At 40.6% G+C, this 72,089-nt stretch overlaps 3 protein-coding genes across 3 annotated transcripts; all 3 read left to right on the top strand.

The window, feature by feature from the left end:
• The first annotated feature begins 21,358 nt into the window (after positions 1–21,358).
• frem1b (Fras1 related extracellular matrix 1b) lies at positions 21,359–49,704 on the top strand. Its single transcript, XM_063012681.1, has 34 exons — positions 21,359–21,592; positions 23,170–23,264; positions 23,344–23,633; positions 24,225–24,427; positions 25,167–25,490; positions 25,788–25,896; positions 26,088–26,219; positions 26,972–27,316; positions 27,431–27,573; positions 28,307–28,503; positions 28,658–28,748; positions 28,854–29,021; positions 29,672–29,880; positions 29,952–30,045; positions 31,373–31,625; positions 32,125–32,319; positions 34,359–34,544; positions 34,625–34,821; positions 34,918–35,143; positions 37,989–38,133; positions 38,518–38,659; positions 39,161–39,356; positions 40,674–40,938; positions 43,457–43,871; positions 44,907–45,108; positions 45,189–45,333; positions 46,700–46,829; positions 46,916–46,988; positions 47,983–48,132; positions 48,309–48,613; positions 48,754–48,933; positions 49,006–49,121; positions 49,220–49,305; positions 49,446–49,704. Exons 1-34 carry the CDS (start codon positions 21,359–21,361, stop codon positions 49,655–49,657), a joined length of 6,453 nt encoding a protein of 2,150 aa, XP_062868751.1. The 3' UTR covers positions 49,658–49,704.
• Positions 49,705–50,863: 1,159 nt separating this feature from the next.
• Positions 50,864–58,630, top strand: atpaf1 (ATP synthase mitochondrial F1 complex assembly factor 1). Its single transcript, XM_063012723.1, has 9 exons — positions 50,864–51,072; positions 52,161–52,269; positions 52,513–52,554; positions 52,633–52,695; positions 52,881–52,931; positions 53,115–53,162; positions 55,714–55,809; positions 55,889–55,996; positions 57,227–58,630. The coding sequence occupies exons 1-9, from the start codon at positions 50,864–50,866 to the stop codon at positions 57,401–57,403; spliced, it is 903 nt and encodes a 300-aa protein (XP_062868793.1). The 3' UTR covers positions 57,404–58,630.
• Positions 58,631–61,122: 2,492 nt separating this feature from the next.
• Positions 61,123–69,161, top strand: rab3b (RAB3B, member RAS oncogene family). Its single transcript, XM_063012336.1, has 5 exons — positions 61,123–61,153; positions 62,312–62,536; positions 64,543–64,661; positions 66,357–66,481; positions 68,953–69,161. The coding sequence occupies exons 2-5, from the start codon at positions 62,312–62,314 to the stop codon at positions 69,135–69,137; spliced, it is 654 nt and encodes a 217-aa protein (XP_062868406.1). The 5' UTR covers positions 61,123–61,153; the 3' UTR covers positions 69,138–69,161.
• The last annotated feature ends 2,928 nt before the right edge of the window (positions 69,162–72,089 follow it).

Raw genomic sequence — 72,089 nt, forward strand, 5'->3', positions numbered from 1 at the left:
TGCTATACAAGCTGTACACTGACTACTCTAAGTTATATCCAAGTTTCATGTCTATAGTGTTGTCCCATGAAAAGATATAATGAAATAATTGCAGAAATGTGAGGGGTGTACTCACTTTTGTGATACACTGTATATATATATATATATATATATATATATATATATATATATATATATATATATATATATATATATATATATAAAGAGTAAGAATGGAAGGAAAATTCTGGGTCAGTTTACTTAGATTTCATTATTTATGTTTGTTCATGTGCAGAGAATAAATCCCCCAACCCCTCAACCATCAGCTATTAAGTACCAGCCATATTTTAGCTGAAATGTGATTATTAAAATGTTCTCCCTTGGGCAATAATCTGACCTGTTTTAGTAAAACTAATGTGAAGTAAAGCCCTAACCAATTCATTAAACCATTGTATTAATCATTACGCTAAAATAATTTATTCTAATATACTCAGAGATATTGCACTTATTTAGTCAAATCTGAATTACAAATGCTGGAAATCAAGTCATCATGCATGTAACAGAACCAGAGCACAAATCAGCCTTCACTGAAGCAGATTCACTCCAGGGTCTGTACTCTGAATAAATAAGAAAACAGCAGAGGGCAGTGTTGTGAGAGCTCCTGTTTACTGTCATTCTCATTCATATATTTTCAACAATCTTTCATCATGGACAAGGTCACAGTGGAGCCAAAGCTCAAGTGCAACCTAAACCAATTTAAAATGTATAATTCAGAGTTAAGCATTTTGAGCAACAATCCCATGGCATTTTTAGGGTCATTCCAGACTCACTGAAGGAAAGCGTTTACTGTTAAGGGCCCAGTGATGATTCTTAATAAAACATGTTTTCATTAAGCAGCAGATTTATCAATGAATGTGATTTAATTAACTGAATTTCTTTGACTTTTATGTCTGCCATTACAATAAAGTATACTCAGCCAAGCCAGTTAGCAATTATCATTATTATTATTAATTTTATTAATTTGGTTAATTTGAATATATACCTGTTTTCCTTATCAATCATGTAAAGTTTTGATCTGTAAGATCATGTAATAGTGTGCAATAATAATAATTGCTTTCCTTCAAAAACACAGTCCTGACCAGTGACAGCACATAAGCCGCAGCTGTGTCTCAATAAAAGCATGTGCTTGCCATCACCCTTTAAGTTCGGTAGCTACACTATAAAACCCCTATACCAGCCGCCCACCTATACACAGACATGACTGGCTATGTCTAAAAGAGTAAGTGGCCGGGGATCTGTGATGGATTGAGTTTCCCAGTGGAACCAGTATAAAGTGGTTATTGAAAATGAAATGAAATAATTAACACAATACCACAAACAAGCTGCATTACATTTATTATGGTAAAATGACAGGAAACTGATATTCTAATGTTAATTTTAATCTACATGTTAAATTGTGTTCTTTCCTTCCAGCCGTTCCTCCAGCTACTACCAGTCAACCTTTTTAATTGCATCCATGTACAGTATGTTTAATTTCTGATGCCCAGTCAAAAGCTCATTAATTAAAATGTAAGTGAACAAACACATTTGCATAATGGGCCGTTGTTAGTTCCTCATTATTTGTTAAGTAAAGGCCCCGGAGCCGTAGCCACGTACCTAAACTGTGCATGCTGGCCTGAATGTCACCGGGCCCTCACTCATCCGGTTGTCACTCCTGATAACTCTCGATCACTGATGTCAGGGCCGCTGAGGGCTGGGTGTGTAACCTAGGGTGATTTGGGGGGCCACACCCTTATGCAAATTAGCTTGTCAGGACTGGACAATTACAGAGCTGTCTGAGATTCCAGCATTCACTCCCAGGCAATAAAGGGTCACCGGTAATATATGCAAATTTGACATTTGTGCTTTATTATGCATATGGAAACATCAAATGGGGGATTTTAACCATCAAAATGATGCAGACTTTGATTTAAACCTAATAAATAAATAAATATAATAATACTACTACCAATAATAATTTAAAATGATAATAATAATATTTTAAATAATAATAATTTTAAATAATAACATTTTAAAATAATAAAAATAATAATTTAAAATAATAATACTAATTTAAAATAATAATAATAATTTAAAATAATAATAATTTAAAATAATAATTTAAAATACAGTAATAACATTTTAAAATAATACTAATTTACAATAATAACATTTTAAAATAATAATAATACTAATTTAAAATAATAATAATCATTTAAAATAATATTTTAAAATAATAATAATAATTTTAAATAATAATAATTTAAAATAATAACATTTTAAAATAATAATAATAATAATTTACAATAATAATAATAATAATTTACAATAATAACATTTAAAAAAATTAATAATAATAATTTAAAATAATAGTAATAATTTTAAATAATAATAATTTTAAATAATAATAATAAGAGATTATTTAAAATAATAATAATAATAATATGTTTTACACATTCATGTCCATGTTTCATCATTTCTATGTCTTATTTACAAAACTTTTCATTTATTTTACTACTTAATAAACACTGATTAAAATTATAGGCCAAAAACTAACCTGCCACAGTTGGGCCGAGCACTTGACCTTCTTTTCTCCAGGAGTGCAATATAATGGCTGATTCTACGCTCTGACTCAAGCTTCAAAATAAGCTGGGATATGCAATAAATAAATAAATAATAAAATAAGAATTTTATTTTACTGTACTTGTGTTTATAAAAATATTTTCTTCCTTTTTATTGTGACAAATTGAAAGGTACAGCTTTTTTTTGGTAGAGCGTTACTGATGAATGTAATATGTTTGCTCACCATTTCCCTTGTTTACATGCACAGCATACCCTCTGCAACATTCACATTCAGAAACATATACCCACACTAACACAAGCCATATTGGCACTTTTGGTGACGGAGACACCACACGTCTGGAGAGAGACAGAGGGTACTAGGGTCACCCCAGCTTTGGCAGGTCCACTTTTGGCTCTCCCACACAATGTGCTCATGCTCTTGGCAGGTGTCCCCTTCCTTCCACTCACCATTCCGGAGAGACTCATCTCTGCCTTGGCTGCATATTGTATCCATCGTCCCGTGTCCCCGGATCCAGATTCCACACCTGCCTGGCATGAGGCAGAGCTGAGCTCGTAGCAGCCAGCTCCACTCCACTGACCTACTCGGCCTTCTTTCATATCAGCTGGCTGCGAAAGGCTCGGGCCCGACGCTGACCACAGACTGTGATTAAGCACCAACTGGGAAGCGGCCAGATTACTGGACACAAGCCACACTGCTCTCGTGTACGAGCCACCCAGCCAAGAATCCCTCGTCCTGCTACTGACTCTGTGTCTGCTGCTGCAGAATAAACAGAAAATGCAAGTGAACTGAGAAATTAGAAACTTCATCCAAGATTTTCATTTGTGCTGTCCTGTGATCAAACATATAAAGCCACAGTTCATACCCATCACCAGGATCAGAGTAAAGACATCAGAAACCAAGTAGGAAATGTAAAGTAGAAACATCATCATTATACATTTTTGAATTCAGAATATAGAGTAAAGAAGGACACAACTAGTGGTAGCCTAATGGGTAGAGCTTTGGGCTATCAATCGTAATATTGTTGGTTCAAATCCAGGCTCTACTATGCAGCCACTGTTGCACTGCACTCTGCCCCAGGTTCCAACAAGCGGAGATATGTGGAAAAAGAATTTAGTTGTATTGTACACATGCATATGTAAATATGACAAATAAAAGCATATATTCAATAAATGCTAATACAATAAATGGAAACAGTGACCTCTCATAAATAAGATGAAGATAAATCTGAATGTGAAGAACATGGGCAGCAATAAGGGTCAAAACTAGTATCACAGATGCATCACTGATGTCGACACAATCCTATTCTGTTGAGTATTAACACCTACCATTAGGTATTCATTTCTACCCGTTACCCTTTAAATTCTGTTTGTTCATGGGCGGCACGGTGGCTAAGTGGGTAGCACTGACGCCTCACAGCACGAAGGTCCTGGGTTTGATTCCCAGCTGGGGCAATCCTGGCCCTTTCTCTGTAAAGTTTGCATGTTCTCCAGTTTCGTCCCACAGTCCAAAACTTGCAGTCCGGTTAATTGGAGACACTGAATTGCCATATAGGTGAATGGGTGTGTGTATCAGTGTGTGTGTGTGTGTATGTTTGTCTGCCCTGTGATGGACTGGTGCCCTGTCCAGGGTGTTACTGTGTGCCTTGCACCCATTGAAAAGCTGGGATGGGATCCAGCACCCAGTTACCCTGATTGGATAAGCGGTTAAGAAAGTGAGTGAGTGTTTGTTCATTTTTGCCCAGTAGAGTGGACAAAGATCCAACCAGTTGTGTCAGATTTTTGCTGATCTCAATTAAAAGCCATTTAAAAAGAGCTCAGGTTTAAATAAACAATTTTTACACTGGGTGCAAATGAAGAACTTATTAAAATCCCAGTAGCATTATGACATACATGTCTCTTATGTAAACCTTTGACCTTAACCACACATATCAAGCAGTTTATTATCAAAGCTCTGAGAACATCTGTAAGATGACTGATGTGATACTTTATCATTTTAACCACAAATCTATAATTTATATTCAGTTACGTATTTACTCCCCTTAAGTTGGGGAAATATAATTACTGGACACCAAGGTTCATGCATCTTTCACTAAATATTAAGCCAAAAAGTAAAACAAGCCTAAGACTTTACTCTTTAGGAGTCCTGCTGTCCTCTTTAGGCAGGGTGATGATGCATACATTTCGGACTGTGGCCAAGTCCACTCCAGTCGCCCTCTGTAATGTAGAGTTACTGCTGCTGGTTCAGTGCACACAGAGGAAGACGCATGAACGCTGTTGCCGCTGGCCAGTCAACCGTCTGGCAACTCATTCCACATCTCACTTGCCACTCAGTAATCAGGAACAAATTCCTGGTCTGTACTTTGTGGACGTGGCTGAGAGATGGACAGAGAGATGGACAGAGAGATGGACAGAGAGATGGACAGAGTAAATTCTGAACATGCAGGAGCCTTCCAGGTCACTAAACTACCGCAAACAAAGAGAAGACATTTCAATTCCATTAACATAATCAGAGTCTGCTTTATTTTTTCCATTTTACCATTTTAATGAATTTGTCTTGGTTAACACATAGATAACATGTGTTATGTAGCCAAAAGTAAGTGGACAGTATGTGGACACCTGAATATGAGCTTATTGGAGATCTAATTCTAAAACCATGGACATTATTATGGAGTTTTCCTTCTTTTTGCTGCTATAAAAGCTCTGAATCATCTAAAAGGCTTTTCATGAGATTTAGAAGTGTGTCTGTGAGAACTGGTGCCAGTTCAGTCATTTGTGATGTTAGTCGAGAAGGCTCGGCTCACAATAGACATTCCGATTTACCCCAAATGTGTTCAGTGGCCTTTGCAATTTAGAGTAGAGAAATTACCATTTGCATTTTAGGTTAGGTGGAAACCAAAATACCCAGAGGAAACCCAAACATACATGAGGAGAACATACAAATCTCCTCAGAGTAATCAAAAGCATGAATTAAACCCAAATCCCAGTGTTGCTGTGGCTACAGCTGCGCCAATGTACCACCCGAGCTGTATACTGAAATCAAGATATCAGTGTTTATTTATTTACCTTTAATAGCCTATTTAATCTAATCACTGTTAATGAGCAGTTTAACATGTTCTTCTCGTGTCCATTAGGGCTTTTTTAGGGTACTCTGGTTTTCTATGATCTTCCAAATCATGCAGATGGTGGATTGGCTAATGTAAAATCCTCCTAAGAGTTACTCAGTATGCAAATATGTAAGTGTGTGATGCTCTGTGATGGATTGGCACCTTGTGCAGTGTGAATTCCTGCTATGTCCTTATGCCATGTGTTTCCAAAACCCTGATCAGAAGGACTGTATCTAGGATGAATGAATTCATGAATGCATGGTGGCGAAAACTGTTATTAAAAGCTCCATAAGCAACCATGCTGGCCAACATCTGCTCATGTCTTGTGTACTTTCACTCATGTAAAACACCTCTGACCCATTCTGGCCTCCATACACAACAATCATGACATCCACCAGAAGGAAAATTCACTATAAACCATAATCATTTCAGATATGATGTGTGCTATGGGGTTAGAGTTCATGAGAGATGGTTGAGGATGGTATGGGGTGGTTTTCTGGTTCCCTGCCTCAAGCTATCAAAGCACAGTCGACCCCCTTTCTTATTTCAAGTGGAAAAAGGAACTAATTACGTGGAAATATGATAATGTATTGTGCTGGAGGAGTAGCCGGCCCTTTTCATTAAGACGCTTCTGCAGACTCGCTTGTTTCTTTGCAGGAAATGCACAGCACCCCCCACTCTACTCGACCTGCACCTATTTATCTCCCCGTCTTTCTCTTGTCCATTCGACTAATGTGCATTATTTCTCCCAGGGAGCGCTGCCCTTTCACGACTCATGAACATTTGTGTCCAGTCTGGGATGCTTTGCATCAAACTTGGCCTTGTTTGCATAATCACAGGACCGCTCGGCTTCTCGCCTGCAGTGAAGGTCATCATGTCCCATGATTCCTCTGGAGAAAAACCAAGATGTCTTATGCTCATACACATGAACACAGAGATCTGTAGTGTCTGTAACCTCATGTACCTGAGGGAAAGCCATGAGCAGTCTTGTTAATCTCTCTATTCCTTTATTATACTTTATATAATTATTATTCAGTGCTGTCAAGCCGATTCTGACTCCTGGAACCATACGAATAGTGTTTCTTCAAAATGTCCTGTCTTCTGTTAGTCTTTACTCACTAACTACTAAGGGTCTAAGAGTATGTATATGTATAATAAATTGCCCACTATCTTATTGGCTTCGTTTTTGCTTATTGTCTTTGATCGATTAGCCAACAGAATACACAAGGTAAAATTCAGGTCTGTGGTAAAATGTGGCAATAGTCAAACATGGAAAAATCATGGAAACACACAATTCAGTTCTACTCCCCCATTAATTAAATTTTTGTCTAGTTTGTTTCGGCTGTGGAGTCACAGACACTGACCTAGGCTGAGGTTGAAGGTGTCTGTGGTTCTTCAAGTGTTTTTCTTGCATCTTTTGTGACTTTATGGATGAAATATCACCAAGCCCTTGAAGTAATTCAGCAGGCTGGCCACTTCTGGGGATAATTCAGCAATGTTCAAACTTTTTTTATTAAGGTAAGGGCTCTCTCTGTGGTTTGGTGAAGCCCTAATGCCTGTGAAATGGCTTCGTAATCCTTTTGGACTAATATATTTGATTAACAGTTAAGTTTTTCATTGCAGTATATAGTGTTCCTGTAGGAACTTTAAAGAAACTCAGGTGCAACATGAGTAAGGTTGACATTCCATAGATCTGCTTTCTGGTGTCAAGGTTAAATGTTTTTTAATTAACAGTTAGTAAACTTGTTGACTGGGTAACCAAGGGGTCAAGTGATATGTATGGTAGATTGTTAAATGTTTTGTGCTTTTACTTTTATTTTACTTTTTTATGCTTTTTACAATAAGAATGTTTTTTGGCTCCTCCAGTTTTTAAGGGTCAGCATAACGGATTGGGTCTTCATCCAAGACTTGGCACTAGGTTTTAATGTCGGATTCTCCTCCTGAGGTAACCCTCCTATTTTTATCCAGGCTTGGGACGAGCAATAAAAGCTAACTGACAAGTGCACCTCCTAAAGGCTAGGCTGTTTCAGCCATGTGGACACAAGCCAATCATGTAGACGCCCGACTGGCTGATAGCACCACTGATATTCGAACCCTGGATCCTCAAATCTCAAAGCAGAAGTGGACTAGCATACTTTACCACTGCACCACTCAAGCATATCATGTTACAAATATGCCATGAATAGGGAAATTGCTTTTTTATGTCAATATCCACCTGAATGCTAGATAGAACCAACAGAAAGTGTGGCTCATATCTGTGAGGAAAACTTTCGTAGAAGAACTCTTAAAGTTGTGCGATGTGGAACTAAACTTTGTTCACAGGGCACACTTGGCTGCCGATGGGTGCCGGTGAGCTTCAGGGTCAGACAGCTTGCCAGAATCCTCGGTTCAAGCGCTGTTGACTTGATGCGTTAAAAAAGCACATCACATCACTGGATCCTGTGATCCTGAGGTGTTAAAGTCACATCCTCATCCTCCCAGTGGCTGGCGCTACACTAGCATGTACCTGTTAATTAAAGGATTGCTCCGTGCCAGATGATAGTGGAGTCATGACAGAAACTTTACACTCAAACTTCAGACCCATCAAATACATAAACACTGTCTGGTCAAAAGCATTTGGACGCCTGTTCATGAGCTTGTTGGACATCCTATTTCAAATATGTGATACTGTCAGCTATATGAACAGTCACTCTTCTGAAAATGCTCTCATGAGACTTACTTAGAGAAGTATGTCTGTGGGAATTTGTGCACATTAAGTTAAAAAGTGTTTGTATGACTGGGCACTGATGTTGTGTTAATATGATCAGAATTAATATTTCTACTATTATTTATACAGAATAAAGCAAAGCTGTATGAGCACATTTTGTCAGAACTCTTATACACTGACGAGGCATAACATTATGACCACTGACAGGTGACGTGAATAACACTGATTATCTCTTCATCATGGCACCTGTTAGTGGGTGGGATATATTAGGCAGTGAGTGAACATTTTATCCTCAGAGTTGATGTTAGAAGCAGGAAAAATGGACGAGTGTGAGGATTTGAGCACGTTTGACGAGGGCCAAGTTGTGATGGCTAGACGAAAAGTATTTGCAAAACTGCTGCTCTTGTGGGGTGTTCCCGGTCTGCAGTGGTCAGTATCTATCAAAAGTGGTCCAAGGAAGGAACAGTGGTCAACCGGCGACAGGGTCATGACCGGCCAAGGCTCATTGATGCACGTGGGGAGTGAATGCTGACCCGTGTGGTCTGATCCAACAGACGAGCTACTGTAGCTTAAATTGCTGAAGAAGTTCATGCTGGTTCTGATAGAAAGGTGTCAGAATACACAGAGCATCACAGTTGCAGGGCTGTTTTGGCAGCAAAAAGGGGGACCAACACAATATTAGGATCAGGTCATAATGTTATGCCTGATCAGTGTATTTGATTTCTTTCATTTTTTAAATTTAATTTTATTTTAATCAACCGTTTAATCAACCATCTTCATTGCAGTAGGTTTGGTTCCACTGATAAACATTGGGCATAAGACAGGAATTCCCTGGACAGGGTGTCAGTAGCAGGGTTCAGCCATCCAACAATCTCCAATCATGTCTGTACAGGCCCCCGGCTAGTCGATTCAAACCCCGATCTCAGCGATGGTGGGCTGTGTTAATAGACTGCTGTCCCACACAAGCATGTATAACTATTAAAGGAAATCATTTTAATTCATAATATTATAAATGTTTATTGTTTTTGTAGTTGTACTGCACAGCGCAGCTATTTACACTTGAACTGGAGCACAAGAAAAGTTTAAGGGAGAAAATATGATGGGTGCCCTGTAGCCTAGGTGGGCAGTTCGCCAACCCTGTGCTTTACATCCTCTGTTCTAAAGTCTAATTGTGTAAGGGTAGCAGTCAGAATTCATCAGGACTGAAGGGACACATCACACAGTATTAATGCTAAAGCTGACTGCAGGTTCTGACTTTGTTTCAGTTAATGACAGCGTCAGATAAATTCACATACAGCACACATGAAAAAGCAAACAAGTGCAACTGGGAAAGTTTTTAAAGTGCAACCAGGACCTTTTATAACTTCTTTCGGAACATGGTATCCACTTAGTCCTAGAGTCCTTTCAGTAAATTACATAGTAGAATATACACTGTATGTGCAAAAGTGTTGGACACCTGATCATAAGCTTGTTGGAAATCCCATGTTAAAAACAGATGACATTAAATACTCTGACCTCTATGTGATATTATCAGCTTTAACAGTCGCCATTCTTCCGAGAAGGCTTCTTACAAGATTTTGAAATATGTCTGTGGGAATTTCTGGCCATTCGTTTTCCTTTTTGGCCCTTTTTTTCCAAAACAGTTTAAAAGTTAGGATGTATCAGACCAGTTTCCACCGTGTATCAGTCCATCATATCAGTGTATCAGTGAGTTTGAGCCGAACAGTGTCAGCGGCGTTTCTGTTTGTTGTTGATTTTTAGCTTCTGCTTCATGTAGTAGAGAATTTGTAAATGCAGTGATGAACTGTGTTTACTGACATTTTTTTCATCCGGTTATATTTAAAATGGTCTTGCCCTGTTTATAAAGACTATACTACACATCTGTTAATATTTACTGCAATGAACACTTTACAACAGTTTAGTATATTACTTATTACATATCTCATCTAACAATATTTACTGCTAGGATACTTCTAAAGTTTTTATATTACATACTACATTTTTTTTTCTATTTATTTAATTACATAGTGTGTACAACATTACTTGTGTGCTTTAATACTTGTACTTTAATACTTTTTGCTTCAATGTATCTTGAGCTGCTGTAATAACTGACTTTCCCTATGGGATTAATAATGTTGTCTATCTATCTATCATCTATCTATCTATCTATCTATCTATCTATCTATCTATCTATCTATCTATCTATCTATCTATCTATCTATCTATCTAATGAAGATTTTGTCCTATGGAATATAATGCACACATCAAATTGGGAATTCTCTACTTTGTGATGCATTTGAGTAAATACCTGTAAAAACAGTTTATAAATCTATAATTATAGATATTGTCAGCTTGTATTCACATTTCATAAATAATCCTGACGTATGTGGAATACATAGAGACGTGATTTTATTAGAAGTACAATTTTGAACAGTAATTAATTTTTATTATTTAACTCATTCTTTTATTAATATTCAGAAATTGTTAATCCTGATCACGTACACAGTAATAAAGCAGTAATACATCTGCTAAAATGGTTAATAAAACTTTCACGTATTCCTTTTACTGTCAGGTTAATTTAGACCTTGAACTCCTTAAGGAACATAATTTATAGTAGAAGAGGAAAGGAAAGGCAGTTTAGGGCAATAGCTCCACCAGAACAGGAAACAAATGTCAGTCTTTTGTGTCTGCGTCTCGTTAAACATGCTTCAACACATTACTGATGAGAAGCAACACTGGATTAATTAGAAGTGACACACTGCCGCTGTTAGCTCTGCCTGTGTGCACCCCAGAATCTGTTAATCACCACCACTTACTGCTCACTCGCTCATTTTCTCTCACTGTGTGTGTGTGTGTGTGTGTGTGTGCAATCACTTTATTCTTTTTGAAGGTTTTTAAATGCAACATTACTAAAAAACATTACAGGATACACTGTCTTGTTATTGTTATTATTATTATTATTATTATTATCATAGAGAATATTTAAACCCAAAAATGATGTGTAGGGGCGCTTGAATGATGTAGCAGCGAAACACGGTAGCCCATCGCTGCTGAGTTTTTAAGCTCTCATTATTGGCATCTCTGGTATCAGTGGGCCAGGTGCCTAGGGAAAGGGACAATGGCTGAATCAGGGTTACTTGTAGTTAGGGCATATACGACCTCTACTGACCAATCGTGGTGTCTGCAAAGGGCGGGGGCGGCTTTCGAATGGCAGTGTGCGGCTGTCCAAATACAATACTTTGGTGTGTGAGACCTCTACCCTGGCAGGTGAAAAGAAGTGGCTTCATGCATGTGGGAGGGGGCACAGCCCTCCCTGCTCAGAGGTGCCGGTGGTGGCAGCAACAAGAGAGAGATAAGCTCCTAAGCTCCTGTTGGACCGGACTGAGTAAAAAAGTAAAAAAATTAATAAATAAATACCAAAAAAAATGATGTATTAGTAAAATAAGGCATGAGAGTTGATACAGTGATGTCAATGGTACAGTCTTCTCTGAGTTGTTTTTTATGCTATTATTAAATAGCCAAAGATTAATGATTTTCTTTATTGATATTGTAATACATACAGTGTTGTAGAGAACATGCTGTATGAGTGTTTTCCACTTCATGGCTCTTTCTGAATGAATGTGCTTGTAGTAAAAGTTGTTTTTCAGATTCAGTATGGGAATGGTGTTGTCATTAGTGAAAAACAGACCTCACAAACTCAGTCATGTCAGTGTGGTTTTGTTTTTCTTTGCACCATGTGTTATATCACTTGCACTCTGAGCAGCAGTGTATGTGTACAAATGCTAAAAACATCTCGTACCACAACTGGATCTATTTAAATCACACAGAAAAGTGCAGAATTAGAGCTAAAATACTATGTGTAATACTTGGCATAAGCCAGTTAAAATGATTTCTCAGCTGGTAATGTCTAGTGAACCGTAGTTTTCCAAAATGATTTGTGGAGTTTTAATAGTTATTAAGATTAAGTTATAAAAGATTCTTTTTTTAGTAATAATGCAGCAACTTGATTACCAGTGAATTACTAAGTGTTACTTAGCTTACTAGTTTCAGGGTTATGCTAGAGTCCACTAATTTAATTTTGAGTATTTGTATTTGTGTCGGGAAGGCACGGTGTCTCGGTATATATTTACATTTCAGCACTTAGCAAACGCTTTTATCCCAAGCAACTTACAGTACCGTGACGGTATACTGTCTAAGCAATTGAGGGTTAGGGGCCTTGCTCACAGTCCAACAGCAACAACCTGGCAGTGGTGGGGCTTGAACCACTGACCTTTTGATTACTAGACCAGTACCTTCACCACTAGGCTACAACTGCCCCAATTAGGCTACAATCGCCCCTAGTATTATTATTATTATTTATTATGTCTATAAAAATAATAACTACAGCATTTTAAACTCTTACATTAAGTGTAGCACTTTCACCTCACAGCAAGAAGGTCCTGGGTTTGATTCCAAGGTGGGGTGGTCCGGGTCCTTTCTGTGTGGAGTTTGCATGTTCTCCCCGTGTCCGCGTGGGTTTCCTCCGGGTGCTCCGGTTTCCTCCCACAGTCCAAAGACATGCAGTCAGTTGAATTAGAGATACAAAATTGTCCATGACTGTGTTCGATATAACCTTGTGAACTGATGAATCTTGTGTAATGAGTAACTACCGTTCCTGTCATGAATGTAACCAAAGTGTAAAACATGACGTTACAATCCTAATAAAATAAACAAACTTACATTAGGTCAGATATTGAGACATTGTAACTTCAGTTACTTGTTTCCTAAATTAACCATGTAGCTACAGTGCAAAACTAAAACAAACAAATAAAGGACATCATCATAAGATAAAATAGACTTTTATTATGCCACAGGTGGAAATTTGTGTTGTTACAGCTGCAAGAGACCCTCGAAATGTATAAAATTGAGACTTTCTCATTGCTGCATTTGTGGCTAACAACATTCTCATTAACTTCCTTCTTCCTTCCCCCATTTCTTCCTCATTCACCCTCTATCGCCTTCTCTGTCCAAGTTTCCTCTTTCTCTCTTTGAGGGAACAGTGGGGTTGAAGGCATGTCTTCTGTAGGGAATAACAACATCTGGGTTTGTGAGTCAAAGGTAGCATTAAATGAGTAAAAACTCCTTGGAACTGCTCTGCACATTTCCTGTGTTTGGAGGTCTAACTTTTCCTCCCCTCTCTCGATCTCACCCTTCATCCTTTCTTTCTCTTCTCTTTGTAGCGCTGCTCAAGCAAAAGTCAGGCCGACGTGTTAACCTTCTCTCTTTTGTCCTCCTTATCCTCTTTCTGTTTGTTTTCTTTTGTTCTGAGTCGGAGGGGTTGTGTGTCGGGGGCTGGATGAACAGAGCAGACCCCCTCCGTACACACAGGGAGACTGAGCTGAGACTTTTCTATAAACACAGTGAAGAGAAGGCCGAGAGAAGAGAATCAGCTGCAGCGGGTATGTACAACGCCTCTGTGCTCTTCAGAACCATGTCCTCTCTGTTTTCCACCTGATAAGAAACAAAGACACCGAATGCAAAACCTTTCTTAGTTATTTTTATTTAGACAAAGAGCAACAAAGGTTTACCAGGTCTCTGACTCTGGATTGTCTAAAGGATGTTTAAAACCTCTTAACCTATCAGGAGCTCAGTGCAATGATTTTGTACCTGTTGCATTTTAGTAGATACCTTGGTTTTACTTTACATTCACAGCATTTGGCAGATGTTCAGATACAGACTGACTTACAGATGTTCTCTGAACTTTTCTCACTCTGGATCTTACATATAATACACTGTCTGAAAGGTGAGAAGAATAAAAGCATGATTAATAAGCCCTCTTGGCCCACTGGCAGCAGTCCCAGCCCAGGTATTGATTCATAGCTATAACGAGGTCTGTGGTAGCTGGTGAACGTGCCCCGGGTTCCCAGCGAAACAGACGTTACAGAGCTCAGCAAACAAAGGTCTCTTATACCAGACCTTCCAATTAGTGCTGATCACCCACAGCTGTGGGGCTGGCTATTTAAGCCAGCTCTACACAGCAGTGGGTGTCGCACCTTTGTTTGTTTTGTGGTCTCTTGTGGCAGCTCGTCCACACTGTTGTTTAGTTATAGGTGGTAGCCCTGGTGGCGCTAGGCCATTAGGGTAAGTAAAACCGCAAGGTTTGAGGTATGAGGGTTTTCTTTCGTCCTCTTAGAAATAGTGTGGTGCGACGCCGCGCAGTCCTCGAACTGCTGTTTGTTTCAGCGCTAGCTTTAGCTTAGCGGTCTCACTCAGTGCTCTAGTAGCGCTGGTTATATCCTAGGCATCAGTGCCTTCAGTCAAACAGAACATTGGATTCTCCAACCGCTGGGTGGCGACTCCGGAACGTACTCGGTAGTCACGCCAACATCCCCGGTTCGAATCCACACTCTCTACAGCTGCCCAGCTCTCGTGCAGTTGCTGGGCAGACTCTTTATCGCTGTCTCTTTAAAACGCTAACATTAGCATTAGCGGCTTTCACTCCGCGCTGTTTTAGCGTTGGTGGTAACTTCGGCATCAGTGCCTTTAGTTAAACGGAACATTGGATTCTGTAACCGCTGGGTGGCAACTCCGGAAAGTAATCGGCAGTCACGCCAGCATCCCCGGTTCGAATCCACGCCTTACCGTTGTGTAACCTTTCTCTTTTGTTTTTCTCCTTTTCAGATCGGTGTTTGTCAGCTTCCGTCGGAGTTTCCGATTGGGTTTTGTTTTATTTTATGTTAGCTGTTTACCTTTTCTGTTGTCCTTATTAATCAATAAAATATCTTTTTATAATTTTACTTCTGCATTTGTGTCCCTTTCTTCCCACGTGACAGAAAGGTGCGACCATACCATGGACGCAGCAGAAGTTCCACCCCTTACGGACGTTCTACGTCATCAAGGGGTAGCGTTAGGCAGGCACGAGGTGGCCCTAAACGAGTTGGCACAGCGGGTAGCTGCGCTCACCCTGCAGTCGCCAATTCTTAGGTCCGGTCCTGAACCCCCTGCCCACTCTCCTACCCACTCCGGAGGGTGCGGAAACCGCGACACCCCTATTTCGCCTCCCGAAAGGTATTCGGGAGAGGCTAAGAGGTGCCGTGGCTTCCTCCTCCAGTGTGCCCTTGCGTTTGAGCTGCAACCCTCTCGCTACCCTACGGAGCGATCGAAGGTTGCATACATAATTTCCCTGCTGACTGGCCGAGCTTTAGAATGGGCTACTGCCCTCTGGGAGCAAAATGCTCCAGAATGCTTTTCGGAAAGCTCCTTTAAGGAAGCTATAAAGGAGACCTTTTTTCACCCTTCGGGTGGCCGTGAGGTAGGCCCTCGTCTACTCGAGCTTACCCAAGGTGCTCGGTCAGTAGCCGATTATGTAATCGAGTTTCGAACGCTCGCGGCTGAGTGTGGTTGGGACGAGGGGGCCCTTACTGCCATATTCCATCGTGGTTTGTCTGGTAAGGTGAAGGACGAGCTAGCCACCAGGGACCCTCCTACCACTCTTAAGGACTTCTATGTCCTGGCCAACGCCATAGACACCCGCCTTCGCCAGCGAGCCCGGGAACGGGGCACTTGTTCCCCGTTCACCCGCTCGCAGGTCTCTCCCAATTCGCCTCCGCCTGTCCTGGATCCTGAGCCCATGCAGTTGGGGTCAGCTCGCGCTGGTGCCCCAACGGCTTCGGGTCCGTCTGCCCGACCCCGGCAGCCGTTAAACTAGCAGGCCGCTCTCGAGCTAGGGACTCGGGAGTGAGCCGAACTACCATCCCTGCCCAAGGACTATTTCTGCAGGCCCGGTTGCTTTGGGGCCTGGGAAACACAGACCTTCGGGTCTGTGTGGATTCAGGCGCGGTGGAGAGTTTCATAGACATCAACCTGGTACACAGGCTGGGGATTGAGGTCCAACCGCTAACAACTCCAGTGTCGGTCCATGCTGTGGATGGCCGACCTGTAGCGGGCAGCCCGATAACCCACCAGACGCGACCTCTCACGTTGCGCCTGGAAAACCACGAGGAACGGATCACCTTTCTTGTGACTCACGTTCCTCACCTCCAGGTGGTTTTGGGGTATTCGTGGCTGCAAAGACACAACCCCCAGATCGACTGGGCCACCGGATCGATCTTTATCTGGGGAACGCAGTGTCGGGACTCGTGCCTACTGCAAGGCGGCGCGAGCCCCGAGCCGTCCGAACCCAAGATGGCGATTCCGGATTTGGCAGCTGTTCCTCCTGTGTACCATGATTTACGGGAGGTTTTTAGCAAGTCCCGGGCGCAGGACTTGCCCCCCCACAGACCGTTCGATTGCGCCATCAACCTTTTGCCCGGCACTACTCCTCCTAGGGGGCGCCTTTTTTCGCTCTCCGGCCTAGAAAAGGTTGCTATGGAGGAGTATGTGCGTGAGGCGCTTAAACAGGGGTTCATCCGTCCTTCTTCCTCCCCAGCTGGGGCAGGGTTCTTTTTTGTGAACAAGAAGGACGGCACCCTGCGCCCCTGTATCGATTATCGCGGTCTGAATGCCATTACGATCAAGGATCGGTACCCGCTGCCGCTGATGGCCACGGCTTTCGAAGCCCTTCAGCGAGCATCGGTTTTTTCAAAGCTCGATCTTCGCAGCGCGTACAATTTGATCCGGATCAGGCAGGGGGATGAGTGGAAGACTGCGTTCATTACGCCCACTGGCCACTATGAGTACTCGGTGATGCCATTTGGGTTAATGAATGCCCCCGCAGTCTTCCAGAGATTTATCAATGAGGTCTTGCGGGAGACTCTTGGTAAATTCGTCTATGTTTATTTAGACGATATTCTTATCTTTAGTCAGTCCATCGACGAGCATATAGGGCATGTCCGACGAGTTCTCCAGCTCTTGCTCGACAACCATCTGTTTGTCAAGCTGGAGAAGTCAGTCTTTCACTCCCCCACGGTCTCGTTTCTGGGGTTTGTAGTGTCCGAGGGCACCCTGCGCATGGACTCGGCTAAAGTATCTGCGGTGGAGAAGTGGCCAACTCCCAGTTCTTTACGCCAACTGCAAAGGTTTTTGGGCTTTGCAAACTTTTTTCGGCGTTTCATTAAGAACTTTAGCTCAGTCGCCGCCCCGTTAACGGACCTTACAGGCAAAGGTCCGTTCCAATGGACGGTGCAGGCCCAGCAAGCTTTCGACAAGCTAAAAACACTCTTGACAACTGCTCCCGTCTTGCAGTTGCCCGACCCAGAGGAACCCTTCGTTGTCGAAGTGGATGCTTCCGAGGTCGGGGCTGGGGCAGTTTTGTCCCAAAGAGTGGGGCCGGGGAAGAAGCTACATCCATGTGCCTTCTTCTCGCACCGCCTGACTCCAGCCGAGCGGAACTACCCGGTTGGAGACAGGGAACTCTTGGCCATTAAGTTGGCGTTAGAGGAGTGGCGACACTGGCTCGAGGGGGCCAAACATCCTTTTCTTGTCTGGACGGATCACAAAAATCTGTCATTCATCCAGCAAGTCAAGAGGATGAACTCCCGTCAGGCCCGGTGGTCCTTATTTTTTGGAAGGTTCAACTTTACACTGTCTTATAGACCGGGGTCCGAAAACGTCAAACCGGACGCTCTGTCTAGACAGTGGGAACCGACCAGGCCGGAGACCGGACCTGATCCCGTGATCCCCTCGACCCAGATAGCGGCCCCAATCACTTGGGGCATATCAAAGGTCATTCGGGATGCCCAACGGGCGGAACCCGACCCCGGTGGGGGACCTCCTGACAGACTGTACGTACCTTCATCCGTACGGCGTCAGGTCTTCGAGTGGGCTCATGCTTCCCCATTTGCGGCGCACCCAGGCGTGACCAAGTCCCTGGTCTTGCTGCGCCGAAGATTTTGGTGGCCGGGGATGGAGAATGAGGTACGTGACTTTGTCCGCGCCTGCTCTGTGTGTGCTCTTAACAAGAGTCCCAGAGAGCGCCCCAGGGGCCTTCTTCATCCGTTGCCAATACCGGCTAGACCGTGGTCCCACATTGCCCTGGACTTTGTGACAGGCTTGCCTAAGTCCAGAGGGTTCACGGCGGTATTGGTAATTGTCGACCGGTTTACCAAATCTTGCCTCTTTATCCCACTGCCCAAGCTACCATCCGCCATGGGCACTGCGCAGATCATTCTGAATCATGTGGTGAGAGCACATGGGGTCCCCTCAGACATTGTGTCAGATCGGGGCCCACAGTTTGTGAGCCAGTGCTGGCGGGCCTTTTGCCAAATTATTGGCGCGAAGGCCAGCTTATCCTCCGGTTACCACCCGGAGTCGAATGGGCAGTCGGAGAGGCTTATCCAGGATCTGAGCAAGATGCTCAGGTGCCTGACGGCAGGGAATCCGACCACGTGGTCGGATAAGCTGATGTGGGCAGAGTTTGCTCACAACACCCTGCATCATTCGGCGATCGGCATGTCACCGTTTGAGGCTCAGTTCGGGTACCCTCCTCCGCTCTTTCCTGAGCAAGAGCAGCAGGTAGCGGTCCCGTCTGTACAGCTTCAGGTCCGCCGCTGCCGCGCCGCCTGGCGCAAAGCTAGGCAGGCACTTGTGGCCACCCAGCGCTCTGTGAAGCGCAAAGCTGACCGCAGGCGGCAGCCGGCTCTTACCTTCCGGCCAGGCCAACGAGTACTTGTATCAACGAGGGATCTCCCCGTTCGAGGTGTTCCACATAAGTTGGCACCCAAGTACATTGGCCCGTTCAAGGTGGTAAGGCGGATTAACCCGGTGACGTATAGGTTGGAGCTTCCTCCCCGCATGAAAGTGCATCCAACCTTCCATGTCTCCCATCTCCGACCATTTATGTGCGGGGGAGTTTTACCCCCTCCCCAACCTCCCGCCCCTCGTATCATCCAGGGTGCCCCTGCCTTCACGGTTCGCCGGTTACTTGACAGCAGGAAGGTTCAGGGTAGTACCCAATACTTGGTGGATTGGGAAGGTTACGGCCCTGAGGAACGTTCATGGGTACCGGCTCGTCAGATCCTGGACCCTGAACTGATCCGCGAGTTCCGACGGAACCGTGCTGCGGGTCTTGGGACCTCAGGAGCTGTCCCTAGAGGAGGGGGTTCTATAACGAGGTCTGTGGTAGCTGGTGAACGTGCCCCGGGTTCCCAGCGAAACAGACGTTACAGAGCTCAGCAAACAAAGGTCTCTTATACCAGACCTTCCAATTAGTGCTGATCACCCACAGCTGTGGGGCTGGCTATTTAAGCCAGCTCTACACAGCAGTGGGTGTCGCACCTTTGTTTGTTTTGTGGTCTCTTGTGGCAGCTCGTCCACACTGTTGTTTAGTTATAGGTGGTAGCCCTGGTGGCGCTAGGCCATTAGGGTAAGTAAAACCGCAAGGTTTGAGGTATGAGGGTTTTCTTTCGTCCTCTTAGAAATAGTGTGGTGCGACGCCGCGCAGTCCTCGAACTGCTGTTTGTTTCAGCGCTAGCTTTAGCTTAGCGGTCTCACTCAGTGCTCTAGTAGCGCTGGTTATATCCTAGGCATCAGTGCCTTCAGTCAAACAGAACATTGGATTCTCCAACCGCTGGGTGGCGACTCCGGAACGTACTCGGTAGTCACGCCAACATCCCCGGTTCGAATCCACACTCTCTACAGCTGCCCAGCTCTCGTGCAGTTGCTGGGCAGACTCTTTATCGCTGTCTCTTTAAAACGCTAACATTAGCATTAGCGGCTTTCACTCCGCGCTGTTTTAGCGTTGGTGGTAACTTCGGCATCAGTGCCTTTAGTTAAACGGAACATTGGATTCTGTAACCGCTGGGTGGCAACTCCGGAAAGTAATCGGCAGTCACGCCAGCATCCCCGGTTCGAATCCACGCCTTACCGTTGTGTAACCTTTCTCTTTTGTTTTTCTCCTTTTCAGATCGGTGTTTGTCAGCTTCCGTCGGAGTTTCCGATTGGGTTTTGTTTTATTTTATGTTAGCTGTTTACCTTTTCTGTTGTCCTTATTAATCAATAAAATATCTTTTTATAATTTTACTTCTGCATTTGTGTCCCTTTCTTCCCACGTGACAATAGCTATGTGGTATTTTATCGTCTCTGTAGTTACTCATACTTGTAGAAGCACCACTGCAGCAGCTCTGTTGTAACTCTGATGTTCAGTGAAATAGGAACTGATGGACTGTCTGCCATTAATGTGTTAATTTGATCTCACTAATCAGAAGAATAAACAACACAGCAGCACTAACAACAGTATAGCATCCGATACAGTGTGCAGTACAGATGTATAGTACAGTACACTGCTGGACTTCAAGTATAAATAATTGTACAATAGATATTCCAAGTAAATAAGGTGCAAATGTACGTAAGGGAAGAATGTGGAAGGCACGTGATGTGCAGCATGTTTGTTGAAGTCCATGTGCATTTGTTAAAGCGGAGGAATGTGGGAATAGTCCTTGTGGGAATAGTCCTTGTTAAGAATGGTGATGGCCTGTGGAAAGAAGCTGTGGAGGTGACGGTTGGTCAGAGTCTTTAAGGCTCTCACTCCCGGTCTCCGCTGGGATGTAAACCGCAGGAAAAACGAGTGACCAGGGTGTGAAGAGTCTGTCATGATTTTCCCTGCCCTCTTTCTCACCCTAGTGGAGTACAGATCTACAGATCTAATGGATAATTCCATTCAAGGCACAGGGTTCAGGGTTTTATAAAAACATGACGTTTAATAGTAAAGACATTTTACATTTCCTACTTTACTTTCTACATTTCCCACTAATGTTTTTCATTTTTATTCATAATTTTAAAGCTGGGCAATGCAAGCTTTATGTTATTAATGTTATGTAGTTATATAAAACATCTTATTTTTAAAATGGCCAAAGGTGTCTGTACCCCTAAACTAAAAAATCTTTTTAATTTCATTTTCTTTCTAGATTTTGTTGTCTGACAATGAATTTCTGACAATGTTCTAAGGAGAGCATCTTAACATTTCTGGCTCTCTGAAGGCCAGTAGATCACCGGCCCTTTAATCATTAAAGCACCTAAAGAAACCAAGCAGATGGGGGTGTTGGTCCTCATACAGACTTTATTTGCTCTGAGCCATATTCTGCCGTTGAGTCAGACGGAGAGTGTGCTGAGGTTGAATGCTGGACTGAAGGTAATCCGGGGCCGAAGTGTTTCTGTGACCACAGCAGATTTGCACTTCAACACTGATGCAGCTACAGAGGCCTGCAAGGTGGAGGTGGTGCTCAATGAGCCTGTCACTCAGAGAGTGGGGAAGCTCACTCCACAGGTAAAGAATATGTTCTCCACCTACATAGACTGATCGCTACTTCATCATTATTTATTTATTAGGATTTTAACATCATGTTTTTCACACTTTGGTTACATTCATGACAGGACAGGTAGTTACAGGTTACGCTAGGTTCATTGGTTCTCAAGTTCAATGTCAAACACAGTTATGGACAATTTTGTATCTCCGATTCACCCGACTGCATGTCTTTGGACTGTGGGAAGAAACCGGAGCTCCCGGAGGAAACCCACGCAGACACAGGGAAAACATGCAAACTCCACACAGAAAGGACCCAGACCGCCCCACCTGGGGATCAAACCCAGGACCTTCTTGCTGTGAGGCGACAGTGCTACCTTGAGTTTAAGTTTGATTAACTCATTAGCTAACCAGGAACCTAAAGAACGTGTAAAATTTTAACGTATTCTGCTTCAATCGACCATAATCACTAAAGAAGTCACTTGGATAAGAGATGGAACGTATCTCCACTCCAAAGTTTGTGTCCAGATAACTGATTCAGCTTTGTGGAAATGTTAAAAGCATGAAATAGTGTAAAATAAAAGCAATAAGGAAGGTAAAAAAAACAGCAGCAGTGGCCTCTTTCATTCTGCTTCAGTCGACCATAGTCACATAATAATAGGCCATATTATAAAGTCTTTTGGGCAAACAATTTGGCAGAAAAGAGGATTTTTAAATATTTAAAATCCTTAGACTGCCATGGACTACACATCCTTTACAAGTGCATGTAAACTTTTGACTTGTACTGTAAATAATTTCTCCACCACTGACACCATCTCCACTAACAGATTACAGTCTACTGTATTGTTTTCTATATTTTAGCAATTGGCCACCTGCTATCATTCTTTTATCAATTGTTAGTGTTGGATGCACTATAATACACCAAGCAGGCATAACATTAAGAGCACTGACAGGTGAAGTGAGTAACACTGATTATCTCTTAATCACAGCACCTGTTAGTGGGTGGGATATATTAAGCAGCAAGTAAAAATTTTATAATCAAAGTTGATGTTAGAAGCAGGAAAAATGGACAAGCGTGAGAATTTGAGCGAGTTTGACGTGATGGCTAGACGACCGGGTCAGAGCATCTCCAAAACGGCTGCTCTTGTGGGGTGTTCCTGGTCTGAAGTGATCAGTATCTATCAAAAGTGGTCCAAGGAAGGAACAGTGGTCAACCGGCGACAGGGTCATGGGCGGCCAAGGCTCACTGATGCATGTGGGGAGCGAAGGCTGGCCCGTGTGGTCCGATCCAACAGACGAGCTACTGTAGCTTAAATTGCTGAAGAAGTTCATGCTGGTTCTGATAGAAAGGTGTCAGAATACACAGGGCATCACAGTTGCAGGGCTGTTTTGGTAGCAAAATGGGGACCAACACAATATTAGAAAGGTGGTCATAATGTTATGCCTGATCAGTGTATAATCCAAGTGTACCAGAGTACATCAAGAGATCATAAAGACAAACATTGTACTCAACTTTGAAAGAAGAATTAAAGAGTTTTGATAAACTTTGCTTTGTGGTGATTTCTGATGTTTTTAGGTCTGATAGATTTTCTTGTTTTTAGGTTTTTGACTGTCACTTCCTCACTGATGAGGTCAGATATGTTCATAACGGTAGCCCAGTACTGGAGGAGGACTCAGTCATGCTGAGAGTTTATAGGTACTTATAATAAATATTATTTTATAAATGCTTTTCTTTTAAAAGGCTGTATATTAATCCTTTATGCACATTTTAACAGGTTCACAGATTCAGAGACGTTTCCTGAAACCTTCCTGCTGAGGGTTCAGGTGCTGGGAGCTCAGAGGAGTCTGGTAGAGTTTGGGAAAGTTCCATTGGTGGTCCCAGAGTTTTACGGCCTCTCCAACACTATTAACAGCTCGGTGCTGAGTTTCAGAGCTCGGCCTGATGTGATCTGCACCGTCCGTCTGCTCAGTTCTGAAGTCGGCGTCCCTATGCTGGGTCAGATAGTTACAGAGGATCAAGTCCAGAAGGATCAAGCCTCTGAAACACTCCCAGGGCTGAGAAAAGGTACAGCAATAGTTACAACTGGTTACAACTTTCAGTTCAATTTAATTTTGTGTTTGTATGATTTGTGTAAATCCTATTTATTTAAAGTATCCTCCAGGCCACCCAAAGAGGATGGGTCCCTGCTGAGTCTGGTTCCTCTCAAGGTTTCTTCCTGTAATTTTAAGGGAGTTTTTCCTTGCCACTGTCGCCTCGGCTTGCTCAATAGGGTTTTTTTGTCTGTTGGTCCTGGATTCTGTAAAGTTGCTTTGAGACAATGTCCATTGTAAAAAGCTCTATTTAAATACATTTTATATAGCAATATTACACTGTGTATGATTTAATATACTTAGTGCAGTTCTCTTTAACTTCAAATATTTTAATTAAATTGTGTGGTAAAGGTCATTCTGTGGTACCCCTATACTCAAAAACATGAACTCCTGATTGGATGACTTTGACCATCTGTGACCAGGTTAAAGGTGTTGAGATGCTCCAAGAAATTCTAGTAGTTTTATCATTTAGGATAAATGTAATTTTTAAATAGTTATTGTTTTTTATTGGCTAAAAAGTCCAGGATTTTAACTAGAGCAAATTGTTTCTTCCCATATTATTAAGGTCGCCAAACAGCCATCTCTTGCCCTGGAAATAAGGCATGTGTGGTACATAACACTAGGGAGGTACCATTTCTGAAGACTGGCTGCAGTGAGTTTCTTACCGCGGGCCTGAAGTACCAACACCTCAGTCCTCCTTCACCAGAAATCGATTATGTGCCAGTTAAAGTGGAGCTCAGGGACCATAACACTCGAGCACTGCTGGAGGTAAAAAGCATTTACATTTACAGCATTTAGCAGACGCTTTTATCCAAAGTGACTTACAGTTGTGACCAAATGCACTCCAAGCAATTGAGGATTTATGTGATCTTGCTCAGGGACCCCACAGTGACAAGCTGGCAGTGGTAGGAATGGAACAAGGGACCTTCTGATTACAAATTCTGTACTTTAACCAAGGATGTGATAACAATATATTTTCGGAGGATAACCCCCCCTCCCCCCAATGTTCAGATATGCTCACTAGCTTTGCGTAATGTTGGGATCCCTCCTTCCTGGTAATTTTGCACCCAATATGTTCAATTCATGGCAATGGCCTTGACCTTAACCGCTTAGCTACCTAAGCTTAGCTCCATGTAATAAAATGCACAAACACATCACAATGTCCCGAAAATACACTGTATATGCTTATGTATACATTTATGTATGTAATTGTGATGACTGAATTCAAGTCGAGCAACTGAGGGGTTAAGGGCCTTGCTCAGGGGGCCAACAGTGGCAACCTGGCAATGTTGGGGCTTGAACTGGCAACCTTATGATTACTAGCCCAGTACCTTAACTGCTGAGCTACCACTGAGCTACCACTGTTTATGACTCTTCATGTTAGTTGATTTGATAAGTTGTTTCATTTGTTTAGTAGTCGTTGGGTGTAATAGAGTTTGCTATCAATGCTAAGTGTAAGTATTGTGTACCAAAGCATGATTAATTCTTCTTTTGCCCATCTTCTTAGGCGGAGAGCGTTTGGCTTCCTGTCCTAATCCACAGAGCCATGCAGAACCAGCCACCTCATGCCGCCTTCATGTCCATGTTCATCCTGGAGGTGGATCAGTTCATCCTGACCCCCATGACCACAGCCGCTCTGGATGCCAAAGATGATGAAACCCCTCAGGCTCAGCTGGTGTTTAAAGTTACCAAGCCACCAACTGAGGGCTACATTACACATCTGGATGATCACACCAAGCCTGTCTCCTCCTTCTCCTGGCAGGACCTGAATGAGATGAAGATTGCATACCAGCCTCCAAACAGCAGCCACGTCAGCAGAAGGAACATGGAGGTGAGCAAACAAACCTTGTGTTGCTCCTTGGCCATGGTAATTTAATCCATGAAGCCCATGTTATTTCTGTTTTATGAACATTACAGCTAAGCTGCTGTTGCTTCCAGATGTTCCACTTTACCACAACAGCATTTAGAGTTGACCAGGACAGTTCAGCCTGACCCATTCTGCTGTTAATGTTTGTCTACAGAGGTTGCATTGCTACTGCTGGATATGTTTAAAATGAGTGTGGATAAAACAATACAAATTAAATAGTAATTAAATAAGTCATTTAATGTTAGTTATGTTGTTTTACAGGTAGAGTTCCAGGCTATTGATGGTTTCTTTGCTATCAGTCCTCCTATTATGGTCCACATCTCTATTCGCACTGCAGAAACCAACGCTCCACGAGTCTCCTGGAATCTAGGTAAATAAATCCAGACATCTCTAGATCTCCAGAGTTAAATTATTTGCTAATATTTATTTCTACCCCAGATATAGGCTGTTAGTTGACATATGTTTGGTGTCTTAAGGCGTATTTAGTTTTGCTACTGTTTTCAATGATAGAAACTTATAGTATTTTCTTACTAATGTCTATAATGCTTTCTTTCTGTACAGGGCTGGATCTACTGGAAGGTCAGTCCAGACCAATCACATGGGAGAACCTGCAGATTGTCGATAATGACAACATTAATGCCGTCACTCTGGTTGCTGTGGACGGTCCACTTCATGGACGACTTAGTGTTCGAAGTAATAAATACATGTGCACTGGTTTATATGACCAAAAGTCATGTTCCACTCATCAGTCAGAGATAATACAGTGTAACAGAATCACAGAAAGGATCAGGATTCCATCTTACTTCACACTGACAAGCAGGAAATATTTGCATGTCATCCAGTCATGATAAATAACTTGATGATACCAGTGATTCGACCGCCCTTCCCTACATGTGTTCTCCGTCTATTATGCACACACAGCCCATGAAGCATGTGTGTGGTGGCTACCGTGTTTTCTAATCAGGTGTAAAATGCACCGGCGACACTTTGCCCGGGGATCTCTACATGAAGATGTCTTCAGTCCAGCATTCTTACTTCCACTTGGGCGGGTGGTGATATGGGCCTCATTGCACAGCATCTGTATTAAGCAGATTGTATAGGCTAATGCTATTTCATGCCACTGTGCACATGGACCAGATGTACTACATATTCAAGGTCATTTTGCTGCCAGTCCTGTTAACTTAGCAAGCATCACAGAGAGGTGACAGTCATACTCAATTTAATGCAGTACTTAATTTATTTTGATATGAAGCTCGTGCTTGTAAGCATTCAGACATCATGCAGAATTAAATGTGGTTGGAGAATTAAACTGGAATTATTGCCCTTAGTGGAAATTATAATTCCTCTAATCATCACAAAAATATGGTTTGGTTGTTGCGATTGGTTTTGTAGTAAGTCCAGACTTATTCCTAGCTAACTTAGTCTATGTCTTTTTTACTGCTCAGGTGGAAAAGGCTTCATGTTTAAAGTAAAGGACCTTCGAGAGGGCGTGGTGGTTTATCATCATTCGGATAGCGACACCACCAGAGACTACATCGTCTTTAGAATCATGGACGGCCACCACAGCATTCGCCACAAGTTTCCTATAAATATCCTCCCTAAAGATGACACCCCTCCCTTCCTCATTAACAACGTGGCAATAGAGGTACAGGAAGGTGGGTCAGTGCGGGTGGAAGAGTACATGCTTCTGGCATCAGACCTGGACTCCAGCGATGACCACATTCAGTACCAGCTGGTTACTTTGCCTCGTGCAGGACAGTTGGTTAAATCGATGTCTGCATATGAGCCAGGTCTGTAATGGCTACAGTTTCTGGAAGTAAAGCATTTTTGCATCTAATGACAGAACTGAAACTCTGTAGGTTTGACCAGTGCTTACAACCAAGAGTTTTGTTTATGTTGGACAGGTGTTCCAGTGGAGAAGTTTATACAAAGGGATCTATTACAGGGTCTGATCTACTACAGACATTCAGGAGAGGAGATGTTTGAAGACTCGTTTGAGTTTGTACTCTCTGATGTCCATGAGCCACCAAATCTATCTGACAGAAATGTAAAGAAAAAGTAACATTTTTAACTAGTATTACTTTTAACAATATCCATTATACTTTAATACTAATACTAATCATGATATTAACTGTCATATTTACATTTTTTGGCCAGGATATGAAATCTGACAGCACAGTGCAGAGCAAAGTCAAAATAGTCTTTATCAGCCTACTACGATGTTGACAAAATAGTGACCACCTTCTGACAGAAGCACAAAATTACCTGCTGTAAAGATGAGCAGAGGGTGTGGTTATTGTATAATGCCCACCTGACTTGCCATTATGGATCAGCAGGGAGCCTTGAGGCACAGTTAACTGTCAATCTCTGCACCTCATTAAGCAGTAATTTGCTGCATCTGTTTAAGTCTCTTATTAACTTGGCACAGTGGTACACCATGCTAGCACACCAGAGCTGCCATCAGCCCCAGAGTCCCAGGTACATTTTTTAATAAATGTTGCACCAAGGTCTAGTGGGTAACATTTGCTGAGGTGCTGGGAAGTGTAGTTCACAGACAACTGCACATTCTGTTCACCTGACGTTACCATGTTATAACACACATATGCACCAACATTTGTACTTTATTTTCATAGCGCTATTATATCAATATTAGGACTGCCCCTATACATTAGTCAATACTTACCTAAGATTAGCTTTGAATAGATGAATTTATATCATATATAGACTGAAATTAGGTTCAGTTAAATTATATGTGACTCTCTCCTCTGCTTCACTCACAGACGGTGGTAATCCATGTGTTTCCAGTGAAGGACCAGCTGCCAGTGGAGGTCTCTGGCACAGTTCGTTCAATCACAGTGAAAGAGACCGAGCTGGTTTATATCACACAGAGCCACCTTCACTTCCAAGCACCCGAGCACCCGGACTCTGACCTCATGTACTTCATCACCCAGTCCTGTCTAAGTCCGACCAACCCGAGGTATGCTGCAATTCACAAGACTACGTTTGTCTGTGTTCTGAATACTGACATTTCACATTGTAAATATGACTGTATACAAACATATCATTGCTGTTTGGTCTGATGCCTCTTCTAGTATTTGTATTTACCTTTGATTATGCTTTTCTTTTTCAAGCCTGCCAGATGCAGGCAGACTTTTCTACACAGAAACGACTAAATCCATGAAAAAAGATGCCATGGTTCCAGTGCTCAAGTCATTCACTCAGGTTTGGCACATGATGTCTTGTTCTTGGATCATTTCCTGAAATCTTTATATGTTATATGCTTTAAATCTTTATAACAAGATTTTTAAACTGTATTTTTCTGAGCAGCACGCAGTGACCCACCATAAGGTAGCCTACATGCCACCTATTGAAGACATCGGTCCTGAACCTTTGTTTGTGCAGTTTGTTTTTTCTGTGAGTGACCATGATGGGGGAACTCTGACAGGACTCATGTTTAACATCACAGTCACACCTGTGGACAATCAGGCTCCAGAGGTAAAGTGTGTGTGAGGTATTTTATGTTATAACTAAGCTTCTCCTGTACTGAGAGTTAAATTGGGACAGTGGTAGCCTAGTCGGAAGAGCTTTGGGGCATTATTCAAAGGGTTGTGGTTTTGAATTGTACATTTCTGCTCTGCCATGGAGCCACTGTTGGGCCCATGGGTAAGTCCCTTAACCCCCTCAGGTCCAGGGGGAATCGTACAATGCCTGACCCTCCGCTCTGACTGAAAAAAAGCAATTTATTGTACTCTACATGTGTATATGTATATATGACGAATAAAGGCACTTCATCTGTTCTAGATTATTCATTATTATTGTATAGAAATCTTATTAAAGTGTGAAGAATAATTAAAACCAGAGGTTCCCTTTTGCAACCCATGGTCAGCTCTTAGGTCAGGATACTCTGACCTAAAAAAGCCAAAATTTGTTTTTTGAGAAATCCATTGTATTTTAAAACATGGTATTAATTTATATTACAAGATAGGTAGAGCTCTGTCCAACATATTTAGACAAAGGATTTAAATCCATCTTAATTTAATTAAATATACAAAAGTACAAATAGAAATTATAGTTTGCTTTTGTAGGTCAGTGCAGTTTTATTCACTATTATTTATTTGTTATTTTGACTTGCTGCTGACCTGCAGATGTTTATTAACCTGTTACGGGTGGAGGAGGGTGGAAGCAGCTTCCTGATGGAGGACCACCTGTTGGTGCGGGATGCAGACAGTCCGAAAGAGAAGCTTAGGGTGCAGGTGCGGACCCGACCCAAACACGGGAGACTGGAACTGCTTGGTGTGGAGCTGTCAGAGGGGGAGAGCTTTTACCTACAGGATCTAAAAGCACTCAGGGTCAGGTACGAGTGTAGCCAAGAATCAAAACAGTTACGACGTGAACGTTTGTCTTTTACATCCTTTCCTGTGTCAGATATGTGCATGATGACTCCGAGACGACCAGGGACAGTGTGGGACTGACGATTACAGATGGAATCAACTCAGCTCAAGGGGAACTCTCAGTGCATGTGAGTGACAGAGCAATTTATAACCCAGACCCAAATAAAAGTCAGGCCCTTCAAATAATTTTGGAAAGGAAATTCAGGGTTCATCTGGTCTCAGAACTGTGATTTTGAAGTGGTGTCTGTCTTTTGTTTAAATTTGTACAAATGTTATATTTGACATCAAGAAAGTGATGAAAAAGCTCAAAAAAGTGTGAGCTTGCTTTCTGTTGCCTAGCTGGCTAGTCATGTGTTGTTATTATTACCAACAGTCCAGTACAGCTATAAATTAGCAGCATATAAATTAGACGTGTCATTTGAAAACATCAATTAAATTTAGTGATATCAAACAAGACTCTGAGTCAAGGTGTGGTCCACATACAGGTTGTAATTACTCCATGTTGCCACCTGACATTTATAGACTATAGAGACAGCACAGGAAGGGGTGTGCATAATAGTGGGGGATGGTTTATTTGTGCACTTATGCATGTGTTTTAGGGGTGAAATTTTAGAAATGTACCAAGCTATTTATTGTCAATTTAATATTTACATGTACATTTGCATTTTTGGCATTTTGCAGACGCTCTTATCCAGAGCGACTTACAGAAGTGCTTCCATAGTAAACATTACCTTACTCTAGTTTAAGTAAACAACAGTCTAAGAACACAAATCTGCTAAAACCCTGTTAGAACCAAAGTTTTTTGTTTGTTTGTTTGTTTGTTTTTTGAGCATAAGTAAGTAAGTACAAGTCAGCTTAAGTGTTTAGTAAAGAGGTGATGAAGGTTTTTAATCGTTTTTTAAAGACAGCAAGAGACTCAGATGTTCGGATAGACAGGGTAAGTTCGTTCCACCACTTGGGTGCCAGTACAGAGAAGAGCCATTTTTGGCTTTGCAGCCAAGCATCAGTGTTTTAAACCGAATGCATGCAGCTACAGGAGGTCAGTGAAGAGAACGCAGCAGTGGGGTGATGTGGCAGCAGTGGGGTGATGATGAGGCAGCAGTGGGGTGATGTGGCAGCAGTGGGGTGATGATGAGGCAGCAGTGGGGTGATGTGGCAGCAGTGGGGTGATGTGGCAGTGTTTAGGTTGGTTAAAAACCAGGTGAGCAGCTGCATTTTGAATGAGCTGCAAGGGTTTAATAGTGGACATGGGAGCACCTGCCAGGAGGGAGTTGCAGTAGTCCAACCGTGAGATTACAAGTGACTGGACAAGAATCTGAGTAGCTTCCATGGAGAGAAATGGACGAATCTTCCTGATGTTGTAGAGGAGGAACCGGCACAAAAAAATGGGGTCATCTATTTAAAATAATGCTAATTAAACTATATATTTCATTGTTTAATTGTTCCCATGTTTAGATCCTCCCTGTAAATGATGAGCCTCCACAGTTGGGCTCAGGTCTGAGGAATGAACTCTCCTGTAATGAAGGCAGTCGGGTACAAATCACCGCTGAGAACTTATCCGCTACAGACCCTGACAGCGATGATACCAAACTCACCTACATGCTGGCTCGAACTCCGACCCAGGGGGTGCTGCAGAGGAACAGAATCACCATAGACAAGTTCACACAGTTGGATGTACTCAATGGTCTTATCTTCTACCTGCACACAGGTGAGATATAAAGATGGATGACAAAGTTAAACCAACATAAACATATTCAATGTAGCTTGGCAAAGGTTCTACTAGTATCTGGAACACAGTTCTTTCTGTACATTTTAATTATACCATATCATATCCATCATTAACTGGTGTTAAAGCATTTGTGTCCTGTAAACTGGTGCATGTTCCTTCTGTAAGATCCCATCAGAACAGAAATGTTCTAACACACAATACACTTCTTAGTCATTTGCAGTTACTCCTTCCAACAAGATTACTGGAACCATAATCAGTTTATTTGTACCCCAATAATGAACCTTCTTTCAAAATCACCTGGATTTTTTCTTCTTGCTCCAGAATGGAGATCATACTGTACAAAGACTATTTTGTTTTGCAGTTAGAAAAGTCAATCCACATGACTAAACCTCACTTGTATTTAAAAGGTGCAGTTATTTAGTTTAAAAACATGTCTGTGCTCATATTTGTTTCTCATTTGCTGTTGTATTATCTGCAGGGGGTGAAATTGGCCCGGACCCTGTATCGGACACTGTTACTCTCATAGTGTCGGATGGAGAGGCTGGGACGGCAGACGGCTGCTGCCAGGAAGATGCTGCCCCACCCCCAGTTCCCTTGCATGGCACACTTCCTGTCTATGACCTCAACATCACTGTGCTTCCTGTAGACAACCAGCCACCAGCCATCATCATAGGTAAAGTTCGACAGAACACCCAACGATCTTTGAAGGACACAAAGTCAGCCGGGTATCTGACTGGTACTGTAGGTAGATCATTGTTGGTGAAACATCTTCAAGAACCTAAAAGAGTCCAGTTGCTTTCGACCTAAGCACTCATATAAGCACCATGATCTGAATGACTGAGAACCTACACATGTGTATAACTTTGTGTTTTTAAACATTGCACACCACTTATCTTTACCAAATCAGGTCACTTAATGTCATTCACTTGACTGCACATCATTACAAGTCCACTGTCTCCCACAGTGAGCGTGTCAAGTATAAGCAATTTTACAAAAAAAGTGTCTCAAATTAAGTAAATATGTGAATTTACTCTAAATCCTTAGACTGACAGCAATTACCGCAGTAATCACTGAAGAACAATGACCGCTGGGAAACAATAGGAAAAAGGTGCAAAGTGTTCGTCTGCTTGTTAAATACCCAAATGAAATCCCAGCATGCACACAGTATAAACTGGAATAACAGATAGAATGAGGTAGAGCAGATTTACACGTTCTCCTGTCTAAATGGACACGAGACAATAGAATGTGTTCAGAAAAGACACGACGCAGCAAAAGCCCATTTCTTCTGCCAAGCTTTAGCTCATCTACATGATCGCAGTGATTCCCTAAATCTCCTTGGCAGGAAGAAGCGAAGGGATTGTGCAGGATTGCCTCCACACACCGGACCTGGTTGAGTTAAATACAGAATGTAGCTGTTTAATTAATTTAGCCTGAAAATGACTAGCAGTACAGCATTAAGCAAGTGAAACAAAAGAAAATCTGGCTTTCCTTCTTCCTCCGCTGAGGTATAATGGTTTTATCACATTTATCCCAGACTGGTGGTCATTAATTTACTGCAGAGCTTGATCCAAACAGCCTCCTGTGTGCCTACTGCACATTTATCATTAATCAGTGGAGTAAATGGGAGCAGACGCCAGTAACTGTGGACTTGATGGTTTTATCAGCATCCAAGTGGCAGCAAGCTGGCCAAGAGCTTGGAACATAATGGGTAGAAATAGTGGACAGGACAGAGAGGCAGGGACTGGTACTGAAAGATTGGAAATGAAAATGTTGTTTTATGCAGTTATGTGGTTTTGTAGACATATTAAAGAAATATATAATAAGAAATATACCTTGTTTGTCAGCCTGTCTGATTTCACAAAACGTAAAAGTCAAGTAAACTTTCCATGCTAGACATCAGGCTCAGATCATTGTGTAAACAATTATGGCCAAAGTAGGTCAGATTTTTTTTCTGTATGGTGGGTCAAGATATGCATGCAGAAATGTAAATTATTATATACACTGATCAGTCATAACATTAAAACCACCTCCTTGTTTCTACACTCACTTTTCATTTTATCAGCTCCACTTACCATATAGAATCACTTTGTAGTTCTACAATTACTGACTGTAGTCCTTCTGTTTCTCTGCATGCTTTGTTAGCCCCCTTTCATGCTGTTCTTCAATGGTCAGGACCCCCACATGGAGCTGATAAAATGAACAGTGAGTGTAGAAACAAGGAGGTGGTTTTAATGTTATGGCTGATCGGTGTATATGTTTGCATTGCACTCAAATTCCTTGTTAGTAATTGTGATTAACTATATCTGATGATTTCTCTGTGTACAAATAAATAGGGCGAGTTTGCCCGCACCCATCAAAAAGTACATGGAACTGTGGTGTCTTGCTAAGGTTAATGAAAACAACCCAAATTGTCACTTCATGCTGACGATCAAACCTAGGACCTTAGGAACCACTTTGATATGTGGCACCTGGTGTACTAGCTGCATCATTTGCATTTACATTTTCAGCATTTAGCAGACTGTGACAGTGTACTGTCTAAGCAATTGAGGGTTAAAGGCCATGCTCAAGGGCCCAACAGTGTCAACCTTTTGGTAGCAGTAGTGGGGCTTGAACCTGCAACATTGTGATTACTAGTCCTGTACCTTATTTGCTAGGCTACCACTGTCTCATAGTTGAAACAATAACGCCCGTACTGTTTTGTTTCTCTGTTAGGAAGCATGTTGGTGGTGGATGAGGGCTCTGCTGCGTGTCTGTGTAATGGTGTCCTTAAAGCTGAAGATCCTGACACTAACCCAGACCAGTTAATCTACCACGTGGAGAGCCCACCTCGCTATGGCTTTCTGGAGAACACCCTTCCTACTCCAGGCTTTGAGAAAAGCAATGCTGGTATCCAAGTGGGTCAGTCTTCATCCTCACTAGAATTTAAAACTGTGATATTTTCTTTCTCACTTCCACTAAGTGATTTTGTCTGAATGAAGCTTCTTTTAGCCATCTCCATCTCAGCTCCGGTTTCATTAACTACATCCAGTCAGTCCACCAGGGTGTAGAGCCCAAAGCAGATCAATTCACCATCAGTGTCAGTGATGGAACCCATAAATCGGGACCTGTAAACTTCTACATCATTATCAACCCCACCAATGAGGAGGCTCCATCTCTGTTACTGAGCAACTTCACAGTCAGTCAAGTTTTCAAGTTTTTTGTACAACAGTCCAACAATAAAAATCATTGTATTAAATTTAATTCTGTTTAATAATTTATTGTTTTGCTAAAGGTGATGGAGGGAGGCCAAAAAGACTTAAACCCTGCCATCCTAAATGCAGTAGATCTGGATGCTCCACCAGATACTCTAAGCATCACAATCCTTAATCCTCCTGCTCATGGGACTCTGCTCAATGGGATCCATGGATTTGACATGAACCATTATAAGGAGATGGGCACAGAGCTGTTGAAGAGAAGTCCACCGGTGCACGTCTTCACAATACAAGCATTGCAGCAAGGTAAGCTTCTTTTCAGCTACCCTTTATTTAGAGAAAAATACTTGGCTGTTTGTTGAAAGTAGGAGGTCTGTCGTTATAGTCTCTCACCATAAGGCCCTTTCAGAGGGTGCTGGTTGGTTGTCCCTGGGGTGCAAAATTACTAAACAGATGTTGCAGAAGACAGAGGTCATGTAGTGCCTATGGTGCTTTTGATACATCTGCAAAGTCCTTGTCCTGCATAGTAACCTCAGCGCCTCTGTAATGTGTACATACTAACCGTACAGGTTTAGAAAGCAGTGTAGAGCCACAGGAAAGTGCTGACCAGAGAGATTGGGCTTTCTGTAAATTAGCTGTTATACAGTATATGTGAATATGTACAGTGTATCACAAAAGTGAGTACACTCCTCACATTTCTGCAGATATTTAAGTATATCTTTTCATGGGACAACACTGACAAAATGACACTTTGACACAATGAAAAGTAGTCTGTGTGCAGCTTATATAACAGTGTAAATTTATTCTTCCCTCAAAATAACTCAATATACAGCCATTAATGTCTAAACCACCGGCAACAAAAGTGAGTACACCCCTAAGAGACTACACCCCTAAATGTCCAAATTGAGCACTGCTTGTCATTTTCCCTCCAAAATGTCATGTGACACGTTAGTGTTACTAGGTCTCAGGTGTGCATAGGGAGCAGGTGTGTTCAATTTAGTAGTACAGCTCTCACACTCTCTCATACTGGTCACTGAAAGTTCCAACATGGCACCTCATGGCAAAGAACTCTCTGAGGATCTTAAAAGACAAATTGTTGCGCTACATGAAGATGGCCAAGGCTACAAGAAGATTGCCAACACCCTGAAACTGAGCTGCAGCACAGTGGCCAAGATCATCCAGCGTTTTAAAAGAGCAGGGTCCACTCAGAACAGACCTCGCGTTGGTCGTCCAAAGAAGCTGAGTGCACGTGCTCAGCGTCACATCCAACTGCTGTCTTTGAAAGATAGGCGCAGGAGTGCTGTCAGCATTGCTGCAGAGATTGAAAAGGTGGGGGGTCAGCCTGTCAGTGCTCAGACCATACGCCGCACACTACATCAAATTGGTCTGCATGGCTGTCACCCCAGAAGGAAGCCTCTTCTGAAGTCGCTACACAAGAAAGCCCGCAAACAGTTTGCTGAAGACATGTCAACAAAGGACATGGATTACTGGAACCATGTCCTATGGTCTGATGAGACCAAGATTAATTTGTTTGGTTCAGATGGTCTCAAGCATGTGTGGCGGCAATCAGGTGAGGAGTACAAAGATAAGTGTGTCATGCCTACAGTCAAGCATGGTGGTGGGAATGCCATGGTCTGGGGCTGCATGAGTGCAGCAGCTGTTGGGGAGTTACATTTCATTGAGGGACACATGAACTCCAATATGTACTGTGAAATACTGAAGCAGAGCATGATCCCCTCCCTCCGGAAACTGGGTCGCAGGGCAGTGTTCCAGCATGATAATGACCCCAAACACACCTCTAAGACGACCACTGCTTTATTGAAGAGGCTGAGGGTAAAGGTGATGGACTGGCCAAGCATGTCTCCAGACCTAAACCCAATAGAACATCTTTGGGGCATCCTCAAGCGGAAGGTGGAGGAGCGCAAAGTCTCGAATATCCGCCAGCTCCGTGATGTCGTCATGGAGGAGTGGAAAAGCATTCCAGTGGCAACCTGTGAAGCTCTGGTAAACTCCATGCCCAGGAGAGTTAAGGCAGTACTGGGAAATAATGGTGGCCACACAAAATATTGACACTTCAGGAACTTTCACTAAGGGGTGTACTCACTTTTGTTGCCGGTGGTTTAGACATTAATGGCTGTATATTGAGTTATTTTGAGGGAAGAATAAATTTACACTGTTATATAAGCTGCACACAGACTACTTTTCATTGTGTCAAAGTGTCATTTTGTCAGTGTTGTCCCATAAAAAGATATACTTAAATATTTGCAGAAATGTGAGGGGTGTACTCACTTTTGTGATACACTGTATATGTGTATGTATATATGTATATGTATATATATATATATAGTATATATATATATATATACACACACACATACATACATACATACATACATTCACTTCACTTTACTATTTAATAATTTATTTACTAGTCAACCTACCTTTATACTAAAACTATACCTCATGCAGTCAATACAGTTACCAGTTATCTATCTATCTATATATCTATCTGTCTGTCTATCTATCTATCTATCTATCTATCTATCTATCTATCTATCTATCTATCTATCTATCTATCTATCTATCTATCTATCTATCTATTATTATTATTAGCAGTTCAAAATTGACATAGGTGGGAGTGTAAGTGGCTGCACGTGACCTGATTTGAGATGCATTTTTTATAAGACACTAGGCAGTACACACATCACTTTTTAATGAGTGACTAAAATGCAGTCTTCTCTCAGGCTTAACTTTGTGGCAATAGTTTAAGTAAGGTCCTTTCATATTTCAGCATGACTGTGCACAAAACAGTGACCATAAAGACATGCTTTAATAAGTTTGATTCAGAAGAAATCCAGTGGCCTGCATGGAGCCCTGAAACCACTGAACACCTTTGGGTGTTTCACTGGAGCAGTGCCCGAGTTCAGCAATTATCATTTCACTGAATAAGCACAAAATCCCACAGACACACTCCAAAATCTTGCAAAAAGCTTCCTCTGAAGGGTTGAAGCTGTTACAGATGCTTCACAGACAGAAGATGGGTCAAATATATAGATATACAGATGGGTGAAATATGCCCATAGATTTGAGATGGGATGTGTCGTTCTTTTTAGTACAGCATAACTCCTGTCCTTCTTGTTGTGGTCCACAGGAATGAAAATCATGTATGTGCATGATGACACAGAAACCCTGGAGGACAGTTTCACCATGCAGCTGACAGATGGCAAGCACTCTGTCCAGGGGACGGCATGGGTCCGCATTCTACCGGTCAATGATGAAAAGCCTTGGCTGATAAAGTAAGGACACCCTGGGACAAATTCCAGATCAGATGAAGGAGACTGAACAGGGACAGAGCGGGGGGCTTGTTTTGTATATGTGGTTAAAGACTTTAGATTGAAGTTATAGTGAACTTGAACTTAACTTATAGCAAATTATAGTGCATTATTTTGTACTCTGGATCAAACTTCAGCTTTTATTTAAATAACAGCAATAATTCAGCTGATTGTCAGCACCCACTTCCTTATTCATTTCATCTGACAGCTATGACAGACCAGTCAGGCTTATCTTTGTTCACTTTGGAAGCTGCTGGGTCTCTTGAATTTACGAATGTATTTGCTGTAGTCCATTTTAGATTGCAGGGTTGATATTAGTTCCCACTATGCCCTCTGTTATGTGTGCAGGAATGAAGGTATAGAGGTGGAGGCTTTGGAGAGGAGGGTCATCTCCAGTGTAGCTCTTGAGGTAGAGGATTTGGACACACCAAACAACAAGATCTACTTCATTCTTAATGCAGGCCCCAGGTTTGGCCTTCTGCAACTCAAGGTATGATTCATTAAAAACTGCACATTGGTGTTCATATATGTGGCATGTTAAATGAACGATTCATCATTTAAGCCCACTCTCTATCTGCTGTATCTGTGGCACATGAACAATTACTACAGACAGGAATAATAAAATTGTTGTTTTACTGTGATCTGTTGAATCAAAAATCAGATTTTACAAAAAACTGAATACGATTTACTACATATATGTAGCCTAATTTTATCTAAAGACGTTGCAAGAAACAAATTGATTGAAATTCGTTGAAGTAGATTTAATATGAATTGTGCAGCCAACATTTTTTACAGAAGGCTATACATTGCTGCAGTATTATAGACTTGAGTGGGAGAGCTTTATAGCTACAGTATTTTTGCTGTATTTCTCCAGGAAATAACAATAAAACACAATAAACAAGGTGGTAAAATAAATAAATGCTACAGGTACAGTGAATTGAGTTAAAAGTATTGAAGTAATGACATCTTGTTTTGTATCTTTTGCTTGCAGACAGATGTTGGATGGACTGACCTAAGCGCAGGTCAGAATTTTACCCAGGAAGACATCGAGATGAACCGTCTGTGGTACAAACACACCACGCTCAGTGGGCTTAAAGGTCATGACCGGTTCCACTTTATCCTCAGCGATACAGAGTATGAGACACCGCCACAGAGTTTCTTCATCTCTGTTCGAACGGTTGATAAGGGTAAAAAATCTTGATTTACAAATTCACAAACGATAGATTCACATTTAGTAACTTCAGCAATTGTTTGTACTAATTTGTTATAAACCATTTCTGTGAGTAAGGTTGTAAGAGATGGGAAAATGGAACAGGGATTTTAAGGCTTAACTTAAAATCAGGAAATCAGCTGTAGGTCTCAGCAGGTTCAAGAGTATTTATTGTCATTTCAGCTGAATACAAGTACATATTAAAACAAAACAACGTTCCTCCAGTACCAGGGTGCAACATAGAACACAAATGCAAACAATATAGTGTAATAAATACAAAGATCTACAATAGATACAGAGGACTTTTCTGGACCTTAAAAAGTAAAGAGAGTGGAACCAAAAGACACTGCAGGACCAAAGGACAAGTGTGGAGTCGGCCAGTACACAAAGCTGAGTAAATGTAAAGAGACTTCGGACCCATAAAGGTTGCTGTGTGTTAACACATTACAGTTCCTAACATTTCATTTTTTATCATTTCAGTGATCAAAACTCACTGTGAAATCTAGCAAAAACTGGTTTACATCCAACCAGGGCCTTGCTAAAGGGCCCCAACAGTGACAACCTGGCAGTGTCGGGGTTTAAACCAGCAACCTTTTGATTACTGTTCCAGTACCCTAACTGCTAGGCTACCACTGCACATTAGCATTACATTAACATTATACCAGTTATCTATTGTTACACCTGCATAGGAACGGAGCACATCTTAGTGCATGTGTAATTCAAAAGCAACAACGTCCTCTGCCAAGTAGGTAAAACAAGGAAGGATGGCAGAAAAGGTTCTTCTGGCTCTGGTGCTGCTAAATTAGGTGAAGCAGAGGTGAGGTCGAGGGACTGGGCCACCTTTAAACTCTTAATGAGAGGGAATTATTAATAGACCTGAGAGAGACAACAGCTGTGACCCGTCCCTGCTCCCAAACCTGTCTTTTCATCCCCAGTTCAGGACACACAGCACCCACAAAGTCACTTCTAATACGACTTTGCCTTGTATAAAGCTTGATAATGTCATTCTAATACATCACAATGCTTTACTAAAGATGCTGTACTTGTCCTAACCCCCTTTTGCATTTTTTCATTATGAATCTAATAATCAGAATAACAATCTTAATCTTCATTTCAACTAGTGTCACCAATTAGTGTAATAGTTGAATAGTTGTGTGTGACTAATATACCATAAGATAAATTACTGAATATCAAGCTGATGTAATTATGGAGGATTTAAAACATTTAGAATTCCCTCGTTTTATGAATTAATGTTTTAGCAGTTACACTTTTCTGTTTGGTTTGTTTGTATCAGGTGACATTGTTCTCATCACTAAACCTGTGACTCTAATGGAGGGTGAGAGGGTTGTACTGAACACAGACGTTCTGATGGCTACGGACAGTGGAAGCAGATCAGATGAGCTTGTTTACACCATTACTGTCCCTCCTAAACACGGACATCTGCACATGGTCCAGCACCCATGGATCCCTCTTCTCTCCTTCACCCAGATGGATGTGGCATCTCACCACCTGTGCTACACTCATGATAACAGCCACTTCACTGACAGTGACTCCTTCAGGTCAGTCTAATCATAAACTGTCAAACAGCAGCACAGTGGTGTGTAAAAAGTAATTGCTACTTTTTCAACAACCATACCGTTGTTATTTGGGTGTTGTTATTGCGCCCTTGGTTACTTAATCAACCAGTTGACCAAATTTCATTTCTAAACCTAATTTAGCTAGCTAACTAGCTTTGAAAGCTGCAACTGGTTAACCTGTTACAGAGAATGACAGGGGGCAAGTTTTACAGAATCATGCCAACTTGCCATGCCATTATGGCATTATTTTGTTTGTTCCTTGAACCCACAGTCTCTGCCTCACTAAGTGTTAATTATCTCTAGTTGGAGGTCCTTTTATTTATTCACTCACTTTTATGAGTTTGTTTATTATTAGGATTTTAACGTCATGTTTTACACTTTTGGTTACAATTATGACAGGAACGATAGTTACTCATTACACAAGATTCATCAGTTCACAAGATTATATCAGACACATATCAGACAATTTAGTATCTCCAGTTCACCTCACTTGCACGTCTTTGGACTGTGGGAGGAAACCGGAGCACCCAGAGGAAACCCACGCAGACATGGGGAGAACATGCAAACTCCACACAGAAAGGACCTGGACCACCCCACCTGGGGATTGAACCCAAGACCTTCTTGCTGTGAGGCGACAGTGCTGCCCACTTTTATGAGCGGGCCTCCATATTTAGATCCACACAGGCAGTGTGCCATTTAATCTAGCATCCAGTCTTGTTTTGACTAATAGTTTTTATTCTGATTCTATTTATTTCATCCACCATCTCTGCTACAGGAGTTCAGCAACAACTCATCCAAAAGCTTACAAAAGATTGTTTCTAAACATTTTATGACTTTGTCTTTAGCCTGAACAAAGGTCAATGCTCAAGACTCCTCGATATAAAAGTACATTTTCCAAAAATCCACAATAAACTTCAATTCCTAAAAAGTGCTTTTACAGAAATAAGTACACTCCTGCCATTCTGTAAGAGACAAATAGTGATATAGAACTCATTAAAATCCCCAAACTACCATTAAACAAATCTCTGTATTGGGGGAGGGGTGGATAATATTTAGTAGAATTTACAGTTAATTGCAGAGCATTTCGTGCATTTTACCAGTTCCAGAGTAAAAACAGCATGGCATTAATGGAAAAATAAAAAGGAGAAGCATTCCACCATATTTATGTACATTTCCAGCCAATTTGGCAGGAGGCATGACTTCAAAGAAGGCAGCATATGGCTGACCTGTTCTGTCTCTATCAAGTTTGTTTATAACGTTTTTCGTCACCCAAACTCATCGCTGAGTTTCACCTCGGGGTCGACTGAGACTCTCTGAGCCAAGTCTGATGAGGGTGGCATTAAGCAGAGAATGAGCAGCAGCCTACTCTGTGCCAATGAGTGCCATTACCACAGCATGGGGCAATATGAGGTCCAGCATGGTGGAAGAGACACTATTATGAATAAAGCAATTGCATTTTACAGTCGGCAGCAACACCGAGCCGTTTTGCTAAATGACTATTAAAATCCAACAGCCAGTGTTTTCAATACAAGATCTCTTGATTTTGTAATTTGTATTTTGTATTTTGTAAGTATTTTCTTTCGATACTTTTTAAGGACATTGACTATTGTGCTTGTACACATGATCAATATGAATTAAAATGTACACATATTTAGGGGCTAGTTAGATGGAACAAAGCTGATTTTAGCAGGTTTATGATCCAATCAAACAAGACCATTAATGGATGTCCAACTAAAATAAGAAGGGGTTTGAATATTTGTGGTTGCAACTGTAACTGGCACAGTGTTCTCTGGTTCTGATCATCTTGTGTTTGTGCTTGTACAAACAGACCCTCTGATTGGGAAACACCTGAGAGAACACCTGTGTGTCAAAACTGGCATGGCCAACAGGGACAGAAATGAAAAGAGAGGCAGAAGGTGCTTTTGGGGAGCTGTGTGACAGGCGGATGATGAATGGGCATTATTAGGAGAATAATAATCCTGTCTGGCATTATCTCAGCATTTACTGCTGTTTGAGTGGTGCTCTGGGCACAATTACTGAGCAAAATGTGGGGCCATGGTAAGGCCAGGTGTTTAGTGGTTTTGGCTATGTAAAAGATAAGAGGCGAAGGTTGGTGAAGAGGCCAGTGCAAGGTGACTGACGTTTAACTGGAGATTATCAACTACAGGTCAGGGCAGCTTGACCATCATAAGCAAGTTTTTCTGCAAAGTCAATGAAGGAACTGAAATCAAAATATGTTCTTTTATGTTGTAAAATATATAAGTTGTATGTATAAGGATGTATAAAAACACAGGATACCAGTTCAAGTGGTTAGGTAGTGCAGCAATCTAAAAAGAAAGCCCAGCACTGCAAAGACTTGACTCTTGATGATTCCACCGGCCTGGTCAGTGTTCAACAGAAACAATTTTAAGACAGTGATTAAATCCTTGTCATAAACAAGTAAACAACAAACTTGTGTTTTTGTGTAATGTGCATTTATTTCTGTTATTTTCTTGTCCAGCTTTGACATCAGTAATGGTGTGACCTCCAGAAGTGGAACCCTCAGTTTTACCGTGGAGCAGCGTGACCGTATCCCACCCACGTTAAGCATCAACACCGTTCTCCAGCTTACAGAACGCACCACCACGATCATCACAACAGAACACCTCCAACTAACCGATCCTGATACAGCTTTAGAGAACCTCACCTATACCATCATACAGCCACCACAGTATGGAAAGCTGCTGTTAAATGGCTTCCCTCTGTCTCAACCTCACTTTACACAACTACACATCAACAACATGATGCTCAGTTACCAACACCTAAACAGCTTTGCCAAGATGGACAGGTTCACCTTTCAGCCATCGGATGGAATCAATAAAGGCTATCTGGAGCTTGGACAGCTGAGGGAGCAGCCAGCCACGTTCACAATACAGGTAAGGATTAATTGCAATGATGTTTAATTATGTTTATAGACGTACATTACATCTGTTCAAATCATTCACCCTATAAAGGTATTCTGATATCAGTGGTTGTCTTAGTAGTCTGCAGTGGGAATCCAAGAAAGCGTATTTGGCTGTAGTTTTCTGGATGAATTAGACAGACAGACAGACAGACAGACAGACAGACAGACAGACAGACAGACAGACAGACAGATAGATAGGCAGACAGACAGACAGATAGATAGATAGACAGACAGATATAAAGACAGACATACAGAAAGACGGACAGACGGACGGACAGACAGACAGACAGACAGATAGACATAACTACATATCTCGTATATACTATGTAGGGCAGGTGTAGCCTAGTGATTAAGGTACTGGACTAGTAATCAAAAGGTCACTAGTTCAAGCCCCACCACTGTCAGGTTGCCACTGTTGGGCTCTTAAGCAAGGTCCTTAACCCTCAATTGCTTAGACGGTATAAGTCACTTTGGATAAAAGCTTCTGCTAAATGCTGATAATGTAAATGTATATTCATAACTATTGATGTATTGTTAAGACCTGGCATAAAAAGAAAGCAAGTAAAACCAGTGTGAAACAAAGATTCTTAATGAACAGTTTAGCCAAACATGCTAAAAAAACAGTCTTGAAGTAAAGTATTTAGAAAAATAAAATAAGCTATCTTGTAACATCTGACTAAAACTACCTTTCACCATATGGAAATGGAAAATAACGTTTAAAAAAAAACTTCTGTAACACTATTCACCAATCTTGTATTGACAGTAATTCTGAATGTAGTCTTTCTTGCTAGCATGCTTTCTTTTATACATATCCAGGTTTCCTATATTAGCAGCTTTTACTTTTTTTTTAGCTACTTTCTCAATTTCAAACAGGACATAAAACGCTTGAAATTTGATTTATAGAGACGGATTTTAACGAGCTTTTTACGACACATCATTGTGGCTCCATCTTGTGGTTTTGATTTGAACTGTAAGCTGTGGGTAAAACAAAAACTATTTTTTAAAGATCAACATCTTGGACAAGACCCCTCCTCACCTGGTGAACAAAGGGACCCCCAGTTTGATAGAAACTCTGCGGGATAACCAACATGCCATTTACATCACTAACAAACACCTCCAGGCTTCAGATCTGGACAGTTCAGACCAGGAGCTTGAGTTCATCATCACCCGGCCTCCACGTTCTGGATACCTGGAAAACTCCATCACAGGCAGGTGCATTGTGGGAACACTGACCTCCATTACTAAAGCTTTTCATCAGTTTGTAACTTCCAAACCTGTCTGTTTGTAGGTGGGTATATCAAAGGTCGCTTTACACAGAAGGATGTGGACCAGAAGGCCGTGCGCTATGTCATTCCATCAGACATGGATGTGACATCAGACAGCTTTGAGTTCCAGCTCACTGACCCAGCAGGAAACACCATGCTGCCAGAAGTGTATGTTAACAATACATTTACATTTACATTTTCAGCATTTAGCGGACGCTTTTATCCAAAGCGACTTACACAATGATCAATTGAGGGTTAAGGGCCTTGCTCAGGGACCCAACAGTGGCAACTTGGTGGTGGCGGGGCTTGAACCGGCAACCTTCTGTTTACTAGTCCAGTACCTTAACCACTGAGCTATCACTGGCCGCAATACATGTGTATGTTAACATGTAGGTTATCTATGTCTTTATGTAAGCGTTTCAAATTTTTGGCATGACGCACCAGGCTGAGCAGAAGCATTTACACTTACTTATTATAATAAGGTTATCATACAGCTGCCTTGATCCTAAAAACTATGAGCTATGGGCACTGTCATCTTTGTTTATTAAGGCTTACATCCTGGAAACAATTTAAACAACTGTTATGTGACCCACATTACAAGACTCACTCATCTAGAAATCTTACCTGGCTTATGGTGCCACTTAACATCAAAAGATTATTCACCCACATACTCACTTTCTTAATTGCTTACCCAATTAGGGTTGCAGGTTGGGTGCTGGAGCCTATCCCAGCATTTCAATGGACGCAAGGCACACAGTAACACCCTGGACGGGGCGCCAGTCCATCGCAGGGCAGACACACATACACACACACACACACATTTACCTATAGGGCAATTCAGTGTCTCCAAATAACCTGACTGCATGTTTTTGGACTGTGGGAGGAAACCGGAGCTCCAGGAGGAAATCCACGCAGACATGGGGAGAACTCCTCACAGAAAGTACCCTGACCGCCCCGCCTGGGGATCGAACCCAGGACCTTCTTGCTGGGAGGTCACAGTGTTAGCCACCGTGCCGCCCAAAAAGATTATTATTTATTTATTTGAAATGTTTCCTAACTTTTGCCATATTTTCTTTATATCTGGTAATAAAACTTTAGCTTCCCTGCATTTGCTTATACTTCTGGCCAGACTGAGGCTTTACTACATCCAGCTAAATGCAACTCAGTTTGTGCCAAAATCACATTGCTGCAATATCTTTTACAATTCACTATAATTATTTAAATTTAGAAACTTAGTTTAATTAATAGCTTTGTATAAAAATAATGCCTAATCTATAAATGTAATACATTAAAGAAACTGTGGGTCTGTTTACATTAGTCTACTGTGCTGGACTGTGTTTGTTCACAAGGCTATCCAATAAAGGAATATTTTAATGACTGCAAAGTTACATGACAACAAAAGATTTCTTCAGACAGTCTAAGTATTTCGTCTCTAAAAACCTGCCCCCTCGTTATAAAGACATGTTAGCAGCAGGTTAAAGCAGCAGAGCTCAAGCCAAGTCCCAGTGTGAACTCTTTTCTCTGCCAACCCCAGAATGGAGCTGCAGTGGTCCCGGGTGGAGCTGACGGCTTCCTGCTACCGTGTGTGTGAGAACGCAGGAATTGTAGCTGTGCAGGTGATGCGTAGTGGGAACAGTGTCGACCCGGCCTACGTTAGCATCCAGGTACATTTCTGCAACTGTTAGGGTGTTAACAAAGTCATGGAGCCGGATGCGTCAGAAATAAAATATTCAGTTACTTTGTGTTCCAGGTGGAAGAAGGCACAGCAAAGATAGGAAAGGACTTCACGCACAGCTCTGCTAGTCTTATTCAGTTTGATCCAGGTCTCTGTAATGTTATAATTTCATATTGATCTAGTGCATTTTTATAAACACTATGTCCTGGGTTTCAGGTTTTTAGGTTTACAATTCAGTTCATCATTTTCTTCAGATTTCCACATTATTTGCAATCAGATAATCAGTTTTACCAAATGGCCTTTTTCTATCAGTTTAATAATGCAGTACCCAGCCCTCTATTTTCCTAATAACATAACAAAATAAGAGGTCTATTTACATTTTCAGCATTAAGCAGACACCTTTATCCAAAGTGACTTACAGTACTATTACACTATACAATCTGAGCAATTGAGTGTTAAGGGCCTTGCTCAAGGGCCAGTACCCTAACCACTAGGCTATGGCTTGCCCATAACTATTTGTTAGTTATTGGATAATCACACCACCAATTTATGTATTAATGTATTTTGTATTTCAAATGTATTAATGCTAATGAATTAAATTTGATTGTACTGCAATGTCACATTTGTATTATACAATAATGTGATACACGTCCTGCATTTAATGAATTATTGCAGTGGTTTTTGAGGTGTGGTTCCCATTTTCCCATCTTCTCCCAATCTAGTCGCACTCCATTAATCACCAACCACTCAACGCGCATTGAGCAGCCAGCAGAGTCACATTTTCAGCAACTTTGAGGATCTACCTAAGGCCCGGCCTATTGTGCCTGTTAGACGCCTGGCACTGTCAATATCGAAGCTGAGATTCAAACTTTAGAGGCTCAGGCTCTCCAAGGTGGTGGGCTAGACATTAGACTGCCCTATTAAGTTATTTTTAAAGGAGAATAATGGTATTGGATGTACAAAATACATGTTATAATGTAATAAAAATTCTTATATATAAAAATTGTATATAAGCTACAAATGTCAAGGTTTGAATGTTTAGATGTCATTTGGTCTTTAGCAGCGTGGGTTAAATGGACATGTACAACTATAATCTGCTCTTACACAATATTTACTTTTCTGTAACTTTTATAATGTTGCAGGAGTGAATGTCAAATTTTGGAACCTTTATCTGAAAGACGACGGGCTAGAGGAGAATGATGAGAAACTGGAAGTAGTGCTAAAAGCCCAGAAGAACGTAGTTTTGGGTGTGATAATCAGAGCTTCAGTGGAGATTGTGGATCCTAGAAATGGTACAGCATACACTAATACAAATGATTGTGTTACATTTTTCATTATATCATTAATAGTGTCATTATTTTGCTGTCATGGGCCACAGGACATCTTCTGACCACAAGTTATTAAAAGGTGAGTATCCGGAGTACCTGTACTTTTATTTTAATGTGTACATATAAATGTCTCTCATCAGGTAGGTGTGACCCAGATGATTTGATTGTTGGGGATGACAAGAGGAAACCTTCTGTTCCACATCGACCACGAGTCCTCCTGCCGCCCTCTCCACTACCACCGTCAGTGGAAGAAGAATACACCCCAGATCCAAACAGTGAGGTTGTATGGGAGAACCATCCACCCAGGGGTGATGTCCCATATCACACCCAGTTCACTCACTTTAGTGGTGGGGAGATGCTGGACCAGGCCTTTCTCAACCAAAATAGGAGACGGATGAGCAATACCAGACAGGGAGTGAGCCATGACACTTCACGTACAACACGGGTAATGTTTTTTCATTGGGGAACGTAAGACGTAATATGAACAGTATTATAAATGGAATGAGATATTGCAGTTTACTACTTTGTTGTCATATTTCTTTGACGATATCTGGAAATTTACTGGATATTTATGTTTGCTTTTAGTTCCATGATTTAACCCCAATAAGACAAGAGAGGGTGATATCAGTGCCTCGTGTCCACCCGCAGCTGGAGATCACTCCAATATGGCACTGGAGTGAACGTTCAACTGAACCCAGATCAGTGGAGACTCCTCTAAGAGATGGCTTTTCTGTCGGATACAGTTCAGCACTGCGCCAGCACAAGGTTTGGAGATCTCATTTATCAGCTGTGTTCAATTTAAAAAGACTCCTTAAATAACTCAGACTTTATTTTCAGTCTGCAAAAGCTGTAAGTGTTGGCTGTCTGTCTGGATGGACTCTTTACAGAAGGCAGTGCTATATCCGGGGTCCAGGTGTGGTCAGCTGGACTTACGCTCAACATGCATGCACAGTGTATGTTCATTAAAGCATCAGTCATCAACTATGGAATAGTGTTTTTAAATGTATGACTATATTTAACATTTTTTGCTTTCTAATCTCTACATATCCAGACTTGATGGTCACTTGACGAACATTCGCTCAAAGTCTCATATGACGTGGCTGTGGAAGTTTGCTGGAAAACAAGCATTCTGGATTGGTAAGGGTACACATGCTGTGTTACTATAGGGGCTTTGAAACAGAAGCTTACAGTTCAGCTACCTGAAAATTATAAATGATTATATTTTCTTATCAGTATTATTTACTAGTATGTTGGTAATATAACTGATTTTTGTTTAGGACTTTCTGGATCTCAAGGCCGGTGGTTATGGGCCGACAACACACCTCTGACTTTTTCAAAACTTAAGAAGAGTAAAACTTCAGAGGATGGAAGCACTGATGTCTCCTCTCACAGCTGTGTGCTGGCCCAGGATAGAAAGACGTGGACTCAAGAAAACTGCACAGCACAACAGAGATATATTTGTTCAACACCTGCACAAGTCAACCAATAAATAGACAATATATATATCTATGTTCCCCTTTCTCATTGTTTCTAAAAATCCCAATAAACTTTTATTAAAACTTTAGTTATGTCTGCTTTTGTTGCAACATTAACACTTACATACACTTTGATTAGGGGCAGTTAGAGTAGCCAATCCACCTTTTGGGTGTTTGTGGTAGATAAGTGAAAAAGTTGTATAGACATAATGTCATTGGCTAAAATGTAAATATGTTTTTTCAAAGCTATAATCAAACAGCATTTTTTATTTTCTGATATTAAAATAGCCAACATTTGCCATAGTTGGCTAATTTTTTTAATATTTTCCATTACAGCCAGTCTTGTCTATTAGCCAGGTCATAAATATTTATTTTTTCACTGGAGCTACAGGCTAATCTAGTTTACAGGAAGTTCATAACCAAGAACTACCTATCAAACCTTGTGAATAAATCATAACAGTTTGCTGATTATGTTGCACAGATTTTAACCAAATATGAGGATACTACCATAGTTGTGGAGTTTGTAATGTTACCTACGTGTTTGCATAGGTTTTCTTTTGGGTGCAAGCACACTCTTGGAAATCTGATACCGAATCCCTTTGGTGCAATGGATTTTTTCTCTCTCATGGTTTGTGAGCTCTCCTTATAGTTTTTATTGTTACTACACACCTTGAACACTTGAATCTCAATATTATTTAATTAATTTTCTGTTTTATCACCGCTTTATCCTATTCAGGGTTGCGGTGGGCATGATTCATTGGGCAAAAGGTAGAAAACAAGCTGGACAGGTCGCCAGTCCATCACAGGGCACACACGCATTCACACCTTGGACAATTTTAGTATCTCCAATTAACCTGACTGTGTGTCTTTAGACTGTGTGGCAAGTAAACCCACACTGACACAGGGAAAACATGCAAAATCCACATAGAAAGGGCCCAGGTGACTTTACCTGGGAATCAAGTTCAGGACCTTCTTGCTGTGAGGCGACAGTGCTACCCACCATGCCACCGGAATCTCGTTATTGAGTTCTTAATAACTTAATCATGTTGTAAACTAACTTTAGGTCATAGAGACACAACAGAATAATTGTGACATGGCAGGATTAACACGTGGTATTACCATGTTTAACAGGAGTGTTTCTGTTGTACTGTTGTATTGTGTGGAGACGGAACTAATAATCTGGAGGCGATAAGGCTCTGCGCTCACCCGGAGCACTATAGATGTGTGACGGGGAGAAAATGGCAGCGGCCGTGGTGCAGATGGCCTGTCTGTACCGGGGGATGTTAGCGGTGAGATCCGCGGGGATCAGACCGATCATTCCCGGCCTGGTCCACACTCACATGCGGGCGTTCTCGGTTAAAAAAGAACCGGAGTTAGAGGACAATCCGTATTATAATAAATATGAAGCGAAGATCAGGAAACTGCGCAGGTAAGATCAGCTTGAGTATGCATACTACTTTACTAACGATCTGCGTAGTGCGCTAGTATACATACATAGTATACACTGAATGGGCTGCAGCAGCGCACTATCTAGTATACAAGTATGCAGACGATATTTGTATATTCATATGTACAATTACTGAGACTAAATCAATAAGTTAATAAGCATGAAAGTCCTGTATATGCTTGACACATTATATTATTACTGATGCATACTTAAACTAAAAAAAACATTTAATACAGTGTATATTTACATATATTTATAAACGCAATGTTCACAGTATGGATTTTGGAGAGGACAGCAGTTCATGAGCTGGTTGAGCATTTCTCATAACCATAGGTATTAACTAATAACCCTGACAATTAGGTATTATAAAACTTACACTTGGGGCATTTAAGTAGCCAATCCACCTTTTGAGTGTTAAGGTCCTGGACTAGTAATTAGAAGGTTGCTGGTTCAAACCACACCACTGCCAGGTTGCCACTGTTTGGCCCTTGAGCAAGGCTCGTAACCCTCAATTGCTCAGATTGTAGACTGTTTTTTTTTTTGGATAAAAGCGTTTGCAAAATGTTAAAAAATGTAAATGTCATTGGGGGTCAACTAGGGTGGAGGGCAGCTGACGTGCACATTAACAGATTACAGTTCGTAATTGTAATCCTATAATTAAGATTTACATAATTAAAATAATTAAATATGCACTAAAGGGTGGTTCAGTGGGTAGCACTGTCGCCTTACAGCATGAAGGTCCTGGGTTTGATCCTCAGGTGGAGCGGACTGGGTCCTTTCTGTGTGGAGTTTGCATGTTCTCCCCTTGTCTGCATGGGTTTTCTTCCAGGAGCTCCAGTTTCCTCATACAGTCCAAAGACGTGCAAGTGAGGTGAATTGGAGATACAAAATTGTCCGCGACTGTGTTTGACACTGATAAATCTTCTGTAACCAGTAACTACCTGTCCTGTCACGAATGTAACCAAAGTGTGTAAAACATGACGTTAAAATCCTAATAAATTATACCTGTAACCTTTTATGCATTACATGTGTCAATATGTGGGTCTTTATATTTTAATTTTTACCTACAGTGCCAAACCTCAAGATTATAAAGTACAGCTTGAAAAGCGCAGTGATTTAAAGAGAGAACCTGTTGGACATTCGAGACAAGCTGAGTTTATAAAACTGATGGACCAGGAGGTAACCATCCACACATAAACATATCAATAAGGCACATTTAAAAGGAATGTTTTGTTGTGGAAATAGCTTTTGGGTCTTTCCTGTTAACTGCACACAAGTACAGTGTTGGGAAAAACTAATTGCATATTGGTCACACCAGTGTGTTTTTATATACCAGGAATTATCAACTGTTCAGTGCTGAATACATTTTGGTATATTAATGTTGTTCTTTTATATGTATTCATTGTTTTGTCATATTTCCAGAAAGATAATCAAGACAGAGCTGGAGGTTTTACCAAGAACAAGGTAACAGGAACACTCTATACCCTGTACAGAGCTTTATTCTTCTACAGATGATTAAATACTTTTTTTATTGTCTGACAGACTTTGGACTCGATACTTAACCTTGACATGGTGAAGGACAAGTCTGGCTCTGAAATTGGAGAGGTGAAGTGTTTATTTTTTATGTTAAATTAGAATTGCATCAATACTGTATTAGATTATTGTTGGCTTATAAATAATAGCTATAACAATCAGATCATAGTTTTGTTTTGAAATTTCTGCTCAGTACTTTAGAAAAAAAAATTATAATTTCATTTTTAATACATTTTAATGAATGATTTTTTGTGTAGCTCTGGATGCACTACTTCTCAACAAAGGACACAGTCAGTGCTGTCATAACCGTAAGTTTGTTTAAGTTTACTTACAATCACAAACAATTAAAGTTTAAGGTCCTCGCTCAGGGGCCCAACAGTGGTAATTATATGGCAGTGGTGGGTTATTTATCTAACCACTGATCTAATTAACTAATTTGCTAAAATATTTGCTGTCATTTTAATAAAATCCAAACTGATTGTGTATTTCAGGGTTCAACTTTTGAGAAGATGATTCAGCGAGCTCAGTCGAGCCCAATGGTAAGATACCCGGCAACAGTGTGATGTCAGTGTTGCTCAGTTTTCTAGCTTACTGTTGATTTATGCTGTTGATTAAGTCCATTACAAACACATAATATCACTCACGTCTCTTAAGGCAGGGGTTTTCAACCTGCGCCCCCCTTCGTGTGCCGAGCACGACTTGCCCCCCCCCCCCCCCCCCCCCCCTCACACCACGCCCCTTGGTGGAACAGCACTCGGTCGCGTGTACCAAGCGCTGCTTCCGCCACGACCTCCTTTCCTGGATAAGGCACGGATGCCAAGCACGGCTTTCACCACTCGCCCCTCCCCTTAGTGGACCACGGCTCAATCGCGGATGCCCCCGGACAGCCCCCTCGGGCAAGTACTCGCGCCCCACAGGTTGAAGACCCCTGTCTTAAGGTACTGACCTGACTCTGTGAATTTAGATATAACATTTTTAGATAAAGAATAAAAAACTTGGTGATTATTTATAAATAATATATTAGCCATAAGAAGACAGAATATTTTCTATAAACTATTTTCCTATCTTTAAAAAATGATAACAATAACATGGCTCATGGGAACAGATATTTGCAACAGTAAAGCTGATTAATGCTTCTGCATAACTTAAGCTTTATGTGCATCCCTTCAAAATCTAAATTCCTCATCAGTTTTGCAGAGTTGTCCCTGTCAAACTTAAAAATATTTATTTTAATGCACTATTTAATAGCCAAGTACAAGAACCACATTTGATCTTACCATATTTTTGTTAATGATTATGCTGAATAGGGCTAAAGAACATATTAAAATCTAAGATAAGGAAAACCACATAAGTTTCAGGTATTCAACATTTTTTTAACATAAATATTATTAACGAAGCACAATGAAAACTATCTACAGTGAATTTGTAAGAAATCTTTAAAACTACTGCACGTTGTTCACAGTTTTCCCACAAGCTGGCAGCATTGCTCTTATAATCAGAGTGTTATTGCACATTCTATTACAATGCAGCTTAATGCAAACGCCTGGACGCCCTGAGCAGTTGATCATTTTTGAAGAAGAAAAAAAAAAAAACTAGTGGAGCCTCTACAGAGAAAATAATAATAATAAACTTTTGTTTGTTGGTTGTTATTAACAGCATATAACTACAATGCAAAACATCTGTCTGTTATCCTTGATTCGTCTTAAGTGCATTAAGGAGGCGGCACGGTGACTAAGTGGGTAGCACTGTCGCCTCACAGCAAGAAGGTCCTGGGTTCGATCCCCAGGTGGGGCGGTCCAAGTCCTTTCTCTGTGGATTTTGCATGTTCTCCCCATGTCTGCGTGGGTTTCCTTCAGATGCTCCGGTTTCCTCCCACAGTCCAAAGACATGCAGTCAGGTGAATTGGAGATACAAAATTGTCCATAACTGAGTTTGACATTAAACTTGTGAACTGATGAATCTTGTGTAATGAGTAACTACCGTTCCTGTCATGAATGTAACCAAAGAGTTTAAAACAGGACGTTAAAAAATTCTAATAACATAAAACAAAAGTGCTTTAAGGAAATTAAAACATTTGGAATGGCAGACTTATATTTTTTACTCTATGGTTAAAAGCATGAATTCATAGAGGCAGTGGTTTGATTATTGGGAAACACTCGGTGTTTCTGTTCATGTGTTGTTTTGGTTTGACTATACAGTATACTGCAGTATAACTGAAACAAGGTGGAACATGGTGTTTTATTTGCTGTTTATTATAGACCCTATTATTTGCTGTTTAATTATAGGGTGGTATGGTAGCTCAGCAGGCAGCACCAGCGTTCTGAAGATCTGGTTTTAATACATAATTAATTTTATTTACTGTGTGGGAGCCTCCATGTAGTCAGGTTTTCCCTCACCACTTCCAAACACACTAGTAGGTGGATTGGCTGCTTAAAATGTAAAAGGTGTGAGTAAGTTATGTCCTTTTTATGTGTAGGATGTATTTTTGCTCTGTGGCTTGTATTTACCACCCTCCTTTACAGGCTCTGTGTGACTGATCAAGGTCAAGCTATCACTGATCATGAATGAATAATTAATAAGCGGTGATGAGACTGACCTGGTATCGTCTTTTTCTTTATATAAGGTTTATTATACAGTAAGAGATTGAAGCATATTGCAGCATAATGGTGCACCTGGAGCTGAGAGGGTTAGGGGCCTTGTGGGCACATTTAAGGCTGCAAGGCAGAGCAGGGATTCAAACCCACAACCTTCCAGTTGATGGCCCAAGCTCTACCCTCTTTACCCACTAAATAAGTCAATGATTTCAGATAATTAGTAAATAGAAATATAATTTTGGAGGATATGACTGACATGCTCTATTTGCTTAATGGTAACAGACTTTTCATAATAAAGCTAATTTTTGCCATTTTTAAACTAAATGTTCAGCTTTTTTTATTTAAAATGCACTTAGTGTAGAGATTTAACATGGAAAAGGAGGAGAATTAAAATAATGGTACAGAAACTGATTTCATTTAATTCTTACAGTGAATTGTAGATTTTGCAGCATGAACAGGACACGTCTTAATAACTCTCTCATTGTTTTCTCACCAGTTTCTATATGCTTTGCCCCGGCAAGAGGGCTATGAGTTCTTTCTGGGTCAGTGGTCTTGTCAAGAGCTTCACTTCACGTCTCTTATCAATATTCAGGTATGAACAGCCCTTCAGTTGCATTACATTCTTTTCCAGTGCAGCTTCACCTAATGTTCAAGATTGATTTTCATTTCAGACATCAGGAGAGAACGCTCCCAGTCAGCTCATTCTGTATCACTACTCAGACCTGCAGAAGGACAAGAATATCGTGCTCATGACGGCTGAGCTGGACAGCAAGTTTATTGTGAGTTATAAGCTTAAATGATTGAGGCTGATCTTGACGATACTGCAGTATCATCACATCAGCTGCTGATTTTAATACTGCGAAATAAAATGTGACCTATACAGTCTTAACAAAATCATGGTATATTTTCATATCTGATGAAGTTTTAATTAAATACTAAAGTAAACTTAACATATTATGGCTAATTAGTGTCATCTGATGTTGTGAATGTGTAATAATTGATACCGAGAGGGCGCTCAGGTGGCGCAGCGGTAAAACATGCTAGCACACCAGAGCTGACATTTCAAACTCGTCATTTCGAATCTCAGTTCTGCTATCCGTCTGATTGGCTGTTGTTTATACAGGGTGGTAGCCGGACGGGGAGTCCTCACAACTGATGCAATTACGACCTCTGCTGGCTGGTTGATGGTGCCTGCACAGAGTCGAGGGATAATGCGTTGATCAGGGTGTGGCTCTCCGTGCACAAAGCTGATCCGCATATGAACTCGCCTCTTGCAGGTGAAGAGATACAGTCGGCTACTGCACACGTTTCGGACGGGGTGTATGTCAGTCTCGGCTCTCCTCAATCAGGGCGGGGATCGACATTAGTAGAGTGGAAGCATAATGCAATCTGGTAATTGAATACGCCAAATTTGGGAGAAAAAAAGGGTTGCTAATCAGTCAACACATGTTTAGTAGAATTTAATGTAGAATTTTTCCTCTCAAGCTATATGGTTAAGGCTGCTTAGACACACACACACATAGTTAAATGTTTAGATCAAATCAAACATATTAAATAAATGACATTCTTTAAACTTTGTTGCAACATATTTCACAAAGTATCTTTTCTGTTCTTGCATGACCGTACCCCAAAGCTCAAAGTGAGGTCAATAAGACACGTTTTGATGTTTGGTGTGGAGGAACATCAGTTGCTTGTACAGAGCCCTGACCTTGACTTCATTAAACACCTTTTCGCCCAAAATCATTGCTTAACCAGACGATTTGACTGAATTGAAACAAATATCCACAGACACTCAAATCTTGGGGAATTATTATCAGGCGGCCACATACTTTTGACCGTATAGTGTAAGTGTAAATAATATGCTTTATTATTAGATCCTGTGTAGATCTTAAAACATCAAACATGTGTTGGCTGATTGATTAAATTTTGGGTTGATAAAATCCCTTACATGAAAAGTAAAATACTACTTTAGTTGATTATCTGACTCGTGTGTGTGTTTTTCCCTCCAGACGGTTCATGAAGCTCAGTGCCTGGCCAACCAGGTGCAATTATTCTACGCAGCACAGAGAAATGAAACCTACCAACTGGTGGAAACCTTTAACCACAGACCAACGGATTTTACGCACATGTCTGTAATAGCAGAGCTGGAACAGAGTGGAATAGGATCAGGGGTCACTGCAAAGTAATACACACTTCAGCAGCCGAAGGAAAATATTCTGGTAAAGAAACAGATCAGTGCGTCTCACTGGAGAGGAAGAACATTCATGTTTTCTGTTCTCCAACCCCAATCACTTTTATTCTAATACCATGTATCATGTATGTTGCTTTATGCTTGGTTTGTTACCATATTTATTCATCCAGGCTGATTTGATTTTGTATTTAATTACAGTCTCCCTCCATGTTCCCATCCAGGGAAGTTTTTACAGTGAATAAATAAGAATGTATTCTGAGTATAAATATTCATCAGTAAATGTAAAAGAGAGGGTATTATAGTCATTATCAGCTCTAAATACAGGCTGGTATTAATGCTTATGGCTCTTCCAGTAGAGTATTGTACAGTAGAGGTGGGTAATGTGGCATTACTATAATATTGGGATACTGGAAGACATTTTCATGATAAACAATTAGGAATAAAAAAAATCTTTAACATCCAGTCAGTTACTATTTGCTGTGATTGGCTGCAAAAGTATCAATGCATTTATTTTTAGGAATATAAATGTCATATTGCCTTGCTTTGCTCAATTTAAAGCTTTTAAAACAGTTGGTGAAACATGGTGTTAAAACCCACATAAATAAAAACCACTTGGTGACGTACTATACGTGTAAGTAGATCACAATCAGACATTATTTTATATTAATGTGTATTTGTTAAAACCACATAGTGGCTCTTTAAAAACATAATGTACATGTAGGTGCTGCCAGCACCTCCAACAGAGGATCAGATTCTGCATCTAACATGCCTGTTCCAGTTTGGGATGTAACTGGTGAAATCAGGTAGATTGTGGTGACTGCACAGCGATATAAACCTGAAGATCGAAAGTCTGACTCTTATTCTAGACTGAATATAGCTGGGTGGCATTACTTTCTAGTATAAATAGATCATCATGAATTAATAATGTATTATTACAATATTATGTATTGTGGCGCCGGCGAGCGTCGGGGCTGCGAGTGAGCTGCCCTTGGCAGTTCACCCAGTGGATTAGGACAGACACTCATTCATACACACAGACTTTTATACAACAGACAAACATAAAGGCTGCCTATCCAGCCCTCACCGTAGCCACCCCAGCCCCAACACTGGGCTACACGGCCACGGTAAGTACGGACAGCATGGCCGCAAGGGCTTCTGGGTAAAGCCCGTGGCGGCCCCCTAGCGGTGACGCTACAGTATAATAAATTAATTCTCCAAACAAGTCGTTTTTTGTCTTAATAAATGACTTGAAGTGCAGTTTGTTATTGATGCCATTATGAGTAATTGTGTTTTAATGTGTTCTCATGGTGCAGTTTGAATATTCGTTTAATGAATGGAACTGAATTAGCATGATAACTGATTCCTTAGATGCTTTAGCACAGCTAGCAATGCATGTTTGCCTTCATCGTAATCGGACTGTTATACAAAATTATGTATTTTAATTCATTTACTGTTGATTGAGTGCTGCTCGGAACAAAACGGGTTTGATCCTCACCTCCGGTCACTGTGAGGCATTTTAGTATGTTCTCTCTGTGTTTGCATAGCTTTGTTTAGGATTGACTCGTTCTCTCAATTCCAAAAAACCTAAAAAATAATAATAATAAAAACTGACAGTGGGAAATGAAGCTCAAGATTAGATTAAATTTCCTGTTTTCTTGTGTGTGTGTATGCGCATATAAATGCATGTATAAGGATGCCACATAGTCTTAAAACAGCTGTGTCTATTGGAGTCTACTAATTTTTATTAGTTATTACAAAACTATTAGAGACATCATGATTGATTGTCTATGTGACCAGAATTATCTGGACACCTTGCCATGAGCTTCTTGGACATCCCGTTTCAAAAACAAATGGTATTAAAATAGAATGACCTCTATGTGATCTTTCCTGCTATAACAGTTACTCTTCTAAGAGGGCTTCTCACAAGACTTTGAAGTATGTCTGTGGAAATTTGTGCCCAATCAGTCGAGAGAGCATTTGTATGGCTGGGCTCTGATGCTGGTCAAGAAAGTTTCCTGTGGGTATGTGTATGCACTTATTAATGCATGGATACAGATGTGACATAGTTTCAAAACATATACAGCTGTTATTATTAGAGTCTACTAGTTTTTAGTAGTTATTACCACACTATTAAAGACATCACGGATGGTCTGTGGTCAAAATTATTTGGACACCTAACTATGGACATCCCATTTCAAAATCAAATGCAGGCAGCACGGTGGCTAAGTGGATAGCACTGTCGCCTCTCAGCAAGAAGGTCCTGGATTCGAGCCCCAGGTGGGCCGGTCTGGGTCCTTTGTGTGTGGAGTTTGCATGTTCTCCCTGTGCCTGTGTGGGTTTACTCCGGGTGCACCGGTTTCCTCCCACAGTCCAAAGACATGCAAAATTGTCCATGACTGTGTTCGATATAACCTTGTGTGAATTGATGAACCTTGTGTAATGAGTAACTACCGTTTCTGTCATGAATTTAACCAAAGTGTAAAACATGACGTTAAAATCCTAATAAACAAACAAAAACAAATGCTGTGTGATCTTTTCAGCTATAAAACAGCCACTCTTTTGAGAAGGCTTCGAAGACTTTGAAGTATGTCTGTGGGAATTTGTGCCCATTTAGTAGAGAGCATTTATACGGCTGGGCACTGATGTTGGTCAAGAAAGCATCTTGCGGGTATGTGTATGTACATATTAATACATAGTTACAGATGTCACATAGTCTTGAAACATGTACAGCTGAGGTCAACACTTGTAAGGATTTGATTTATTTCTGCTACAGTTTTTTTTTTCTCTGACCTAAAGAAGCTACTGTGTTAAAAATCAGCATATTAAAGCTCAACTGAAGTTTTTCATGTATAGGCTTATGGCCATGTAAAGCTCTGTTAAGTGTAATGAGTGGCATTTGTTTCTGCAGCATTTTATTTGTGCTAGACCTTAGTTGGATCTAAATTTATATCTTTGGATATATAATTTTATATTTGGGTATTCTTCTCTACTGTTCCATGTTATGCAGGGTTGAGGTTAGGGATTTGTGCAAAAACTCTGCATCAAAACTGCATCAAATTGTCAAACCATGTCTTTAGTGCACAGGGGCACAGTCATGTTGGGGCAGGTTTGTTTGTTTGTTATGATTATAACATCATGTTTTACACTTTGGTTACATCCACGACAGAAACGATGGTTACTCATTACACAAGATTCATCAGTTCACACAAGGTTATATCAAACACAGTCATGGACAATTTTGTATCTCCAATTCACCTCACTTGCACGTCTTTGGACTGTGGGAGGAAACCGGAGCTCCCGGAGGAAACCCACGCAGACACGGGGAGAACATGCAAACTCCACACAGAAAGGACCCGGACCGCCCCACCTGGGTATTGAACCCAGGACCTTTTTGCTGGGGCAGGTACAGTCCTTCCTTAATGTCTTGAATAAAACTGGAAAGCATAAATGTTTAGAAATTGATGTAGCTTAAATACCTGAACTTAATCATTTGGACTGGGTGTCCACATACTTTTGGTAATACAGTGCACTTTGTACCCATGGATAATTGTTTGAACAGTACAGTACATCTTGGGATTTGAAGAATCACTAAGGTTCCTGACTGTTAAGTGTGTCGACTCGTTCGAACTGGTGAATCGACTCACTCGACGCGTTTATGGTAATAATTCAACAGCAAACGATTCGTCTGTGATTCTCCGATCAGTGTAACGGACGGACAGTGGAAAGCAGCGCTCACAGACTCAAGGTAAGAGCATCACATCCATCATTTGGTTATTGATTAAACAGCCTATATGAAGTGGATTCGGGGGTTATTTTATATGTATCAGCATGACTGATCAGTATGTATATTTGATGTGATTTGTCAGTGAATGGTTCAGGTTGTGGTTACAGACTGAGTGTGGTGTCTGTTGTTCTCTGCGAGCTTCTCTCACCTGCTGGTTGTTAACAGCATTAAATCATTTGTCATGTCTGTATTGATGTCAGTCTGTTGAATTCCTTGGGTCATTCAGCTTTTCAGGTAAGAAAGACTGAGCTGGAAAATGAATTAGTAAATAAAACGAACCAGCCAGTCTGTTAGAGGCTGTTAGAGATGATGGATGGTCTATACGGTCAAAATTATTTGGACACCTTGCCAAGAGCTTGTTGGACATCCCATTTCAAAAAACAAATAGTATTAAAATAGAGTGACCTCTATGTGATCTTTTCAGCCACACTTCTGGAGAAGGCTTCTTACAAGACTTTGGAGTATGTCTGTGGGAATTTGTGCTTAGTCGAAAAAGCATTTGTATGGCTGGGCACTTATGTTGGTCAATAAAGCCTTGTTTGCTTTGTGCACAGGGGCACAATCATGCTGAAACAGGAAAGAGCCTTCCCTAAAGTGTTGCTTTGAAGTCAGAAGCACATAATTTTCTTATTATAGAAGATTTATTACACCTCATAGCAATTGTTGTGGATGAAACACATACATTCAAAAATTACAAGGGGTGTCCCAATACTTTTAATCATATAGCGTATATGCAGATGTACGAGTACACTACATGGTGATGGGGCGGCACGGTGGCTAAGTGGGTAGCACTGTTGCCTCACAGCAAGAAGGTCTTGGGTTCGATCCCCGGGTGGGGCAGTCTGGGTCCTTTCTGTGTGGAGTTTTCCTTCCACAGTCCAAAGACATGCAAGTGAGGTGAATTGGAGATACTTAATTGTCCAAGACTGTGTTTGATATAACCTTGTGAACTGATAAACCTTGTGTACTGAGTAACTACTGTTTCCTGTCATGAATGTAACCAAAAGTGTAAAACATGACGTTAAAATCCTAATAAACAAACAAACAAACATGGTGATGGTCTGAATATACCAATAATAAATAAATAAATAAATATTACCCCTCTGGCTGTGTTTGCAGATGGCAAAAGCAGACCAGCGTTTCGGACAGAGAGATGGTTCCGACCAGAACTTCGACTACATGTTCAAGCTCCTCATCATTGGCAACAGCAGTGTAGGCAAAACCAGCTTTCTGTTCCGATACGCAGACGATTCCTTTAGTAACTCATTCGTCAGCACGGTGGGCATCGATTTTAAAGTAAAGACGGTTTACCGCAACGACAAGAGGATCAAACTTCAAATCTGGGTGAGTCCGTGACTTGTAATGTGATGCACAAAGTATACGACTGGTTCTCAACCATAAAACAGATCTCATATACTGTTCATTTTGGGTTTGCACCCTGTTTTTTATCCATCTGCCAGGTTAGGGTCTTCAGTCCCTCTAGTACAACTTCAGAGATTTGCATTTAAACTGTTCTGGATGCTCGTGGTGGGCTAAAACCTTCTTAAGGCACTCTGTATTTAGTCCCATGATGCATTATGGCATAGATGTTTGTAATGTAGATGACATGAGGCAAATCATGGATGTGAACACAGGACATTACAGCTGTCGCATGTCCTGTTTAACACAACCTGGCATCCAAAGAGTGTGTAGAAGCTGTGTGGGTGTTAGTATCAGATCAGTGTCAGTTGCTATTCAGTACTCATGCTTTGATATCAAATTCATAATAAAAAGCAACAATGCATCACTAATGCATCAAGACAGTTGAGATTTATTCTCAGCAACATCGATGCATGCAATGTTCCCAGCATCCTTCACATACAGCGAAGCGCACACACAGCAGACACGTTTGCCACTCAGAATGTGAATGAAATCCACATTTTATTCAGAAGAACGAGCAAGGCTGCAACCTCCATCTGTTTGCATCATTGGTGTTTGTTGCCATGGCAGCAGTACAGCAGCACACGGCCAAATGATGCTCAGAGCCAATTAAAGCGGCTCCTCAGAGTTGGGGAGGGTGGTGGTGATGGTGTGTGTGTGTGTGTGTGGGGGGGGGCTTAAGCCTGAAAAGTGATAAACAGACCCGCGAGTAAATTGCAATTTGTTTTAAGCAGCGAGTCGTAATTAGGGCTGATTGAATGCTCTTTAAATGGGAGCTGGAGGTGATAAAAATAGCTTCACAAAAGCAGCTGTGAAGTTGCTGATGGTGGAAAAGCTTTTCATCTACAGCAGCCTTCAAATGTTTCATCTGCTAAGCAGCCGTTCATTGTTCCTGTCATACTGATCTAGCTGAGATCTTGTAAATCTCTGGTTATCTTGACCGTTTCACATCATGGTGACTCAGACATGCTCAGTAACTGTGATTCATTTATATGCTGAGGTTCATTTATTAGGAAAGGCATTAACGATTGTCAGTAAATGTTATTGTTCTGACGTGCTACGCATTAAGGGAAATGAATTAACACAAGCAGTGAGATACAGTACTGTGTGATGTTAAATTATTATTGAGAGCTGCTATGCACTATGGGCTATGCACTGCACTGTCAGTAAACAATGTTCAAAACAGTTTTTCATTTATATTAATATACTAAAGCACCAGGATGGCGAAGCGATATATTACGCTAACCCACTGTCACTGGAATCCAGGGTTCGACTCCTTAGCTGTGCGTTCAGCCGGTTAGGCGTCTACATACAGACATGATTGGCCGTGTCTGAGGGTGGGGTGTCTGAGGCCCTGAGATAGCTTGGCACCCTGTCTGGGGTGTGTTGCTGCATTGCACCCAGTGATTCCAGAGAATCCGAACCCTCCATGACATGGCAAGTCTTGTAAAAAACAAATGTAAGAGGAAATCACCACAGCCCAGACAGATGAAGCACACAGGAGATGTCACATGTAGTACACATCCAGTACTTGCCAGAAATTCCTGCAGCTCCTGTAGGCCTCTTGGCAGCCTTCTGGACCATTTTTATTCTTGAGTTTTCCTCAACTTTGGAAGAATTTCCAGCTCCGTTGTGCCTAAGGCATAATGTTATCCACTTGTTGATGACCACCTTCACCGTGTTCCATGGCATACGTAAGCATTCAGCTTCCAGCCTTCAGACCTTCTAGACCAACAGTCAAATGTAGCTCATTGATACTCAAAATGCATGACATGGCCTTTTCAATTCATGACCTTTTTCAACAAATTAATTTTGACTCACTGTCCCATCAGCAGCTTTTCAAAGATCACAGTCACACAGCTGCATTTCAATCGAGCCTCACAATCGGCATTATAGGCTGACGGTTGTTATGATGTTTTGTTCCTGTGTAGGACACAGCAGGTCAGGAGCGCTACAGGACCATCACCACGGCTTACTACAGAGGCGCTATGGGCTTTATTCTCATGTACGACATCACCAATGAGGAGTCGTTTAATGCAGTACAGGACTGGTAAGTCAAAATAATAACTTTCATACTGCATACCCCCCGCCCCCACTTCCACTGTATCTACTGTATATTAGAGGGTTCTAGTCTTGGACGTTTTAGTGTTTACCCTGGTCCAACACACCTGCTCCTCAACCCCTTAGCTAATAAACTTAAGTTTATTCATGAACTCTTAATAAAGTTAAAGTGGCTGAGCCAAAATAAAAAACACGGATGGCCACAGCAGCCACATGAGTATTGTGTTATTATTGTGGTGTTTGTGCATGCTTTTTGTCAATAAAAGGGTCAATCTTGTGGCCTTAATATAGCAGTGAAATATTGTATAATAACACTGGTATGTCTATACATGTGATAGGAATTTTAGGTGTTTGCCATCCTTACTTTCATCCATCTGATAGATAGAACTTTAACTTTTCAGGTACAATTCATATGATACCAGGCTTGAAGAGGTTTGCCAGAAGATTTTATTGGTTGGATAAATCCATCAGTGTGACGGCTTGCCAGAAACCATTTAACTGGGTAGTGACTGTTTTTGAAAACCAGAACGTTTGGTGCTGATCATTCTACAGAATTAATTTTGTCCATGATTTTTACCGCGACCCAGGCAACACAAACAGTGCATCAAAATGAAACTCAAAACAAAATACACTTGATTAATACAAATGGTGACAATCTGGTCACACTGTGTTTTACATGATGATGTAACATAAAGCCTCCACAAGCGGTGTTTGTGTACAAGTTTATTTCATGTTTGTGCCTGTTAAAATGTGTTAATTTAATTATTTTTCTCTGTGACAAATGTTTTTGACTCAGACAGAGCACAAATATTAATTTAATTAAAGAGTGACCAATTTATTGTTTTGGACAAATCGAATAAACAGCAGTGCCAAACTTAGTATTTGGCTCTGGCTATTCTGATGGTCTTTTGCCAACATAGAACCACCACTGCCCACTGACTACATTTATGTAAAGGTTCATTCCCATTGCAGTGTTGATACTGACATCATAATGTTATAGTATTGCAGGGCATCATGAACTTGCACACTTACTTACAACTATAATCAATTTACAGTAGCCAGTTAAACAATTTGCATGTTTTATAGGGTGTGAAACACACACAGACACACACACACACACACATACACACACACACACACACATGGGGAACATGCAGAGCTTCTCACAGACAGTGATTAGAGGTTGGAATTGTACCCATGTCTACGTGACTCTACCCGCTGCTTCATTGTGCTGTCCTATAGTTATTACAGCTTTTTTTTCTCTGCTCTGTGTGTGTTAATTGTCCTCTGGTTTATTAGTGTCAGTTTCTGACCATGGGGCGCTGTTGTTTAGATATTTTTGGTGAACAGACTATTTTTAACCCAGCAGTGACACTGAGGGGTATAAAAACAGCAACACTGCTGAGCCTGATACAATCAATGATCAGACAATAATCATCCAACTCATAATAACAAGTGGTGGTCTTATGGTGGTCACTTTTAATTAGTAAATCAGGTAGAGGGGGTTGATTGTGCATGTCAATAGATGGTTAGTATTTGTATACCCACTAAGTACACCAGTATGGTAGATTGTAAATTATATTATGACCAACACAGATCAGATCATGTATCAGTTTGTATTGATTATACAGAGTGTATGCAGGTGTAGTTTAATGCACTGAATCATGAATGTTTCCTGTTGCAGGGCGACCCAGATAAAAACGTACTCGTGGGACAACGCGCAGGTAATTTTAGTGGGGAATAAATGCGACATGGCTGATGAGAGGGTTATAACTGTGGAAAAAGGCAAGCACTTGGCTGATCAATTAGGTGAGTTATTAATTTTTTGAGTACTGACAGTTTTTACTTTAATAAGGTCCAATTCATGCAGTTATACACTCACTGACCACTTTATTAGGAATACTTACACACCTACCTGTTCATGCATGTAATTATCCAATCAGCCAGTCAAGTGGCAGCAGTGCATTGCATAAAATTATACAGACATGATAAAGATTATACAGACATGATAAAGATTATACAGACATGATGAAGATTATACAGACATGATGAAGATTATACAGACATAGACATGATGAAGATTATACAGACATGATATAGATTATACAGTCATGATATAGATTATACAGACATAGACATGATAAAGATTATACAGACATGATATAGATTATACAGACATGATAAAGATTATACAGACATGATATAGATTATACAGACATGATATAGATTATACAGACATGATAAAGATTATACAGACATGATAAAGATTATACAGACATGATATAGATTATACAGACATGATATAGATTATACAGACATAGACATTATAAAGATTATACAGACATGATAAAGATTATACAGACATGATATAGATTATACAGACATGATATAGATTATACAGACATAGACATGATAAAGATTATACAGACATGATGAAGATTATACAGACATGATATAGATTATACAGTCATGATATAGATTATACAGACATAGACATGATAAAGATTATACAGACATGATATAGATTATACAGACATGATATAGATTATACAGTCATGATATAGATTATACAGACATAGACATTATAAAGATTATACAGACATGATAAAGATTATACAGACATGATATAGATTATACAGACATGATATAGATTATACAGACATGATATAGATTATACAGACATAGACATTGTAAAGATTATACAGACATGATAAAGATTATACAGACATGATATAGATTATACAGACATGATAAAGATTATACAGACATGATATAGATTATACAGACATGATAAAGATTATACAGACATGATATAGATTATACAGTCATGATATAGATTATACAGACATAGACATGATAAAGATTATACAGACATGATATAGATTATACAGACATGATAAAGATTATACAGACATGATAAAGATTATACAGACATGATATAGATTATACAGACATGATAAAGATTATACAGACATGATATAGATTATACAGACATGATATAGATTATACAGACATGATAAAGATTATACAGACATGATAAAGATTATACAGACATGATAAAGATTATACAGACATGATATAGATTATACAGACATGATAAAGATTATACAGACGTAGTCATGATATAGATTATACAGACAGATAAGATTATGTCTGTAGATTATACAGACAGATAAGATTATACAGACATGATATAGATTATACAGACATGATATAGATTGTACAGACAGATAAGATTATACAGACATGATATAGATTATACAGACAGATAAGATTATACAGACGTGATATAGATTATACAGACATGATATAGATTATACAGACAGATAAGATTATACAGACGTGATATAGATTATACAGACATGATATAGATTATACAGACAGATAAGATTATATAGACATGATATAGATTATACAGACAGATAAGATTATACAGACATGATATAGATTATACAGTCATGATATACAGTAGATTATACAGACATGATATACTGTACATACATTATACAGTCATGATATAGATTATACAGACAGATAAGATTATGTCTGTAGATTATACAGACAGATAAGATTATACAGACATGATATAGATTATACAGACAAATAAGATTATACAGACATGATATAGATTATACAGACAGATAAGATTATACAGACGTGATATAGATTATACAGACAGATAAGATTATACAGACGTGATATAGATTATACAGACAGATAAGATTATACAGACATGATATAGATTATACAGACAGATAAGATTATACAGACATGATATAGATTATACAGACATGATATAGATTAGCAATGTCTCCAACAATGTGCCCCAAAAAAGAGAGTCCCATGCAGGTTTATTATGGTTTTCTTAATTAATGTATTTTATTTTATTAGGATTTTAACGTCATGTTTTACACACTTTGGTTACATTAATGACAGGACACACAAAATTCATCTGTTCAAGTTCAATGTCAAACACAGTCATGGACAATTTTGTATCTCCAGTTCACCTCACTTGCACGTCTTCGTACTGTGGGAGGAAACCGGAGCCCCGGTGGAAACCCACGCAGACACAGGGAGAACATGCAAACTCCACACCTCTACATGAGAATCAAACCCAGGACCTTCTTGCTGTGAGGCGACAGTGCTAATCACCGAGCCACCGTGTCACCCTAGTGTCTAAATAAAGTGGTCATGAGTATCTATATATACTTTAATAGACATATGCTGTATAGTATAACAATTGTGTATGACCCAGTTTGATTATAGAGTGTTTTCTTTAGGGTTTGAGTACTACGAGGCGAGCGCTAAGGAGAACATCAACGTCAGGCAGGTGTTCGAGCAGCTGGTGGACATCATCTGTGTAAAGATGTCCGAGCGAGTGGACACAGACCCGCCCGTAAGCACTGGCGCCAAGACCACTCGGCTTACAGACAAACCCACACAACTACCTCAAAACTGCTGCTGATGTAGCCGGTTTACCCTGCTGTCACCTGCTTCTGTGCTGATTACGCTGATCCTGTTTTTGTTTAGTTTTTTTTTTTTGTCTTTGTTCCATTTCATCGACTAAGATTTTTTTAATTCTGTACACATAATAGTGTTAAACATGCTGTATGTTGTTATCACTATGCTATCACTTTAAGCACAAATCAAACTACAGATCATTGACATCATAAAGCAGGGACTGTAGCAAAGCACAAAAAGCAGATGTTCACTGCCAGACAGATATCATATGAGTAAATCAGACCATGACAGGTGCTTTGAACATCACTTAACACAATAACTAACACAATAACTGCACCTTTTCTGTAATTACTGCCCTGTAAAAAGGGACAAGTCAAACCTAAACTCAGACAACTGCAACTGCATAGTGGCCATAACTGTTGTATATTATGCACAATATGGATCTGTTGTTTCAGGGTGATTTTCGTGTTTTGCTTTTTGACCTGGGATGAACTATTGGCTTTGGATTCTAACTGCATTTTATGACTGGCAAATATCATGAATACACTATCTGAATATCTTACATATATATATATATAACCTTGAATTTATCTTCCATACTCAAGTTTGTCCTGCTTTTGCCTTAAAATATATGGATGCTTTTGTCCTTGGATCTAGACATCCCATTGACTTTTAAACTATATAAACATAATTTTTCCTTACTTTTTAAGATTTATTGTAATGGCACACCAATACAAATAGCAATTATGGTACTAAATTCTTCCACTTTGGGTGAATCTGCCTTGCATACAAACCTGCCATAAGCTGGTTGCTGATAAGCTAAGTTTATAAAAAAATAACTAACCTAATAACCTAATCCATTCATCAGTCTTGGTTTTGGTTTTACTGCGTTGCAGTATGAAGGACCCCCATTCAAAGGTGAAGCCAAAGCAATTGTAGGTCCAACAATCTCCTGACTCAGGGACTCCAGTATTAAAAACCTTGGACTGTTCTGTGACATACTGAAGGCTGAGAATCGATTCCACATTTACATATTTAAGCACTTGATAGTCATACAAAGTCATACAGTCTTGATTGGAATAAAGATCACAAATGGGTAATTTAGAGCAGCCAATCCACTGCATGTGCAGGAAATTTATGCAAATACAGGAAAACAGTAACTGAAGGCAAGGATCCAACTCAGGACGTAGGTTCCTGTGTGGCATACCTGGTGTGCCATCTTACTTATATTGGTTCATTGTTGGGAACCTCTACTCCTAGGTCTGTGGACTATCTCCCTCGTGGAATGATTAACAATTAATGGACTTTTGATGATTAATGTCTTATTGACTTCTTTTCAGTAGTGTGCATGTTAAGCCTGCAGGTCCAGGGAATGTTGGAGATTTGCATTTGTCTCTACTATTTGTCAGCAATGCACATTCTGTGTCAAAATGTACTGAACCTGTCTCAATGTGGGGTTTGGCTTGGTTGATTTAGTCACATTAGACGTCTGAAAAGCAATTTCTCCAAATAATAAAAATATATCAGTTTAACTGGTGGAAAAAAACATTTTAATTGATAGTGTTTTTGATTTAGGAATCAGAAGCAGGATATATTTGAGCATGTACACAGTTTACACACAGCCTAAAATTAAGAAAACAGCGTAATTTCAAGTAAACAAGCCGTTTTAAGCATATTAATGTACAAGCAGGACAACTGTGAGAGCAAAATAATAATATGTAGTAATAAATAATTCTTGACTCTATCCAATAGGCAAATACCTACAATGGCCAGAAATACCAAGCACTTTGCAAATGTTTAATATATTGTCATGTGAAGGTAGTTTGAGTTTAGAAGAGTAGCCAGCACAGTCTTACAAAATAAAAAATAGATCCCTATTTGTTCTGTTGCATTAGGTGAGTGTTCTGTTGTGGAATATATCTATACATATATACATAAATACGTTCTGTGTGTACTAACCGTATTCAGCTGTAAGGTGACATTCCAGTTGTTACAATAAAAATGCGTTTCTAGATGCCAGTATATGTATATTGTAAAACTTGTGCCACGATGGATTTATATTTCAGAAACGTAGCAGATTCTTGTGATGTTATACATGTTATGACAGACAATGCATTTCCAATCGAGTGATGTTAGCCTTTATGAACAATGTTTTATGTAAGTACTTTAAAACTTATTTTAAAGGAGATATTTATAATTGAGGTGTTATAAGCTATCAAGCTGTTTCTGCTGAGTAGATTTTTATTTTTTATGCTATAACCTAAGCTGGGAACATATAATAGATGTACTGTAACTTTGCTGTCAGTGAGTTTTGGTAGAAAATTTGCACAAGGATGTAAGTGATTGCACAGATCATTGTAACAGCTGGTTTTAGATGCAATTTCTATCAATAAAAGTAATAATCATGCTGAAGAATGTGCATTGTATTAATATAAGATGTTTTATGTATGAAAAATAGCGGCAGTGCTACCTCCACAATTCATGTCCTGGAATATTAATTGCAGACTTTCACTGTTGGGCCACTGAGCAAGGTTATTTACTCTTATCTGCTCTTAATTCTTAATTGGATGTTTACAAAATGATATTTATGGATGTTTGGATGTTTAAATGACTATAAATAGAGATGACGAGTAAACTTGTTGGTTAAAAATCATTTAGCCTTGAGATTTACACAAGTAAGATACAGTGATAGGGCAGTAAGCCTAGGTGTCAGTGTGAATAACATTGCAGTGCCTGATACCTGATACAATCCCAGCTTTTGGTCACTGTAAAAAGTTTTGCATGTTCTCTGTGCATTTTCCATGTGGGTTTCCCTTGCATAATTTAGAACCTTCCCTTTCAAAAAAGAATGCGGGTATGTGTACTGGCGGCTTTGAAGTGACCCAAGGTGAAAACAAATAAGGGAATATGTGAGGGTGTGTTGCACTTCAGTGAACTGAGGACCTGTTTAGGGGGT

This window comes from Trichomycterus rosablanca, chromosome 17, assembly GCF_030014385.1.
Source record: "Trichomycterus rosablanca isolate fTriRos1 chromosome 17, fTriRos1.hap1, whole genome shotgun sequence".
Classification (NCBI taxonomy): Eukaryota; Metazoa; Chordata; class Actinopteri; order Siluriformes; family Trichomycteridae; genus Trichomycterus; species Trichomycterus rosablanca.

Excerpts from the sequence above, each read along its gene's own strand:
- frem1b (XM_063012681.1), top strand. The coding sequence starts at position 21,359 with ATGGGGGTGTTGGTCCTCATACAGACTTTATTTGCTCTGAGCCATATT. Across the intron at positions 21,593-23,169 it reads TGGGGAAGCTCACTCCACAG|GTTTTTGACTGTCACTTCCT; the intron begins GTAAAGAATATG and ends TCTTGTTTTTAG. Across the intron at positions 45,109-45,188 it reads CCTGGAAAACTCCATCACAG|GTGGGTATATCAAAGGTCGC; the intron begins GCAGGTGCATTG and ends GTCTGTTTGTAG.
- atpaf1 (XM_063012723.1), top strand. The coding sequence starts at position 50,864 with ATGTGTGACGGGGAGAAAATGGCAGCGGCCGTGGTGCAGATGGCCTGT. Across the intron at positions 52,270-52,512 it reads TAAAACTGATGGACCAGGAG|AAAGATAATCAAGACAGAGC; the intron begins GTAACCATCCAC and ends TCATATTTCCAG. Across the intron at positions 55,997-57,226 it reads AGCTGGACAGCAAGTTTATT|ACGGTTCATGAAGCTCAGTG; the intron begins GTGAGTTATAAG and ends TTTTCCCTCCAG.
- rab3b (XM_063012336.1), top strand. The coding sequence starts at position 62,312 with ATGGCAAAAGCAGACCAGCGTTTCGGACAGAGAGATGGTTCCGACCAG. Across the intron at positions 64,662-66,356 it reads TTTAATGCAGTACAGGACTG|GGCGACCCAGATAAAAACGT; the intron begins GTAAGTCAAAAT and ends TTCCTGTTGCAG. Across the intron at positions 66,482-68,952 it reads GCACTTGGCTGATCAATTAG|GGTTTGAGTACTACGAGGCG; the intron begins GTGAGTTATTAA and ends TGTTTTCTTTAG.